Raw genomic sequence first — 72089 nt, 5'->3', positions numbered from 1 at the left:
AATAGCTTAAAAACTATTGTGGTATTGAATATGTACTTATGCACTTTATTTCTTATTAAGTTGCTTGTTGTGCGATAACCATGTTTCTGGGGACGCCATCAACTACTCTTTGTTGAATATCATGTGAGTTGCTATGCATGTCCGTCTTGTCTGAAGTAAGAGAGATCTACCACCTTATGGTTAAGCATGCATATTGTTAGAGAAGAACATTGGGCCGCTAACTAAAGCCATGATTCATGGTGGAAGTTTCAGTTTTGGACATATATCCTCAATCTCATATGAGAATAATAATTGTTGCCACATGCTTATGCATTAAAGAGGAGTCCATTATCTGTTGTCCATGTTGCCCCGGTATGGATGTCTAAGTTGAGAATAATCAATAGCGAGAAATCCAAAATGTGAGCTTTCTCCTTAGACCTTTGTACAGGCGGCATGGAGGTACCCCATTGTGACACTTGGTTAAAACATGTGTATTGCGATGATCCGGTAGTCCAAGCTAATTAGGACAAGGTGCGGGCACTATTAGTATACTATGCATGAGGCTTGCAACTTGTGAGATATAATTTACATGATACATATGCTTTATTACTACCGTTGACAAAATTGTTTCATGTTTTCAAAATAAAAGCTCTAGCACAAATATAGCAATCGATGCTTTCCTCTATGGAGGACCATTCTTTTACTTTTATGTTGAGTCAGTTCACCTATTTCTCTCCACCTCAAGAAGCAAACACTTGTGTGAACTGTGCATTGATTCCTACATACTTGCATATTGCACTTATTATATTACTCTATGTTGACAATTATCCATGAGATATACATGTTACAAGTTGAAAGCAACCGCTGAAACTTAATCTTCCTTTGTGTTGCTTCAATACCTTTACTTTGAATTATTGCTTTATGAGTTAACTCTTATGCAAGACTTATTGATGCTTGTCTTGAAGTGCTATTCATGAAAAGTCTTTGCTTTGTGATTCACTTGTTTACTCATGTCATATACATTGTTTTGATCGCTGCATTCACTACATATGCTTTACAAATAGTATGATCAAGGTTATGATGGCATGTCACTCCAGAAATTATCTTTGTTATCGTTTTACCTGCTCGGGACGAGCAGAACTAAGCTTGGGGATGCTGATACGTCTCCGACGTATCGATAATTTCTTGTGTTCCATGCCACATTATTGATGATATCTACATGTTTTATGCACACTTTATGTCATATTCGTGCATTTTCTGGAACTAACCTATTAACAAGATGCCGAAGAGCCAGTTGCTGTTTTCTGCTGTTTTTGGTTTCAGAAATCCTAGTAACGAAATATTCTCGGAATTGGACGAAATCAACACCCAGGGTCCTATTTTGCCACGAAGCTTCCAGAAGACCGAAGAGGAGACGAAGTGGGGCCACGAGATAGCCAGACTACAGGGCAGCGCGGCCCAAGCCCTGGCCACGCCGGCCTGTAGTGTGGGCCCCTCGTGCCGCCTCTTGACCTGCTCTTCCGCCTACTTAAAGCCTCCGTCGCGAAACCCCCAGTACCGAGAGCCACGATACGGAAAACCTTCCAGAGACGCCGCCGCTGCCAATCCCATCTCGGGGGATTCAGGAGATCGCCTCCGGCACCCTGCCGGAGAGGGGAATCATCTCCCGGAGGACTCTACGCCGCGATGGTCACCTCCGGAGTGATGTGTGAGTAGTCTACCCCTGGACTATGGGTCCATAGCAGTAGCTAGATGGTTGTCTTCTCCCCATTGTGCTTAATTGTCGGGTCTTGTGAGCTGCCTAACATGATCAAGATCATCTATCTGTAATTCTATATGTTGCGTTTGTTGGGATCCGATGAATAGAGAATACTATGTTATGTTGATTATCAATTCATGTCTATGTGTTGTTTATGATCTTGCATGCTCTCCGTTATTACTAGATGCTTTGGCCAAGTTGATGCTAGTAACTCCAAGAGGGAGTATTTATGCTCGATAGTGGGTTCATGTCTCCGTGAATCTGGAGGAGTGACAAGAACCTCTAAGGTTATGGATGTGCTGTTGCCACTAGGGATAAAACATTGGTGCTATGTTCGAGGATGTAGTCACTGATTACATTACGCGCAATACTTAATGCAATTGTCTGTTGTTAGCAACTTAATACTGGAGGGGGTTCGGATGATAACCTGAAGGTGGACTTTTTAGGCATAGATGCATGCTGGATAGCGGTCTATGTACTTTGTCGTAATGCCCAATTAAATCTCACAATACTCATCATAATATGTATGTGCATGGTCATGCCCTCTTTATTTGTCAATTGCCCAACTGTAATTTGTTCACCCAACATGCTGTTTATCTTATGGGAGAGACACCTCTAGTGAACTGTGGACCCCGGTCCAATTCTCTATACTGAAATACAATCTACTGCAATATTGTTCTACTGTTTTCTACAAACAATCATCATCCACACTATACATCTAATCCTTTGTTACAGCAAGCCGGTGAGATTGACAACCTCACTGTTTCGTTGGGGCAAAGTACTTTGGTTGTGTTGTGCAGGTTCCACGTTGGCGCCGGAATCTCTGGTGTTGCGCCGCACTACATCCCGCCGCCATCAACCTTCAACGTGCTTCTTGACTCCTACTGGTTCGATTAAACCTTGGTTTCTTACTGAGGGAAACTTGCCGCTGTGCGCATCACACCTTCCTCTTGGGGTTCCCAACGGACGTGTCAACTGCACGCATCAACATATTCAATCATGTATCTACCCCTAACCCTAAACTATGTCTTATGAAGTCAAGCATGAAGAGAAGTGTTTTTTGGTTTCAAACATGGAAATTTCAAAACCTCCCAAAAGCTTCATTTTAGAGTGACTAAGAAGGATCCATGCTTACCTTTTCATTTTCATGTTTTAAACTTGTTTAAATCTTGGTCAAACCTAGGATTTGACCAATATTCAAATGGGCATAAAATAAAAAAACAAAGCACATAGTCTTCTTATGTCATATAGTAAGAATTGAAGTTCATAAACAAGGTCTAGACATATTCAAACCAGGCAAATCATGTACCCCCTAACCCTAAACACTCTGTCTTAATTATATATGAAGTCAGGCATGAAGCAGAGAAGTGTGGTTTTGGGTTTCAAACATGGAAATTTCAAAAACCTCCCAAAAGCTTCATTTTAATTAGACTGACTGGTTAATTAAGAAGGATCCAGGATTAATTACCTTTTCATTGTCATGTTTTAAACTTGTTTAAATCTTGCTCAAACCTAGGATTTGACCAAAATTCAAATGGGCATAAAAATTCAGAAAAAATCGAAAGAATGAAAAACCAAAGCACATAGCCTTCTTATGTCATATAGTAAGCATTCAAATTGATAAACATGGTCTAGACATATTCAAACCAGAAAAATCATGTATCTACCCCTAACCCTAAACTCTGTCTTATGAAGTCAAGCATGAACATAAGTGGTTTTGGGTTTCAAACATGGTAAATTCAAGAACCTCCCAAAAGCTTCATTTTAGAGTGACTAAGAGAAGGATCCAGACTTAATTACCTTTTTCATTTTCACATGTTAAACTTGTTTAAATCTTGCTCAAACCTAGGATTTTACCAAGATTCAAATGGGCATAAAAATCAAAAAAAATGAAATACCAATGCACATAGTCCTCTTATATATGTCATATAGTAAGCATTCAACAAGTTGATAAACAAGGTCTAGACACATATTCAAACCAGACAAATCATGTATCTACCCCCTATCGACCCTAAACTTCGTCTTATATGAAGTCAAGCATGAAGAGAAGTGTGGTTTTTGGTTTCAAACATGGAAATTTCAAAAACCTCCGAAAAGCGCATAGTCTTCCTATGTCATATAGTAAGCTTTCAAGATAGTCTTCCTATGTCACGTAGTAAGCATTCAAGATAGTCTTCCTATGTCATGTATCTACACCCCCTAACCCTAAACTTTGTCTTATGTAGTCAAGCATGAAGAGAAGTGGTTTTGGGTTTCAAATATGGAAATTTCAAAAACCTATCAAAAGCTTCATTTTAGAGTGACTGGCTAAGAAGGATCCATGCTTACCTTTTGATTTTCATATTTTAAACTTGTTTAAATCATTGTCAAGCCTAGGATTTGACCAAGATTTAAATGGGCATAAAATAAAAAAAATCGGAAAAATGAAAAACAAAAGCACATATTCTTCTTATGTCACATATATATATATATAGTAAGCATTCAAAAGTTGATAAACAAGGTCTAGACATATTCAATCATGTATCTACCCCTAACCCTAAACTATGTCTTATGAAGTCAAGCATGAAGAGAAGTGTTTTTTGGTTTCAAACATGGAAATTTCAAAAACCTCCCAAAAGCTTCATTTTAGAGTGACTAAGAAGGATCCCTGCTTACCTTTTCATTTTCATGTTTTAAACTTGTTTAAATCATTGTCAAGCCTAGTATTTGACCAATATTCAAATGGGCATAAAATAAATAAAATAAAAAACCAAAGCACATAGTCTTCTTATGACATATAGTAAACATTCAAGTTCATAAACAAGCTCTAGACAAATTCAAACCAGTCAAATCATGTACACCCTAACCCTAAACTTTGTCTTAGTTATATATGAAGTCAAGCATGAAGCAGAGAAGTGTGGTTTTGGGTTTCAAACATGGAAATTTCAAAAACCTCCCAAAAGCTTCATTTTAATTAGATTGACTGGTTAATTAAGAAGGATCTAGGATTAATTACCTTTTCATTGTCATGTTTAAACTTGTTTAAATCTTGGTCGAACCTAGGATTTGACCAAGATTCAAATGGGCATAAAAAATTAGAAAAAATCAAAAGAATGAAAAACCAAAGCACATAGCCTTCTTATGTCATATAGTAAGTATTCAAATTGATAAACATGGTCTAGGCATATTCAAACCAGAAAAATCATGTATCTACCCCTAACCCTAAACTCTGTCTTATGAAGTCAAGCATGAACAGAAGTGGTTTTTGGTTTCAAACATGGTAAATTCAAGAACCTCCCAAAAGCTTCATTTTAGGGTTTCTAACAGAAGGATCCAGACTTACCTTTTCATTTTCACATGTTAAACTTGTTTAAATCTTGCTCAAACCTAGGATTTACCAAGATTCAAATGGGCATAGAAATCAAAAAATGAAATACCAATGCACATAGTCCTCTTTTGTCATATAGTAAGCATTCAAGTTGATAAACAAGGTCTAGACATATTCAAACCAAACAAATCATGTATCTACCCCTTATCGACCCTAAAATTCGTCTTATGAAGTCAAGCATGAAGAGAAGTGGTTTTGGGTTTCAAACATGGAAATTTCAAAAACCTCCCAAAAGCTTCATTTTAGAGCGACTAAACGATCGTTGCTTATCTTTTCATTTTCATGTTTTAAACTTATTTAAATCTTGGTCAAACCTAGGATTTGACCAAGATTCAAATGGGCATAAAAATTCAGACAAAAAATCTAAAGAATGAAAAACCAAAGCACATAGCCTTCTTAATTATGTCATATAGTAAACATTCAAGTTGATAAACAAGGTCTAGACATATTCAAACCAGAAAAATCATGTATCTACCCCTAACCCTAAACTCTGTCTTAGGAAGTCCAGCATGAAGAAAAGTGGTTTTGGGTTTCAAACATGCATGGAAATTTTCAAGAACCTCCCAAAAGCTTCATTTTAGAGTGACTACGAAGGATCCATGCTTACACCTTTTCATTTTCATGTTTTAAACTTGTTTAAATCCTGGTCAAACTTGGGATTTGACCAAGATTCAAATGGGCATAAAATTCAAAAAAAAATAGATAAATGAAAAACCAAAGCACATAGTCTTCTTATGTCATATAGTAAGCATTCAAGTTGATAAACAAGGTCTAGACATATTGAAACCAGACAAATCATGTATGTACCCCTATCCCTAAACTATGTCTTATGAAGTCTAGCATGAAAGAAGTGGTTTTGGGTTTCAAACATGGAAATTTCAAAAACCTCCCAAAAGCTTCATTTTGGATTGACTAAGGAGGATCCATGCTTAGTTATTCATTTTCATGTTTTAAACTTGTTTAAATCTAGTTCAAACCTAAGATTTGACCAAGATTCAAATAGACATAAAAAATCAACTGTTTACAATAGCACACAAAATAAACATGAAATTACATCTAAATCCCTAACTTTTACATGGAGGACCCCTGGCCGAAAGCAAGAAATGCGATCGGGTCTTGAATCTTGATGCATCTTCTCTTGACAAAGAAGATCACTGGGAGTTTGCGTATGTACAACACGTCACTTGTGCTCACTGAAGTGTGGGACCTGACACATGGGCAACACACGTAAGTGACATGGATTCAAGGGTAGGGAAGCGAAGAGAAAAAAACGAGAATTTGGACAAAAATAACCCAATCTTGCTAGTATGTCGAAAGTTTGTTTTTCCCAATCTTTTTGACTTTGGGTTATTTCTGTCTATTTTGCCGAAAAAACGAGGACAGAGACTGGAGACGAGTTGAGGATTTCTGGTGTCGATCGAAACAAGGATGCATCTAGCTTCAGAGTACGTCAGATTAAGACTTCCTGAGCAACACTAGTCTGACGTAAGTACAGTGTATACAGACAAGACAGGGACCCGACATTGCTACCCACGTCCCTCTGCGCCCCTTCAAAGAAATCATACTCCGTACTAGAATCTCGAATCATAGGAATTAGTCTGACATGATTTCTGATTGTTTAATTCATAGGATTGCAATTTTCAGAATTCATTGACAATACATTTTTATATAAAAACAAAAAATCCTTCATTGTGTAACCGTATGTTATTATTTCTTTTGGTTTTCACACGTAATCAAACGTTATTGGATCCAAATACCGTTGTTTCTCAATCCTATATATTTGGAGATGATCATCACTCTCTAATTATACAATTTTCATATTCCCGCACTTTGAAAATCTTGCGAATAATCAAAGCAGCCAAAATTTATGGTGTGTATTGTATATGTTTATGGCATGCTTAGTTTCATCGAATATTGTTTGGTTGCATCGCGGGGAAACCACGTGAATTTAGATTAATTGTTGCATGTTTGTTTGTGGTGTGACCAAGTGCTTTTGCAACGAAACACCCCCCCCCCCCACCATGCACGCATTGTTTGGGTCGCATGCATGATGTGTACAAAATGTTAAAATAGAAATAATGCAGGAATTGAATATGATTGCATGTTGAATTAATCCTATATGAAAGAAATCACACAAATTTGAATTCCATGTTCTTTGGTTGTAGTGCTACACAAAAAACACGTGAATTAGTATGAATTATCATGTATTCAAGAATCAAAGGAGCCACTAAGATTTGAATCCCACAAAATTTCTATGAATTTCTTCGAACCAAACAAGCCCAACAAGATTCCTATGGAATATAATACAATGAATCAAACGGCTTCCGTTGTTGGAATATTTCCTTAGGACATCAATCCTATAGACACTATATGATCCAGTTTCAGCGACAATCTGGTCGGTGTAGGCTCGAGGAGGCCAATTGTATATATATGTTTGGACCCGGTTGGTTGAGTGATCATGCTCGTGACATCTAGCCTGAAAGGTAAAATTCCGGCAAGGCCAACGTGACGCCACAATACTTTTGAAATATTCAAAAGCGTGTAATATTTGTGAAATTTTAATAATAGCTACTACTTATGTGATTTTTTTCGCTCATACGCTTATTGGGGGGTAGGCTAACCCTAATGGCCTCTTCAAGATCCCTACCTCTACCAAGGTTTCCCGAGTTCATCCACCTCGACGGGTTTCTTGCCACTATCGACCATGTTGTGGGCCTCATTTCGGGTTCCCGTACCACGACCAGTCCTTATCAGGAGTCCTGAACCCGATGCCATAATATTTGTTTGAAAAAATTCAAGACCGCACAATATTTGTTGAAATAAATGAATACATATTTTTAAATAGCTAAATAAAAGAAGTATGAATTTTGAAAAATCTATTTTTTCCAAAACATTAATTGGAGCATTGACATGTTGAACCCACTTGTCGATTTTGCTATCAACATGACTAACTAGCTTATTAGATAACCAAGTGGTGCAATTTGCAGCATTTTAGACCACCACATGGTGGAAACTGCAAAAAAAATGTCCAAGTGGTGGTTTGTGCAACATATAGAGCAGTACAGTATATGGTAGTACAAGATGAATGTGCACTGCCGTGGGCCCGTGGTAATATATCATGATGATGGCAAAGGATCTTTTCTCTGCTGAAACTGTCCAGAGCTGATTTGATGAGACAAAATACAGCTCCACGGCGTGCAAGGACAGCTATACAATACATTAGCTTCTTCTCGGGTCACACGCCTTCACGACGTGTGCGATAAGTGCAGCAAGAGAGACCAGAGAGAGAAGGCACGCCCGTAGTACTCGTATATTGATTTCAATTCAAATTGTTTTTTTGCCTGCCTCTCCGTCTTCTTCATCTCCATCTTCTCTGGTGACCCCGCCTACACCAGCAGCCCCTGCACCACCGCCGCCATGCCTTTTTCGGATCATCTCGAGCCACCTGTTTAATGGTACTAGTAGGAGTTGTGGACTTTTATCCATATCGCTCTACCAGCTGCCGCTCGCACTGTCCTCCAATACCTCATACCCAAACGCCAGCGTCCCACTCCCACACCCCCACACCCACTTGACCGCATCCTTCCAATGGCGAGATTGATCAATGAGAGTGGCAGCTCTTGGGTGTTTGCTGATGGCCCCTTTGAAGAAATCGCATCCCTATGCGATGTCATCACCGCCGCGAGCCTCGTCGGTTCATGCAAGTTTTATCATGATTCAGCAACACAAAGTGTAGCTCGCTCGCATCTCAGCCGTTTGGCTTGCCCTGTGTTCTTCATACTCACCAAACTCAGGTACCCTCCGCGCACAATCCCTTCTCCCGCGTCGTCAAGTTCAAGCAGCAGGGTGCGCAGAAGGGCGAGCAGCAGGATTCGAAAGAGCGCAAGGGTACATTGTGCCAACTGACGCCGCTGGACAGGATCTCTTCCGATGCCGTGATTCCACATGGTGGTACGGGCATGTGGGCGGCGCGAATGGAGATTGATCGCTCTTCTTGGCTTTCCCTGGAATTGGGAGCTTGTCAATGTGTACACTGTTCGCCGGATTCCTCTACCAAAGCAATACGTGAGTTTAAATCCACCGCGGTTAAACTTGTGTTCGATTCTAATGATCAATATCTTCTACTGATGAATATATCTATTTGCCGAGTTCCAACTGCTGCTTCAAATTATACTAGTTTCTCTCGTTCTTGCCATCTTCAACGCGGCAATTGCAGTCCTTCACCGTGCTTCTAGCCGATGGACGCTTCTTGACAACCAGTTCTTAGCGTTCGGCTACTCCGATGCAATCATCCACAAGGGTATTGTATTTGTCAGTAACTCGACAGTGAAGTTTATGCATGGAATCAACTTTCTTGGGGTAATTTTTCTCATCTCATATGATGTGTTTTCGCTATTACCTGCTAGTTTCAGATATAGCTTTAGCCTTTTTCTTTTTGTTGTGCAGTTTTCGTGTCATGCCTGTACCTTTCCCCCTCTATATTCAATCAAAATCAGCAGCGATATGCCTTTGAGTCAAAATAAAGTACTCCCTCATATCCAAATCAAATTGACTCAGCTTTGTCTAGCGAGTGCATCTAGCTAGACAAACGGGAGTCAAATAATTTGTGCAGATCTAGCTAGATACATCCAGTTGAGTCAATTAATTTGGATCGGAGGCAGTATTTTAGCTAGTATCATTATTCATGTATGTAATGAACTAATCAAGTTTTGCTGAACTGACTTCAAGCTGTGCTTTCCTTTGCAAGGTCCTTTGTTGATCAGCACGGCACCTATTCCTCCAGAACTTGATGAACAAGGTCGGTACAATCTTGGCTCCTGGTGGTTAGCACGATCTCCTGATGGTTCTAGACTTTTTCTGGTCCATACCTGGGGTGTTACTGACGGGCGGGATTATACTGGACTGGTTCATATTTTACCTGCCGCTGCTACCTCTGAGGGTCGTCATGGTCGCACTATTAGTGGGTATGGTAAGGGTTTACTTGGCTGCGAGGTGTACAGCATGGACACCAGTCAGTTGATGCCACCGAGGCCATGGAGGAGGATTATTTCCCTTGGATCATATTCTCTCTTCCTTGGAGTGAACTATCCGATTATCATTCCAGTAGAAGACGGGGCAGAACATGACCGTCCAAATATGGCGAGAGGCAACTCTGTTTACACATCGCACCATGCAGTAGGCCTTGCATATCCTCCTTCTCCAGAAATTTGCCGCTTCAGTTTGAATTCTGAAGACTGTACTGTTGGTTTCCAAACCAACATTAGATGGACATGGCAGCAGGTTCCGTTGTGGTTCATCCCAAGCTTCGCCAACACCCGGCAATGGAACCTGCCTTCGCGTCACAGGTCCAGAAAGAAGGGCTGATGTACTTCATGTAATACTCGTGTTGCAATGCAAGATTTGTATCTGTTGAACTATTTCATTTGCATGTTTATCTCTACCTAGGCTACTCCCTTTCCGTAAATAGTTGTGTTGTACTATCTGTTGAACTATTTCCTTTGCCTGTTATCTCTACCTAGGCTACTCCTCCGTAGTTGTTAAATTGATGTAATGCTCCTACAACGCAGGCTACACTGGGCGTGTGGCCTGTAATGTTATCAAACACCTTTTGTACTCGTTCTAGTAAGCATTTCACACGATAGCTCACATAATTAAAGTACTCCTACAACGTATTAGTTGAAAGATATCTCTCATAATTAAGTACCCCTCTTTGAGCTTATGCGAAACATAAATGACTATTTTAGAAATATATACTCTCGTCACAAGATTATATTAAAAACAATGGTAAGTAGTTCTATTAGAAAAAAAAGGTGTGAATAGTAGAATGATGTAGAAGTGTTTTTTGAGGTCTGTGCATAGCTAGTGTTCATTGTGCAAAAGCACTTAGACTAGTCACAATGGGAAGTATCATAGACTAGTATCATACATACTCCCTCCGTCCTCAAATAAGTGGACATCTAGCCTCAAACTTTGTCCATGAAAGAGTGTACTTCTATGTTCCCAATGTACTTTAAATTAGCAAAAGTTATTTCTCTCTCATCGCATGGAAATCAAACCCAATAATATTAAACACATGTTATCTTAATTTTGTACATGCACTTAGCCTATTGGAGATGAAATAATTAAAGGGGAGAGAGATGTTGGTTGCATCTTCCCAATGCAATTTTTCTCTCTTTTTACTAATTTACCTTGAAAATCCCGCACGTCCACTTATTTATGGACGGAGGGAGTATGATACTAGTTTATGATACAACACCTACAATGCATAGTATCATGAATTAGTATCATAGTTCCATTCTATTTAATGTTTTGTAGAATCTCAATGCAAATATGTGTACATGATGTGTTTGCCTCTAAAATTTCTAGTTTTACGTGCTATGATACTGTATCTACCTATGATACTAATTTCACCTCTCTCATCATTAATTGATGTGCCACATAAGATTTATACCTACATGACATGCATGATACTACTACTACCTATGATACTCCCATTGTGGCTAGTCTTAGTTGAAGCAAAACCGAGCCGTGGCCCGCCCAACCTAGAAAAATTAAGCCTATGTTATTTGTAAAATTCAGCGTAATATTAGCTCATTTTACTTTCTCTCAGCTTGTTGTCCCTCCAACCTTTCTTGTCAAGCTTCACCGCTATGCAAAAGGCTAAGAGCATCCACTATGTTGTCCACAAGACCTATCTACAAGGAAAAAGTAGTTGATAAGGTTGTAGTGGAGGTTATCCACAAGTAATATTTCCTTGGGCTGCATGATTCGTAGGAATAGGAAAAAACATATGATTAGTATGGCATGCCTAGTCGAATCCTGTAGGAAGATGAGTTCTCTTTGATTCAGCCAAAGAAATTATCAATGAGATATGACCTCATGTTTATTTTCTATAGGATTATTTCCTATAGGATATGTTCCCATGAATCAAACAACTAGCTGGTGTAGGAAAAAATCCCATAGAATCAAACAACTAGCAATCAAAAATAATTTATCTCTCACTCCTCTGTCGTGCATGTGGGTGATACGCGTACAGCACGCGTCCGTTGGGAACCCCAAGAGGAAGGTGTGATGCGTACATCGGCAAGTTTTCCCTCAGTATGAAACCAAGGTTTATCGAACCAGTAGGAGCCAAGAAGCACGTTGAAGGTTGATGGCGGCGAGATGTAGTGCGGCGCAACACCAGGGATTCTGGCGCCAACGTGGAACCTGCACAACACAAACCAAGTACTTTGCCCCAACGAAACAGCGAGGTTGTCAATCTCACCGGCTTGCTGTAACAAAGGATTAGATGTATAGTGTGGATGATGATTGTTTGCAGAAAACAGTAGAACAGTATTGCAGTAGATTGTATTTCAGTATAGAGAATTGGACCGGGGTCCACAGTTCACTAGAGGTGTCTCTCCCATAAGATAAACAGCATGTTGGGTGAACAAATTACAGTTGGTCAATTGACAAATAAAGAGGGCATGACCATGCACATACATATTATGATGAGTATTGTGAGATTTAATTGGGCATTACGACAAAGTACATAGACCACTATCCAGCATGCATCTATGCCTAAAAAGTCCACCTTCAGGTTATCATCCGAACCCCCTCCAGTATTAAGTTGCTAACAACAGACAATTGCATTAAGTATTGCGCGTAATGTAATCAGTAACTACATCCTCGAACATAGCACCAATGTTTTATCCCTAGTGGCAAAAGCACATCCATAATCTTAGAGATTTCTGTCACTTCCCCAGATTCACGGAGACATGAACCCACTATCGAGCATAAATACTCCCTCTTGGAGTTACAAGCATCTACTTGGCCAGAGCATCTACTAGTAACGGAGAGCATGCAAGATCATAAACAACACATAGATATAAATTGATAATCAACATAACAAGTATTCTCTATTCATCGGATCCCAACAAACACAACATATAGAATTACAGATAGATGATCTTGATCATGTTCGGCAGCTCACAAGACCCGACAATTAAGCACAATGAGGAGAAGACAACCATCTAGCTACTGCTATGGACCCATAGTCCAGGGGTAGACTACTCACACATCACTCCGGAGGCGACCATGGCGGCGTAGAGTCCTCCGGGAGATGATTCCCCTCTCCAGCAGGGTGCCGGAGGCGATCTCCTGAATCCCCCGAAATGGGATTGGCGGTGGCGGCGTCTCTGGAAGGTTTTCCGTATCGTGGCTCTCGGTACTGGGGGTTTCGCGACGAAGGCTATTTGTAGGCGGAAGGGCAGGTCGAGGGGCGTCACGAGGGGCCCACACTATAGGTCGGCGCGGCCAGGGCTTGGGCCGCGCCGCCCTATGGTTTGGCCACCTCGTGGCCCCACTTCGTCTCCACTTCGGTCTTCTGGAAGCTTCGTGGCAAAATAGGACCCTTGGCGTTGATTTCGTCCAATTCCGAGAATATTTCCTTACTAGGATTTCTGAAACCAAAAACAGCAGAAAACAACAACTGGCACTTCGGCATCTTGTTAATAGGTTAGTTCCATAAAATGCACGAATATGACATAAAGTGTGCATAAAACATGTAGATATAATCAATAATGTGGCATGGAACATAAGAAATTATCGATACGTCGGAGACGTATCAGCATCCCCAAGCTTAGTTTCTGCTCGTCCCGAGCAGGTAAACGATAAACAAAGATAATTTCTGGAGTGACATGCCATCATAACCTTGATCATACTATTTGTAAAGCATATGTAGTGAATGCAGCGATCAAAACAATGTAAATGACATGAGTAAACAACTGAATCATATAGCAAAGACTTTTCATGAATAGTACTTCAAGACAAGCATCAATAAGTCTTGCATAAGAGTTAACTCATAAAGCAATAATTCATAGTAAAAGCATTGAAGCAACACAAAGGAAGATTTAAGTTTCAGCGGTTGCTTTCAACTTATAACATGTATATCTCATAGATATTGTCAATGTAAAGTAATATAACAAGTGCAATATGCAAATATGTAGGAATCAATGCACAGTTCACACAAGTGTTTGCTTCTTGAGATGGAGAGAAACAGGTGAACTGACTCAACAATAAAAGTAAAAGAATGGTCCTTCAAAGAGGAAAGCATCGATTGCTATATTTGTGCTAGAGCTTTGATTTTGAAAACAAGAAACAATTTTGTCAACGGTAGTAATAAAGCATATGTGTTATGTAGATTATATCTTACAACAACTAATAGTGCCCGCACCTTGTCCTAATTAGCTTGGACTACCGGGATTATCGCAATGCACATGTTTTAACCAAGTGTCACAAAGGGGTACCTCTATGCCGCCTGTACAAAGGTCTAAGGAGAAAGCTCGCATCGGATTTCTCGCTATTGATTATTCTCAACTTAGACATCCATACCGGGACAACATAGACAACAGATAATGGACTCCTCTTTTATGCATAAGCATGTAGCAACAATTAATTTTCTCATTTGAGATTGAGGATAAATGTCCAAAACTGAAACTTCCACCATGGATCATGGCTTTAGTTAGCGGCCCAATGTTCTTCTCTAACAATATGCACGCTCTAACCATAAGGTGGTAGATCTCTTTTACTTCAGACAAGACGAACATGCATAGCAACTCACCTGATATTCAACAAAGAATAGTTGATGGTGTCCCCAGGAACATGGTTATCGCACAACGAGCAACTTAATAAGAGATAAAGTGCATAAGTACATATTCAATACCACAATAGTTTTTAGGCTATTTGTCCCATGAGCTATATATTGTAAAGGTAGAGGATAGAAATTTAAAGGTAGCACTCAAGCAATTTACTTTGGAATGGCGGAGAAATACCATGTAGTAGGTAGGTATGGTGGACACAAATGGCATAGTAGTTGGCTCAAGTATTTTGGATGCATGAGAAGTATTCCCTCTCGATACAAGGTTTAGGCTAGCAAGGCTATTTGAAACAAACACAAGGATGAACCGGTGCAGCAAAACTCACATAAAAGACATATTGAAAATATTATAAGACTCTACACCGTCTTCCTTGTTGTTCAAACTCAATACTAGAAATTATCTAGACTTTAGAGAGACCAAATATGCAAACCAAATTTTAGCATGCTCTATGTATTTCTTCATTAATGGGTGCAAAGTATATGATGCAAGAGCTTAAACATGAGCACAACAATTGCCAAGTATCACATTATCCAAGACATTTTAGCAAATTACTATATTTATCATTTTCCAATTCCAACCATATAACAATTTAACGAAGAAGAAACTTCGCCATGAATACTATGAGTAAAGCCTAAGGACATACTTGTCCATATGCTACAGCGGAGCGTGTCTCTCTCCCACACAAAGAATGCTAGGATCCATTTTATTCAAACAAAACAAAAACAAAAACAAACCGACGCTCCAAGCAAAGCACATAAGCTGTGATGGAATAAAAATATAGTTTCAGGGGAGGAACCTGATAATGTTGTCGATGAATAAGGGGATGCCTTGGGCATCCCCAAGCTTAAACGCTTGAGTCTTCTTGATATATGCAGGGGTGAACCACCGGGGCATCCCCAAGCTTAGAGCTTTCACTCTCCTTGATCATGTTGTATCATCTCCCTCTCTTGATCCTTGAAAACTTCCTCCACACCAAACTTAGAACAACTCATTAGAGGGTTAGTGCATAATCAAAATATACATGTTCAGAGGTGACATAATCATTCTTAACACTTCTGGACATTGCACAAAGCTACTGAAATTCAATGGAATCGAAATATCCATCGAACATAACAAAACAGGCAATGCGAAATAAAAGGCAGAATCTGTCAAAACAGAACAGTTCGTATTGACGAATTTTATTTAGGCACCAGACTTACTCAAATGAAAATGCTCAAATTTAATGAAAGTTGCGTACATATCTGAGGATCACTCACGTAAATTGGCATAATTTTCTGAGTTACCTACAGAGAATTTTGCCCAGATTCGTGACAGCAAAGAAATCTGTTTCTGCGCAGTAATCCAAATCTAGTATGAACTTTACTATCAACGACTTTACTTGGCACAACAAAACACTAAACTAAGATAAGGAGAGGTTGCTACAGTAGTAAACAACTTCCAAGACACAAAATAAAAATAGAGTACTGTAGTAAAAAAAACATGGGTTGTCTCCCATAATCGCTTTTCTTTAACGCCTTTCAGCTAGGCGCAGAAAGTGTATATCAAGTATTATCGAAGGATGGTGCATCTACAGCGGGATGCGGAGTTTTCTCAACCATGCATAGTATATTGGATACATAAGTTTTAGCGTCTCCCTTTTCATTAGTCTTGGGCTTGCTACTCTCATCAAATAAATTTTCAGGAACAAGCCAAGCATAGTTATTTTCTAGTGCTTCATGCATTGCTAGGAGCTTACATGGTATTGGTGCTTTAATCTCCCCACCATCATTAATATTATTAGTGTACTTTATTCTATCCATATCCATCTTTTCAAGGATACTAACAAAATTGGTATAAGAACCAAGCATATTATATTTAGCAAAGACCTTTCTAGCCTCTCTTGCTATACCACCAAATTCTCTAAGAAGGGTTTCTAAAACAAAATCTTTCTTTTCCCCTTCTTCCGTATCACCGAGTGTAAGAAACATGTGTTGGATTATAGGATTGAGATTAACAAATTTAGTTTCCATCATACGAACTAAAGCAGCAGCGGCAATTTCATAAGTAGGAGCAAGGTCTACCAAGTGTCTATCTTCAAAATCATCAACGGTACTAACATGGTTGAAAAATTCTTCTATATTATTTCTCCCAATTATAGACCCGCGCCCTACCGGCATGTCTTTTACGGTAAAATTAAAAGGAAACATGTTGAAACAAGTAAACCAAATATAAGTAACTAATTTTTTTGTGTTTTTGATATAGCAAACAAGATAGCAAATAAAGTAAAACTAGCAACTAATTTTTTTGTATTTTGATTTAGTGCAGCAAACAAAATAGTAAATAAAACTAAGCAAGACAAAAACAAAGTAAAGAGATTGGGATGTGGAGACTCCCCTTGCAGCGTGTCTTGATCTCCCCGGCAACGGCGCCAGAAAAAGTTGCTTGATACGCATACAACACGCGTCCGTTGGGAACCCCAAGAGGAAGGTGTGATGCGTACAGCGGCAAGTTTTCCCTCAGTATGAAACCAAGGTTTATCAAACCAGTAGGAGCCAAGAAGCACGTTGAAGGTTGATGGCGGCGAGATGTAGTGCGGCGCAACACCAGGCATTCCGGCGCCAACGTGGAACCTGCACAACACAAACCAAGTACTTTGCCCCAACGAAACAGCGAGGTTGTCAATCTCACCGGCTTGCTGTAACAAAGGATTAGATGTATAGTGTGGATGATGATTGTTTGCGAAAACAAGAGAACAGTATTAGGTAGATTGTATTTCAGTATAGAGAATTGGACCGGGGTCCACAGTTCACTAGAGGTGTCTCTCCCATAAGATAAACAGCATGTTGGGTGAACAAATTACAGTTGGGCAATTGACAAATAAAGAGGGCATGACCATGCACATACATATTATGATGAGTATTGTGAGATTTAATTGGGCATTACGACAAAGTACATAGACCGCTATCCAGCATGCATCTATGACTAAAAAGTCCAGCTTCAGGTTATCATCCGAACCCCCTCCAGTATTAAGTTGCTAACAACAGACAATTGCATTAAGTATTGCGCGTAATGTAATCAGTAACTACATCCTCGAACATAGCACCAATGTTTTATCCCTAGTGGCTACAGCACATCCATAATCTTAGAGATTTCTGTCACTTCCCCAGATTCACGGAGACATGAACCCACTATCGAGCATAAATACTCCCTCTTGAAGTTACAAGCATCTACTTGGCCAGAGCATCTACTAGTAACGGAGAGCATGCAAGATCATAAACAACACATAGATATAAATTGATAATCAACATAATAAGTATTCTCTATTCATCGGATCCCAACAAACACAACATATAGAATTACAGATAGATGATCTTGATCATGTTCGGCAGCTCACAAGACCCGACAATTAAGCACAATGAGGAGAAGACAACCATCTAGCTACTGCTATGGACCCATAGTCCAGGGGTAGACTACTCACACATCACTCCGGAGGCGACCATGGTGGCGTAGAGTCCTCCGGGAGATGATTCCCCTCTCCGGCAGGGTGCCGGAGGCGATCTCCTGAATCCCCCGAGATGGGATTGGCGGCGGCGGCGTCTCCGGGAAGGTTTTCCGTATCGTGGCTCTCGGATCGGGGGTTTCGCGACGAAGGCTATTTGTAGGCGGAAGGGCAGGTCGAGGGGCGTCACGAGGGGCCCACACTATAGGTCGGCGCGGCCAGGGCTTGGGCCGCGCCGCCCTATGGTTTGGCCACCTCGTGGCCCCACTTCGTCTCCTCTTCGGTCTTCTGGAAGCTTCGTGGCAAAATAGGACCCTGGGCGTTGATTTCGTCCAATTCCGAGAATATTTTCTTACTAGGATTTCTGAAACCAAAAACAGCAGAAAATAGCAACTGGCACTTCGGCATCTTGTCAATAGGTTAGTTCCAGAAAATGCACGAATATGACATAAAGTGTGCATAAAACATGTAGATATCATCAATAATGTGGCATGGAACATAAGAAATTATCGATACGTCGGAGACGTATCAGTGGGTACACCAATAGCATATACATGTTGGTCCCATCTTAATGCTAAGGTTCAGTTCATCATACATAGTGGGAAACTTCACAAGATAAATGGGACCCAAGTTATGGCGAAAGTTAATATTATTACTATATATATACACACATAGTTTCATTCGATTTGAATTATAGGTTTGTGAGGAAATATATATTTAGTTTGAACTAGTGCTCGAGTACGTAAGAAGCTATTTAATCACAAGCTTCATAGATTTTAAAACAAGGCATCTACATATTACTAGATTTTTTCAAAATTTTCAGAATAGTTTTTTTAGCTTCGAAATAAGAGATAGTTTGGAACGTTGGATCTCAAATGGATGGTAGATGGTGGCACATAGTCACAATGTATCTTGGAAGCATCAAATCACTGAAGCTCTGTCCGGTTTCCAAACCAAGCTAAGAAAGGCATTGAAAATAAAGTTCTGCTCTAAAACATCTCTCATTCCATTTTGGTGCTCGCGCAGTTGCATGCTGCCCACGTGTTAAGGTGCGTGTCTCTGGCATGTAGAGAACTACGATTATTGGCGAAAAATATATCGAAATGGAAACTGTAAAAAAAAAACCTCTCTGGTCAACCTGATGTGACGAGACATCACTGCACCAAACGTCGTCGCAAATTTATAGATGGCTGGCGTGCTAGTATACCAACAGTCAAATCGGCGCCTAGTCGCAGCAGCAGCCTAGAGTACTACCTAGTTTTTGCCCCTTGCATGTCTATCATCTTCTTCTTCACCCTCCCAGAATCACGCGCACGCGCAGTATCTCGATCCCCACCACGCCGCATCGTTCCTTCCATAGCGCTCGCCCTCTCCTCCGAAATCCCCAAGCACGGTTGCATCCGCCATCCACCTAAATCCATCTTCACGTGATGAATTATTCTAGGCTTTGCCGGGGCGGCGGGGAAGGCCACTGGGAGGCTCTCACCGGCGACAACACCGACCTCATCGCTGCGCATCTGGACGTTACCTACACCATCCGACTTGCCGCATGTTCCAGGGAGCTCTACGACCGGATCAGCAAGGATGAAGGTAAGATGCACCATTGGGGTGAACCCTGCCTGCTGATGCCTCCGCCTGCTTATTGGTTCGATGAACACTGGGATTGGGCGACAGCATCTCGTCTGCATGATACCGTGTATGACCTGGTGCCCCTCGACCATCCTCGCCGTTCTGTCGCCCTGCCGTTCATGCACGATAGAAAATGGCTTGGCGCGAACGGCGACTGGATCGCCGCCGCCGATCATCATGGGTACCAGTGGTGCCTCGTGAACGTCTACACCGAGCGACATATCCCCCTTCCATCCCTACCTGCTTCGAAGATCGATCATAGTAGTTTTTCATATCAACCTGCATACTCTTTTAACTGGGGTCCAACAATTGATTTGTTGAAGATTGTAATCTGCCAAGTGCCCACAAAAGGTGGGAGGTACGCAGATTACAAGCTCATCGCCTTGTTCGACAAAACGATTTTCTACCTTGAAGGGGGTGGCGACTGGAGAATGCTGGAGGCCCTTACACCTGCACCTGATTATCCAAATTACTGTGATGCCATTGAACTCGGTGGCCACGTTTTTGCGGTGGACGAAACTGACGGCTCCACGTACTTCTGGAACACCGCAAATGGTATTTTTTCAGTCCTTTTGCATTGCATGATACACTGCCTTAACCAATGAAGTTATTAATGAACTACCTTGTTTATATTTTACCTTTATTAAATGACTTAATGATCACACCCCCTTTTGCTGAATATGAATGAACCGTTGCTTGCAATGAATTAGTAGTACTAATTAGCCACCAACAAACATAGTATGCTCAGTATGTGATTGCATTCCTGAATTAGTAACTCTACGCCAATGCGAGAATATGGATGTAATTAACCAAGTATCTCAAAAGATAACGTAGCACTATGAAGGCACCCTTTTTGATAACCTTTTACACCCATTGTTTCATATATAACTAATTGATTTTGCCTCCAAAAGGAGGACGAGAGACCCCGCCATCCGCTTCGAGAGAGATGCATAAGGACTTTCATAAGTATATGACTTAACGATCACATCCTTTATCTGAATATGAATGAACCGTTGCTTGCAATGAATTAGTACTAGTCAGTCATCAGCAAACATAGTATACTCCGTATGTGAATGCATTCCTGAATTAGTAACTCTATGCAACTGCAGAATATGGATGTAATTAACAAGTATCTCAAATGTTAACGTAGAAACAGAAAAATAGAAGAAAATCGTTTGTAATTACATGCGTAGCTTATATTTTCTAGAGATCGGGGAAAAAGCGTTGATTGGATGTACCTACATGCAGATCAAACAGTTCTTTGTTTATATCGGTGAACAATCTGCAAAATGGTATAATTAATTTTGTTTTTGATACATTATTTCTCCCATTTTCTTGAATAGATTTCAGTTTCCCACAATTATCTTTGATTAGTGATTGTGACGTCCCCTCATTCAAAATAACTCAGGTTATCTTTTTCCTAATTCAGTGTTATTTAAGTTTGAGTAAGTTTACGACTAATATCTACAACCTCATATATATATAAGATTTAGCACCTGCAGGCCTAGCAAAGTTAGCTGCATGTAGTCCCCTGTATAGTTCTTTCTTTTTGCTTTCTCAGTTTTTCGTAGCCTTGCTACAACCACCCGTATGCTCTAATATATAATGATGCACGACTAGGCATGTGTTCGAGAAAAGAAAATCTAAATATCTTTTGTAATATATGAACCTATATTGATGTTTTAGATGTTGGTAGTATAACTTTCGATAAACTTGAACAGACTTAAATCAGTTTAACTTAGCACAACCATATGGCGTACCTTTTTTAGAACGCGAAAATGAGGTAAACAAATACCATGTATAGCCTTTACTATCAATAGTAGAGAAGAGATTATGAACCTTCAACTCTAAAATGCAAATTCTTCTACTGAATGGATAGCTGCATCTGATACCTATTTTGCAAATGTTACCAGACTTGGGGTTAGCTATAAAAAGGCATTTCTTTCTTGTGAAGCTTAATGCACTACCAACACAACCAAAAGTCCGAACTGATCGCAAGGGCGGCAATTTTAGGATAAATTGCGAAAGCCAGGACTCGAACTCGAGACCCTGGCTCTGACACCATGTCAAGCTTCATCGACTAGCCAACGCAACCAAAAGTCCGAACTGATGGAAAGGTCTAGGCAATCCACTTATACAGTTAAACATTTCTTACCCTTCAGGTGGTCACAGGGAAGCTCTCTAATAGATCACTTAAGACAAAGGGAATTAACTACAGCACATGACTTAAACTTAAGATGATATATATTTGTCAAAATTTGAATGTATCTATATGCTTTCATTGTCTAGATACATCTGAATTTGGACAAATCTCAGACACTTTCGGTGGGACAGAGGTAGTATATAACTGTGTATACACTAACTAGTGTCTAGTTTTGGCGAAGTTAAGACTAGTTTCGTGGGATGGATGCAGTATAACTGATATATTGGAACACATGAATGACCAATATCCTTAGCTTACATAGTCGTATTTATACTGTGAGCATGAATGATGAACAATGCTGCTGTTTGAATATGGTTGCCAGTAACACCCTATTCGTCTCCATTTCTAATATTGCAGAAAACCTGATGCAACCGTTTGTAGTCCCGCCACCGGTGGTGGATGATCAGCAGTACGCGTGGTTCCTCGCTCCATCTGCTGATGGCAAGCGATTGATGATCGTCCTTACAGTAAACAACATTGGGATTGCCAATGCTGAAGTACCTCCTGACATTCCCTATGCTGCTAATGGGCTTCAGCTACGGCAGTATCCTCCTGTTGCCACCTACGTCTTTGAGCAGGATCCCTTATCTACTGCACGTGCAGGAGACTCTCTTTGGAGGCAGGTTAACAGCCTCGGCGACCACTCTCTGTTCCTCGGACTCAATTACCCGATCATTGCCAATCTGAAGAAGCGTGAATCCAAAGCTCCTGATGGCACATTGGTTCCATTCATGAGGAAAAACTGCGTCTACACAGCATACCGGAAGTTTCTTCATAATCAATACCCTAAAATTTTGCGCTGCAACCTCCAGCCAGATGAAGGTGAGACTGTGGGAGTTATCAGCCTTCCCAGAGATGGTTGGGGTAGTGTCCGACAAGCGGCTATGTGGTTTAAGCCTGCTTTAAACATTGCCCGTTCGGTGTTACCTTTAAAAAAACACTGACGCACTTTTTTATTATGCTTGAAGTGTTGAGAAGTAGTACACTGTTTTTAGTACGTACTAGTTTGAATCAGTTTATTTGAACACTGCCCTGCTTTTGTATTTCGTGTTGCCTTCATATTATAATCCATGCATGGCTGTTTTAGGATTGACTTTATTTCAGCACTATAATTACAATGTGTGTACGTCCTTTATAATATAGCCACCTCTTGTTGTGCCAAAAAGAAGGCACATACCAACACATGACTTTGGTTGTGCATGTGCGGTCCGCACAATGTAGCTACCCAGTTGAAAACGTCAAATTAAGCTGGTCCGCACAATGTAGCTACCCAGTTGAAAACGTCAAAAAAAAAAATAGCCACCTCTTGTTGATCATACTCATGAGAGGACCATTCCTATTTTTTCGCCGCTAAAGGGTAAAGTACATCCCTGGGGGCAGTGATTTTTGCTGCAGGCCACTAAACATGCATCAACTACGAGCAAGGAAGTAGATGAGCGACCTAGGTGACTGTGCGGACCCCACTTGTGGACCAAAGAAAAAACATGTCAATACGGAACAGATATACATACGACAACTCCTATATGATATGTGTATGTACGATTGAGCATCTGGAGGTGTGCTGCCACCTGCTACCTCACACGAAGGGTTTGGATCTTGTGTTTCGTACACGGATCAGACTGAAATTGTCGTGTGCATAGCAAGGTTCATGTCAATAAGGCTGAGTTTGGCATCTAAGTCTAGGCAACAAATACTTTTGGGTTCCAACGGCCATCTACATGGTATTTGCTATTGGCCTACTTGCTCCGGCTGTCGAAGCCCAATAACTAGAAATGGGCCTTTCTGCTCATGCAATGTCGGCCCTTTTCTAAACAACCACAGATCCTATGATTGGCAAAAAACAAAAACACGGAGATTCTACATAAAAGTTGTTTGTATTTATTTTGAATTATTGGGTTGCAATTTTTGAAACTGCTCATTGCCAATATGAAAATCCTTGATCGCTCCATACCCACATGGATCACGGTATTTTTAAAAATTCATAAAGTGGATTTGAAATTTAAAACATATCCTAATAATTCCATGATATATATTATATTAACTTGCAAGATCTTGGAGCGAAAGAGCTTGTATTAGTCTGCAAAAATAATACAGATAAACCTGTCATTAACAAGAAATGAAGGTTTATCATCCAAAGAGGATGCCATGTGGGACCCATGAGCCAGCAGCGTCCTCAACATTTCAAATGCGGTAGGATATCCAAAAAAAAAGAAGCAAGTATCCCGAAAATAGGGGTCAAAAATAAATCATAGAAAGGAAACATTTATAGTTCGTAGAGTCGACATGTGGGACAGATCTGCCAGCGAGATCCTCATCATTTCAAAGTCGGCAGAGGATCAAAAGAAAAAAGGCAAATAGCCGTAAATTAGGGGTCAAAAGTAAGTCCAACAAAGGAAACTTTTTATTCTTCATAGAAGATGACATGTGAGACCGACACTGCCCGGCCAAAGATCGTCCTCATCGTTTCAAAGGCCGCAGGGATCAAAAGAAAAAGGCAAATATCCGTAAATTAGGGGTAAAAAATAAATCCAACAAAGGAAAGGTTTATTGTTCATAGAGGCTGACATGTGGGACCCATGAGCCAGCAGCCTCCTCAATTTCAAAGGCGGCATAGGATCGAAAGAAAAAGGCAAGTGACCAAAAATTAGGGGGTAAAAAAATCCAGGAAAAGAAACTTTATTGTACATAGATGATGAAATGCGGGTCCCATGAGGCAGCTACTTACTCAACGTTTCAGAGGCAGCATGAGATCGAAAGAAAAAGGAAAGTGACCAAATATCAGGAGCAAAAAATAATCCAAGAAAAGAAACTTTTATTGTACATAGAGGATGACATATGGGTCCCATTTTGCAGCAGCGGTCTCAACGTTTCAAAGGCGGCATGAGATCGAAAGAAAAATGCAAGTGCCAAAACATCAGTAGCAAAAAATAAACGAAGAAAAGAAACTTTATTGCACATAGAGTATGACATGCGGGTCCCATTTTTCAGCAGTGGTCTTAACGTTTCCAAGGGGCACAGGATCGAAAGAAAAAGGAAGTGACCAAATATCAGGAGCCAAAAATAATCCAAGAAAAGAAACTTTATTGTACATAGAGGATGACATGTGGGTCCCATTTTGCAGCAGCGGTCTCAACGTTTCCAAGGCGGCACGGGATCAAAAGAAAAAGGAAGTAACCAGAAATCAGGGGTAAAAATAATTCCAAGAAAGGAAACTTTTATTCTACATAGAGGATGACTTGCGGGACCCACGAGCCAGCAGTTTCCTCAATGTTTCAGAAGCGGCATGATACCGAAAGAAAAAGGCAAGTGACAAATATCAGGTCCCAAAAATAATCCAAGAAAAAACATTTATTGTACATAGAGGATGACATGCGGGTCCCATTTTGCAGCAGCGTTCTCAACGTTTCAAAGTTGGCATGAGATCGAAAGAAAAAGGCAAGTGACAAATATCAGGAGCCAAAAATAATCCACGAAAGAAACTTTTATTGTGCATAGAGGATGACATGCGGGTCCCATCATGCAGCAGCGGTCTCGACGTTGCCAAGGCGGCATAGGACCAAAAGAAAAAGGAAGTAGGTAGAAATTAGGGGGTCAAAAATAAACTCCAAAAAAAGAAAGTTGATTGTACATAGAGGATGACATGCGGGTCCCATGAGTCAGCAGCTTACTCAACGTTTCCAAGGCAGCAGGGGATCAAAAGAAAATCAGAGGGTGAAAAAAATCCAAGAAAAGAAAGTTTTATAGTACATAGAGGATGACATGCGGGTCCCATGAGCCAGCAGGTTCCTCAATGTTTCAAAGGTGGCATGAGATCGAAAGAAAAAGGCAAGTGACCAAATATCAGGAGCCAAAAATAATAATCCAAGAAAAGTAATTTTTATTCTACATAGAGGATGACATGTGGGTCCCATTTTGCCGCAGCGGTCTCAGCGTTTCGAAGTCGGCATAAGATGGAAAGAAAAAGGCAAGTGACAAATATCAGGAGCCAAAAATAATCCAAGAAAAGAAATTATTGTACATAGAGGATGACATGTGGGTCCCATTTAGCAGCAGAGTTCTCAACGTTTCCAATGCGGCACAGGACCAAAAAAAAAGGAAGTAGCCAGAAATCAGGGGGTCAAAAAATCCAAGAAAAGAAAGGTTTCAATTGGGCTGCACCTGGCCGTCTGGGCCTTCGAACTATCCTGCTGACGCCTTTGGACTCGTACAATTTCAGCCCACTCCAAAACAGGAAAGTCCTATGCTTCGCAAAAACAAAAAACAAGGAGATTCAACATATAAGTTTGTTTATTTAAAAATAAAGATTTATTTTTTCCGTTTGCAATAGCTCAGAGCGAAATACACTGTTTATTGTCTGCAAAATAAACAAGATATCACATGTTTTTGTACGGGGAGGCTGACATCGGGGACCCATGAGCCAGCAGCATCGTCAACGTTTTAAAGACGGCAGAGGATCGAAAGAAAAAATAAACCACAAATCAGTTGGTAAAAAAAATAAAAATAAACATTTATCGTTCTGAGAGGATGACATGCGGGACCCATGAGGCAGCAGCATCTTCAACGATTCCAAGGCGGCAGGGGATCAAAAGAAAAAAAGGAAATATCCAGAAATTAATTAGGGGTTCAAAATAAATCCATCAAAGGAAAGTTTTATTGTTCATAGAGGATGACATGTGGGACCAACCTACCAACAGCGTTCTCATCGTTTCAAAGGGGGCAGGAGATCAAAAGAAAAAAGGCAAGTAGCCAGAAATTAGGGGTAAAAAATAACTCCAAGAAAGGAAACTTTTATTGTTCGTAGAGGATGACATGCGGGACCCATGAGCCAGCAGCTTACTTAAAGTTTCAAAGGCGGCATGAGATTGAAAGAAAAAGGCAAGTGACAAAATATCAGGAGCCAAAGATAATCCAAGAAAAGAAACGTTATTTACATAGAGGATGACATGCGGGTCCCATTTTGCAGCAGCGGTCCCAACGTTTCAAATGCGGCTTGAGATCAAAAGAAAATGAAAGTAGCCAGAAATTAGGGGGTCAAAAAAATCCAAGAAAATAAAGTTGATGGACATAGAGGATGACATGCGGGTCCCATGAGCTAGCAGGTTCCTCAACGTTTCAAACGTGGCATGAGATCGAAAGAAAAAGGCAAGTGACCAAATATGAGGAGTCAAAAATAATTCAAGAAAAGAAAGTTTTATAGTACATAGAGGATGACATGCGGGTCCCATGATCCTGCAGGTTCCTCAACATTTCAAACGTGGCATGAGATCGAAAGAAAAAGGCAAGTGACCAAATATCAGGAGCCAAAAATAATTCAAGAAAAGAAACTTGATTGTACATAGAGGATGACATGCGGGTCCCATTTAGCAGCAGCGGTCTCACCATTTGAGAGGCTGCGCGGGATCGAAAGAAAAAGGCAAGTGACCAAATATCAGGAGCCAAAAATAATCCAAGAAAAGAAATTTTATTGTACATAGAGGATGACATGCGGGTCCCATTTTGCAGCAGCAGTCTCAATATTTCCAAGGCGGCATAGGACCAAAAGAAAAATGAAGTAGCCAGAAATCAGGGGGTGAAAAAAATCCAAGAAAAGAAAGATTTCAATTGGGCTGCATCTGGACATCTGGGCCTTCGAACTATCCTGCTGGGCCTTTTGACTCGTACAATTTCAGCCCACTCCAAAACAGGAAAGTTCGGATTTTTCTAAAAAAACAGGAAAGTCCTATGCTTCGCAAAAACACAAAACAAGGAGATTCAACATATATGTTTGTTTATGGAAAAATAAAGATTTAATTTATCCGTTTGCAATAGCTCAGAGCGAAATACAATGTTTATTGTCTGCAAAATAATCAAGATATCACATGTTTCTTGTAGGGGGAGGCTGACATCGGGGACCCATGAGCCAGCAGCGTCGTCAACGTTTTAAAGGCGGCAGGGGATGGAAAGAAAAAATAAACCAAAAATCTGTTGGTAAAAAATCCAAGAAAAGAAACATTTTCGTTCTGAGAGGATGACATGCGGGACCCATGAGGCAGCAACATCCTCAGCGTTTATTGTTCATAGAGGTTGACATGTGGGACCCGTGAGCCAGCAGCGCCCTGAACGTTTTAAAGGCTGAAGGAGATCGAAAGAAAAAATAAGCCAAAAATTGTTTGGTCAACAAAATCCAAGAAAATAAATATTTACCGTTCTAAGAGGATGACATGCGGGACCCATGAGGCAGTAGCATCCTCAACGATTCCAAGGCGGCAGGGGATCAAAGGAAAAAAGGAAATATCCCGAAATTAATTAGGGGTTCAAAATAATTCCATCAAAGGAAACTTTTATTGTTCACAGAGGATGACATGTGGGACCGACCTGCCAACAGCGTCCTCATCGTTTCAAAGGGGGAGGGAGATCAAAAGAAAAAGGCAAATAGCCAGAAATTAGGGGTCAAAAATAACTCCAAGAAAGGAAACTTTTATTGTTCGTAGAGGATGACATGCGGGACCCATGAGCCAGCAGCTTACTCAACATTTCAAAGGCGGCATGAGATCGAAAGAAAAAGGCAAGTGACAAAATATCAGGAGCCAAAGATAATCCAAGAAAAAAAACTTTATTGTACATAGAGGATGACATGCGGGTCCCAATTAGCAGCAGCGGTCTCAACGTTTCAAATGCGGCTTGAGATCAAAAGAAAAAGAAAGTTGATTGTACATAGAGGATGACATGCGGGTCCCATGAGTCAACAGCTTACTCAACGTTTCCAAGGCGGCAGGGGATCAAAAGAAAAAGGAAATTGCCAACAATCAGAGGGTGAAAAAAAACCCAAGAAAATAAACTTTTATAGCACATAGAGGATGACATGCGGGTCCCATGAGCCAGCAGGGTCCTCAACGTGGCATGAGATCGAAAGAAAAAGGCAAGTGACCAAATACCAGGAGCCAAAAATAATTCAAGAAAAGAAACTTGATTGTACATAGAGGATGACATGCTGGTCCCAATTAGCAGCAGCGGTATCACCGTTTGAGAAGCGGCAGGGGATCAAAAGAAAAAGGCAAGTGACCAAATATGAGGTGCCAAAAAGAATCCAAGAAAAGAAAGTTTTATAGTACATAGAGGATGACATGCGGGTCCCATGAGCCTGCAGGGTCCTCAACGTGGCATGAGATCGAAAGAAAAATGCAAGTGACCAAATATCAGGAGCCAAATATAATTCAAAAAAAGAAACTTGATTGTACATAGAGGGTGACATGCGGGTCCCATTTAGCAGCAGCGGTATCACCGTTTGAGAGGCTGCACGGGATCGAAAGAAAAAGGCAAGTGACCAAATATGAGGTTCCAAAAAAAAATCCTAGAAAAGAAAGTTTTATAGTACATAGAGGATGACATGCGGGTCCCATTTAGCAGCAGCGGTCTCACCGTTTGAGAGGCGGCAGGGGATCGAAAGAAAAAGGTAAGTGACCAAATATGAGGTGCCAAAAAAAATCCAAGAAAAGAAAGTTTTATAGTACATAGAGGATGACATGCGGGTCCCATTTAGCAGCAGCGGTATCACCGTTTGAGAGGCGGCAGGGGATCGAAAGAAAAAGGCAAGTGACCAAATTTGAGGTGCCAAAAAAAACTCCAAGAAAAGAAAGTTGATTGCTCATACAGGATGACATGCGGGTCCCAATTAGCAGTAGCGGTGTCAACGTTTCCAAGGCGGCAAGGGATCAAAAGAAAAAGGAAGTAGCCAGAAATCAGGGGGTCAAAAAAAATCCAAGAATAGAAAGAATTTTGGTTCATAGAGGATGACATGCGGGACCCATGATCCTGCATCGTAAACGGCTCGATCGGAGAGCGTTGAACGAGATGGCGCGATCGAGAAAAAAAACAATGCCAGAGAGGCTGCCATCTGGGCCCTACATCCCTCGGCGGTGCGGATTTGCATTGACTCGGCCGGCGAACCCGAGAATTAGAGATGCACCACGTCCCGGGCCACCATACGCAACATTTTGGCCGTTTTCGTCGGGCTAGGTGGCCTCAAAAACGAGAAAAAAAACGTTTTGACATGCACAACGGACAGACCCAAAATCGTCGGCCATGGTACACCAGCAACCACGGCGCGATTTCAACTTCGTCGGCCATGGCAACTTTTCTTGTAGTGATTGCACTTGTTATATTACTTTACATTGACAATATCTATGAGATATACATGTTATAAGTTGAAAGCAACCGCTGAAACTTCATCTTACTTTGTGTTGCTTCAATACCTTTACTTTGAATTATTGCTTTATGAGTTAACTCTTATGCAAGACTTATTGATGCTTGTCTTGAAAGTACTATTCATGAAAAGTCATTGCTATATGATTCATTTGTTTACTCATGTCATTTACCATTGTTTTGATCGCTGCATTCATTACATATGCTTACAATAGTATGATCGAGGTTATGATGGCATGTCACTCCAGAAATTATCTTTGTTATCGTTTACCTGCTCGGGACGAGCAGGAACTAAGCTTGGGGATGCTGATACGTCTCCGACGTATCGATAATTTCTTATGTTCCATGCCACATTATTGATGATACCTACATGTTTTATGCATACTTTATGTCATATTTATGCATTTTCCGGCACTAACCTATTAACGAGATGCCGAAGAGCTAGTTGTTGTTTTCTGCTGTTTTTGGTTTCAGAAATCCTAGTAAGGAAATATTCTCGGAATTGGACGAAATCAACGCCCAGGGGCCTATTTTGCCACGAAGCTTCCAGAAGACCGAAGATGAGACGAAGTGGGGCCACGAGGTGGCCAGACGCTAGGGCGGCGCGGCCCAAGCCCTGGCCGCGCCGGCCTAGTGTGTGGGCCCCTCGTGCGGCCCCCTGACCTGCCCTTCCGCCTACATATAGTCTTCATCGCGAAACCCCCAGTACCGAGAGCCACGATACGGAAAACCTTCCAGAGACGCCGCCGCCGCCAATCCCATCTCGGGGGATTCAGGAGATCGCCTCCGGCACCCTGCCGGAGAGGGGAATCATCTCCCGGAGGACTCTTCACCGCCATGGTCGCCTCCGGAGTGATGAGTGAGTAGTTCACCCCTGGACTATGGGTCCATAGCAGTAGCTAGATGGTCGTCTTCTCCTAATTATGCTTCATTTTCGGGTCTCGTGAGCTGCCTAACATGATCAAGATCATCTATCTGTAATGCTACATGTTGTGTTTGTTGGGATCCGATGGATAGAGAATACTATGTTATGTTGATTATCAATTTATATCTATGTGTTGTTTATGATCTTGCATGCTCTCCGTTATTAGTAGAGGCTCTGGCCAAGTTTTTACTCTTAACTCCAAGAGGGAGTATTTATGCTCGATAGTGGGTTCATGCCTCCATTAAATGCAGGACGATGTGATGTAAAGTTTTAAGGTTGTGGATGTGCTGTTGCCACTAGGGATAAAACATTGATGCTATGTCCGAGGATGTAGTTATTGATTACATTACGCACCATACTTAATGCAATTGTCTGTTGTTTGCAACTTAATACTGGAAGGGGTTCGGATGATAACCTGAAGGTGGACTTTTTAGGCATAGATGCATGCTGGATAGCGGTCTATGTACTTTGTCGTAATGCCCAATTAAATCTCACTATACTCATCATATCATGTATGTGCATGGTCATGCCCTCTCTATTTGTCAATTTCCCAACTGTAATTTGTTCACCCAACATGCTATTTATCTTATGGGAGAGACACCTCTAGTGAACTGTGGACCCCGGTCCATTCTTTTACATCGAATACAATCTACTGCAATACTTGTTCTACTGTTTTCTGCAAACATCATCATCCACACTATACATCTAATCCTTTGTTACAGCAAGCCGGTGAGATTGACAACCTCACTGTTTCGTTGGGGCAAAGTACTTTGGTTGTGTTGTGCAGGTTCCAAGTTGGCGCCGGAATCCCTGGTGTTGCGCCGCACTACACTCCGCCGCCATCAACCTTCGACGTGCTTCTTGGCTCCTACTGGTTCGATAAACCTTGGTTTTTTACTGAGGGAAACTTACTGATGTACGCATCACACCTTCCTCTTGGGGTTCCCAACGGACGCGTGTTGAACAGAAAGACATACGTCAACTACGCGCATCACATGCCAGTCACCCTCACCCTGCACAACTCGTGTAAGATAACGTCGCAAGCAATTTCCTCGCCCTCAGCCCTCTTGAAGTATTTCTGCAACCATGCACATAGGTAAAACAAGAGGAATTAGAGCAACTATTGGTAGTGAAGAAGTGTTTGAATGCTATGAAGCCAAAAGTCACGTACCCAGAAGTGGCGGACAACCCGCTCTTGCATGTTGGTGCACTTGCCGCTAGGATCTTCCGCGTAGCTGTAGTGCTTCCAAGTCCAAGCCACATCGCGGCCACCACTAGGGAGATTGACAATCCCAGGGAAATGCTTCCTAATTAGGCCTCCAAGGATGTTCGAGTACTCACGTGTCGGCTTCCTCCTCGGGTCACCATACTTGAACATGCTGCACAACGAAATGCCAAAATCAGTATGCATGTGATAAAAATTTGTATAATGATAAAAATTTCAATAATGGAATGCCAAAATCAGCATGTACCTCTTTCCAGCGGGCACGAGAACAACATCGCGGAATGCCCAAGTTTTTAGCTTGGGGAGTTTCGTAATCCCGCGCTTATACGGCTTCTTGTCCCGTGGTTCCAGCCTCTCCTCGGCTGCAACGTACACCTCCTCCGCCGGCGGATACCAAGCTAGGTTTGGGTCTAGCTCTAGCGGCAAACCCCCCAGCCCCTCCTCCTCCTCGAGGTCCTCCCCACCGTCCTCCCCACCATCCTCCCCACCGTCCTCCTCGTCCTGCCCACCGTCCTCCTCGTCCTGCCCACCGTGCTCCTCACCGTCCTCCTCGTCCTCCCCACCCCAGTGCTCCTCGTCATCATCCTCGACTGGGGGAGGACTAGGAGAAGGGGTACGAAGTCGCCGTGGCTGGGCATTCTTCCTCCATGGTGGAGGGCTAGGAGGAGCGCTAGGAGGACGTGTCTGCGACGAACCACTCGAAAGTCCCACAAGCTCAGCCACGGCCTTGATCTTCTTTTTGAAACCTCCCTTTCTTTTTCTTGGCGGCATGTTTCAATCACCTGCAAACACAATGAAAAGAGTGGTTTATTAGTATGCAATGTAAACAGATGAATATTAGTGAAATCAACAATAATGCAAATATATAAGTAGATGAATATTAGTAGATAGATCATAGTTTATTACAAATAGCACATACTTCAGTACATAGATCATAGTTTATTACAAATAGCACATAGTTCAGTACATAGATCATAGTTTATTACAAATAGCACATAGTTCAGTACATAGATCATAGTTTATTACAAATAACACATAGTTCAGTACATATATAGGATAGCCTCACAATTACAACTACATAGATCAGTAGCCTATGTCGACATCCGTAATCGGACCACATGTTTCATCATCATCAGGCTCAGCGAACCAATAATCATCGATGAAACCTGGAGGTGGTCCATTTGGATCTAGGTCAATGCCTGCTTTGAATGCCTCGAGCAAACTTAGGTCTTCTACGGCACACACATCCTCAGCTTCATATTCTTCATTGTCTTCCTCCATAACCGCATCTTCTTCTTGCTCATCGTCTACGACCATGTTATCAACAACGGCCGACAAGTCGATAGTGAAATGACCGGGGAGCCCTTCTTCTTGATAAAAATCAACAGTCCTTATTGAGGGGTCTACGCGGCGGTAATCGTCCTTGTTTGGCGGGGGTGGCCTAATGCGTGAAGCAACCGTCATCACAACATCCCATCCATGTAGACGTTTGGTCGGGTTTCGGCACGCGTACGGGAGATAGAATACTTGGAAGGCTTGGGTGGCCAAAATGTACAGTCCTTTCCCTTATAAACAGAGCTTCTTTCAACTTCGACCAATCCAATTTCAGGATCCTGTCTCACGCGACGTGGGTCGAACCAATGGCATTTGAATACGACGGGATTTAGCCCTTTGTCAAACCCGTAATTCAGCTCGTATATACCCTTGACTCTTCCATAGTAATGGAGTCCATCATCACCTTGACATACCACCCCGCTATTTATTGTCTTCTTGTTTGGACGGCTTGTTGTGTATTGATGGGTCTGGAAGCGATACCTGTTCACGTCAAAAGAATTGAACGAGTCGACGGAATGGTTGAAGCCCCTAGCAATTTTTCGTAGCAAGGGATTCATGTCTTTGTCAGTTCTTGCCTACAAGATTAGGACGACAAGTTTAGAACAAGAAATGACCGAGAAATGTCGATAGTGTACAAGCAAATTTGGATAGGATAGTACCAAACCACAGAACCAGCTACTGAAACCATGACCGCCGCCCTTATCGAAAATATCCTTGGATTCTTCCGAGGTAGGATCCCTGTGGGTATACCTCCAATATTTAGTCGTGAATTGTCTATAACAGTGAACGGAGGAAGAGTTAGCCACGAACATACGATGAATGTTTGTGAATAACTAAATGGTTAGCACTTACTTGATGTACGGCTTCACTTCCACCATGGTGTTCAAGACATATGAGTGGATCAACTCCCGCTCATGTAAATTCGTTGTGTACGGCTTTGAGCCACTTGACTTGCCGCCAAGCCCTATGAAGATGCTAAGCATGGGTACATCTTCATTGTTGGCGGCATTGTAACGGAGGACCGGGTTGTGCTTTGTGGGAATGTTGGGATCATAGTGCTTAGTGGTGAAGTTTGCCACCTCCACGTTCAGGACTGCCTCGGCTATGGATGCTTCAATCTTGCATTTATTGCCAGTCAGCTGATGAAGCTTTTGTGTTTCTCTCTCGGGACCAAACTGCCAATGGCCCCAATTCGGCCCCCCTTTAAGAATTCCTTCGCGAGGTGGAGGATCATATGTTGCATCGGATTAAAGAACGCTGGAGGAAAGATCTTCTCTAGATCGCAAAGCAACATGGGTGCCTGTTCATCCAGCTTCTCAATCACTTTAGTGTCTAACTCCCTAGCACAAATTTGGCGGAAGAAAAAACTCAACCTCGCTAGCACTCGCCAAGTCTTCTCAGGGACATAGCCTCGAATCATCACCGGCATTATCCGTTCAAGCCACACGTGGTAGTCATGACTCTTCGGTCCTTGTACTCGCAACGTTTCAATGTTCAGACCCCTCATCCAATTGGCTGCGAACCCATCAGGGAAAAACAAGGAGTCCTTCATCCATTGGAAGACCTCCCTTATTTGGGCCTTTGTGAGGCAGAACGGAGCGTGTGGCTTAGTCCAAGTTTTTTTGGCACCTTGAGGTGGCTTCATGTTCAACTCTGGCCTATCGCACAACTTTTCTTGGTCAATTCGAGCCTTTATGTTATCCTTCGTCTTCTCAGTGTCCACTATGGTGCTCCAAATGGCTTCACTGATATTCTTCTCGGTGTGCATTACATCAATGTTATGCGGGAGCTCCAGAAACTCAAAGTAAGGAAGCTTCCAGAAGCACGGCTTGTGGGTCCATTGGTGTGTCTCCCCATATCCCAAGAAACCATTCCCATCAGGGTTAGGCTGGAGAGCATCTAACTCGGCCTTGGTTTCCTGTCCGGTCTTCGGAATTGGCTTCGGTGTATGGACAACACGACCTTTTTTGAAACTCTTTACATCACTCCTGTATTCATGACTCTGCTCAAGGAACTGTCGAGCTTCATCAAAGCAGGAATACTTGCCACCCTTGTTTAGCCAGAAGAAAGTCACGGCTTGCCTGCACTCCGGACAAGGCCACTTCCCATGTGTACACCACCCGCAGAACAAAGCACGTGCTGGCAAGTCATGCAGAGACGTGTGGTACTAGACATACATATCGAAGTGTTCCTTCTTTGCCGCGTCATAAGTTCAGATCCCGCGATCTTCCCAGCCAAGAAGCAAGTCATCAATCAGTGGTTCCAGATACACGTTCATGTTCTTACCCGGGTATTTCGGTCCTGGGATTATCATCGACACAAACATGTACTCTGATCTCGTGCAGACGCCAAGGGGTAGGTTCAGGGGAATAACAAACACTGGCCAACAACTGTATACCGCAGCCGACATACCATATGGATTGAACCCATCAGTTGATATCGCAATTGCTACGCTCCTCGGGTCACCGGCTTTCAGGGGATATTTCTTGACAAAGTTCTTCCATGCAGTACCATCCGACGGATGTATCATCTTGCCACTGTCTGGTCTGATCCCTTCTACAGCCCACCTCATCTACTGGGCAGTATCCTCGGTCATGAAGAGCCGCTGGATCCTCGGTAGGACTGAAGATAGCGGAGGATATTCTTGGCAACCATGGTCTGCCTCTTCTGACCATCACCATTGGTGTCAACCTCAAAGTACCTAGAGATTTTGCAATGGATGCAATAGTTTGTGTTAGCATGCTCCTCTCTGAATAGCATGCATCCCTTTGGACAAGCGTGTATCTGCTGAGATGACATCTTGAGGTCACTGAGCAATTTTTTCGAATAGTAGAAGTTTTGCGGCAAGAGGTGCCCTTTCGGCAGAATGTTGCCAACGAGGACCAGAAGTTCATCGAACCCATCTCTGCACAGATTCCTCTGGCACTTAAAGGACAAAAGGCGAGCGATGGCATCTAGTTGGGTAACATCTGTATTTACGTGTAGGGGTTTCTGCGAAGCAAACAAAGCCTCGTAATACTTCTTTGTGTTTTCCTCCGGCTCCTCACTTGTCTCCGCATCCCTAGATGTCTCCGCCTCTACATGAGGGCTTTCAGGCACATTACCATTAGCCAAGTTCTCTAGGCACCTATCAAACCCAGTACCATATTCTCTCGTAGGCTGAATCTGTTGCACCTCCTTCCTAGCACGTTTCTTCGCCTTTTCTCCATGAAAAGTCCAAATCTTGTAGGACGGTTTGAACCCACACTTGATTAGGTGAAGACTCATAGTTTCCTTGTCCTGTGTTTTTTTGGTTGTTGCACTTACTAGAAGGGCAAAAAACTGTCCTGGGTCTGCTAGGGATGTCAAACGCCCTGTCCACGAACTGCTTGGTCTTTTCTCCCCATTCCTCAGTATATTTCCACGGACCAATTCTGCCATCGTACATCCATTCATGATTATCCATCCTCTAACCAGCACCAAAACAGACAAACTTAGAATTTATATCAAACATGATCCGCATTTTATTTTTTTCTTTTTTACGCATGCATCAACCTGAATCTCTACTAGGTGGGCTCCTAGCAGCCGCCGGATCTATAGATTGAGTATGTTCTCCCTGCTCTACCCTGATCCAAGAAAGAATTTCGGCAGCACCTTCCCGCTGCTCTCCCGATACACGTCTCGCCAAAAAGCCGAGAGGGGTGTGCATCCGGAGAACAATGGGGAGGCGCTGCCAAAATCCTGACTCGGATCAGGGTAGAGCAGGGAGAACATACCCAACTACGCATCCGCCGACTGTCCCGATAAATGCCGTAAGAGTTACGCTTCATAATATGCGAGACCACTAATGCATATTTATCCGCGTAACCCTTACGGTCGAGAAAAGACGCCTAGGTAACGCGACATACTTGGTGATCTAGACCCCAAAAAACCTAGGTACATAGGGGCGAGATTTTTACCCTTGACGCGTGAGCGAATCGGCGAAGAAGATCCGGGACGCCCCCTCAAAGACCCCCGCGATGCCGCCCCCCGTGTCCACCTCGAAGAAGATCCAGGACGCCCCCTCGGAGACCCTCGCGACGCTGCCCCCCGTGTCCACCTCGAAGCATCGCCTGCATAGTGAGAAAATGAATTACTAATGGAAGCGAACACAATTTGTTTGACAACTATTACTTATAATTTGCTTGCAGGACATTATCTTTTTTCCTACATTGGCCTATTTTTAACCTATTCTTAAAAATCCTACACTAAATACTATTTTAAAAAATCCTACACTAAATCCAATTTTAAAACTCCTACACTAAATCATAAACTAAACTACACTAAATCCAATAAATCCTAAATACACTAAATCCTAAACTAAGCTGCAGGCCGGGTCCTAAACTAAGTCCTACACTAATATATGCAGGGACGAAATCGGGGCCGGGGCGCACGTACTCGATCTGCCGGCGAGCCGGAGGAGGGGATCTGGTGCGGGGCGGCGAGGTGGGAGGAGGACGCTGCCGGTGCGTCGACGAGCCGGGAGGAGGGGCCGGCGAGCGGGGCGGCGAGGCGGTGGCGGCGCGACGGGAGGAGGTGGCCGGGAGGCGCGTCGGGGGCGCGGGTTTGCAGGAGGGGAGGCGGCGAGGCGCGGAGGGGCGGTGGCCGGGAGGCACGGCGGCGAGGCGGCGGGGGCGGCGGCGCGATGGCGGGCAGGGCGAGGCGCGGCGGCGCGCGTGGGGGGCAGTAGGCCGGGGGCGAGAGGGAGACGGGCGCGTGTGCGCGTGTGTGTGTGGCTCAGATTGGCCTGTGGCCGGTCGAGCTGGCAGATAATGATTGGCTCTTTGCCGTGTGCTCCACCTTTGTCGTGCGCCTGTGCACGGCAAAGAGCTCTTTGCGGTGTGCTCCACCTTTGCCGTGCGCCTGTACACGGCAAAGAGCTCTTTGCCGTGCAAAATCACCTTTGCCGTGCGCTGTGGTACAATAAATTTTTTTCTTCACCACTTAAAGATTCAAATCTATTTCAAAATTATATGAAACCTGTATTTTAACATGTGTATTATTTAATGATATTTTGAAACTACACGGATTCATTTTGTCGCCGGTGCAGCATTCCTTGCTGGTGCGCCGGCAGTGTTCCATCATCGTCGGGGCGGCGGCTGCGGGGAGGAGAGGGCCCGGCGCGCCAAAGTGTGCCAAACCTAGCTTTCCATGTGTATATGGCCTAATCAAAACTAAACCTACCAAAAAGTATGTTGGTGGAACCTCGCGCGGTGAAATCTAGGGGGTAGACCCCCCGAGGCACGCAGACCGCCGTTTTCGGGAGAGAACGACCGCCGGAGCACCGGAATGCCACCAAAACTTGCATGTGGACCTAGGATATGTGTGAAAGTGTGGTGGAAGGTGTGATTCACCAAATGGTGCAAGGCATAGCTCCCATGTGTGAAATTCCTCTCTTTCGGGCGATAACACTTGGAAGATTCATCGACTTGTAGGCTGAAGTGTACCACTGCGGGTATACCGGTGGCTACAATGTGCCAAACTGATCCAAACCTAGCTTTCCATGTGTATATGGCCTAATCAAAACTAAACATACCAAAAAGTATGTTGGTGGAACCTCGCGCGGTGAAATCTAGGGGGGTAGACCCCCCGAGGCACGCAGACCGCCGTTTTGGGAGGGGGGGAACGACCGCCGGAGCACCGGAATGCCACCAAAACTTGCATGTCGACCTAGGATATGTGTGAAAGTGTGGTGGAAGGTGTGATTCACCAAATGGTGCAAGGCATAGCTCCCATGTGTGACATTCCTCTCTTTCGGGCGATAACACTTGGAAGATTCATCGACTTGTAGGCTGAAGTGTCCCGCTGTGGGTATACCGGTGGCTACAATGTGTCAAAGTGTGCCAAACCTAGCTTTCCATGTGTATATGGCCTAATCAAAACTAAAACTACCAAAAAGTATGTTGGTGGAACCTCGCGCGGAGAAATCTAGGGGGGTAGACCCCCCGAGGCACGCAGACCGCCGTTTTCGGGGGGAGTGACCCCCGGAGCACCGGAATGCCACCAAAACTTGCATGTGGACCTAGGATATGTGTGAAAGTGTGGTGGAAGGTGTGATTCACCAAATGGTGCAACAAATTGCTCCCATGTGTGACATTCCTCTCTTTCAGGCGATAACACTTGGAAGATTCCTCGACTTGTAGGCTGAAGTGTCCCGCTGCGGGTATACCGGTGGCTACAATGTGGCAAAGTGAGCCAAACCTAGCTTTCCATGTGTATATGGCCTAATCAAAACCAAACCTACCGAAAAGTATGTTGGTGGAACCTCGCGCGGTGAAATCTAGGGGGTAGACCCCCCGAGGCACGCAGACCAGCGTTTTGGGGGGGAACGACCGCCGGAGCACCGGAATGCCACCAAAACTTGCATGTCGACCTAGGATATGTGTGAAAGTGTGGTGGAAGGTGTGATTCACCAAATGGTGCAAGGCATAGCTCCCATGTGTGACATTCCTCTCTTTCGGGCGATAACACTTGGAAGATTCATCGACTTGTAGGCTGAAGTGTCCCGCTGCGGGTATACCGGTGGCTACAATGTGCCAAAGTGTGCCAAACCTAGCTTTCCATGTGTATATGGCCTAATCAAAACTAAACCTACCAAAAAGTATGTTGGTGGATGATACTCGTACAGCACGCGTCCGTTGGGAACCCCAAGAGGAAGGTGTGATGCGTACAGCGGCAAGTTTTCCCTCAGTAAGAAACCAAGGTTTATCGAACCAGTAGGAGCCAAGAAGCACGTTGAAGGTTGATGGCGGCGGAGTGTAGTGCGGCGCAACACCAGGGATTCCGGCGCCAACGTGGAACCTGCACAACACAACCAAATTACTTTGCCCCAACGTGACAGTGAGGTTGTCAATCTCACCGGCTTGCTGTAACAAAGGATTAGATGTATAGTGTGGATGATGATTGTTTGCATAAAACAGTAGAACAAGTATTGCAGTAGATTGTATTCGATTAAAAGAATGGACCGGGGTCCACAGTTCACTAGAGGCATCTCTCCGATAAGAATAAGCATGTTGGGTGAACAAATTACAGTTGGGCAATTGACAAATAAAGAGGGCATGACCATGCACATACATGATATGATGAGTATTGTGAGATTTAATTGGGCATTACGACAAAGTACATAGACCGCTATCCAGCATGCATCTATGCCTAAAAAGTCCACCTTCAGGTTATCATCCGAACCCCTTCCAGTATTAAGTTGCAAACAACAGACAATTGCATTAAGTATGGTGCGTAATGTAATCAACAACTACATCCTTAGACATAGCATCGATGTTTTATCCCTAGTGGCAACAGCACATCCACAACCTTAGAACTTTCTGTCATTGTCCCAGATTTAATGGAGGCATGAATCCACTATCGAGCATAAATACTCCCTCTTGGAGTTAAAAGTAAAAACTTGGCCAGAGCCTCTACTAGTAACGGAGAGCATGCAAGATCATAAACAACACATAGATAATAGATTAATAATCAACATAGCATAGTATTCTCTATTCATCGGATCCCAACAAACACAACATGTAGCATTACAGATAGATGATCTTGATCATGTTAGGCAGCTCACAAGATCCAACAATGAAGCACAATTAGGAGAAGACGACCATCTAGCTACTGCTATGGACCCATAGTCCAGGGGTGAACTACTCACACATCACTCCGGAGGCGACCATGGCGGTGAAGAGTCCTGCGGGAGATGATTCCCCTCTCCGGCAGGGTGCCGGAGATGATTTCCTGAATCCCCCGAGATGGGATTGGCGGCGGCGGCGTCTCTGGAAGGTTTTCCGTATTGTGGCTCTCGGTACTGGAGTTATTATCGACGAAGGCTTCTTATAGTCGGAGAGGTAGGTTTAGGGGCGACGTGAGGGGCCCACACACTAGGCCGGCGCGGCCAGGGCTTGGGCCGCACCGCCCTAGCGTCTGGCCGCCTCATCGCCCCACTTCGTTTCTCTCCCGGTGTTCCAGAAGCTTCGTGGAAAAATAAGATCCTGGGCGTTGATTTCGTCCAATTCCGAGAATATTTCCTTACTAGGATTTCTGAAACCAAAAACAGCAGAAAACAGCAACTGGCTCTTCGGCATCTCGTTAATAGGTTAGTGCCGGAAAATGCATAAATATGACATAAAGTATGCATAAAACATGTAGGTATCATCAATAAAGTGGCATGGAACATAAGAAATTATCGATACATTGGAGACGTATCAGCATCCCCAAGCTTAGTTCCTGCTCGTCCCGAGTAGGTAAACGATAACAAAGATAATTTCTGAAGTGACATGCCATCATAATCTTGATCATATTATTGTAAGCACATGTAATGAATGCAGCGATCAAAGCAATGGTAAATGCAATGAGTAAACAAATGAATCATATAGCAAAGACTTTTCATGAATAGTACTTTCAAGACAAGCATCAATAAGTCTTGCATAAGAGTTAACTCATAAAGCAATAAATTCAAAGTAAAGGCATTGAAGCAACTGATACGTCTCCAACGTATCGATAATTTCTTATGTTCCATGCCACATTATTGATGTTATCTACATGTTTTATGCACACTTTATGTCATATTCGTGCATTTTCTGGAACTAACCTATTAACAAGATGCCGAAGTGCCAGTTGCTGTTTTCTGCTGTTTTTGGTTTCAGAAATCCCAGTAAGGAAATATTCTCGGAATTGGACGAAATCAAAGCCCAGGGGCCTATTTTTCCACGAAGCTTCCAGAAGTCCGAAGACGAAACGAAGAGGGGCCACGGGGTGGCCAAACCCTAGGGCGGCGCGGCCCCACCCCTGGCCGCGCCGGCCTATGGTGTGGGTCCCCTGTGCCCCCTCCTGACTTGCCCTTCCGCCTACTTAAAGCCTCCGTGACGAAACCCCCAGTACCGAGAGCCACGATACGGAAAACCTTCCAGAGACGCCGCCAACGCCGATCCCATCTCGGGGGATCCAGGAGATCGCCTCCGACACCCTGCCGGAGAGGGGAATCATCTCCCGGAGGACTCTACGCCGCCATGGTCGCCTCCGGTGTGATGTGTGAGTAGTCTACCCCTGGACTATGGGTCCATAGCAGTAGCTAGATGGTTGTCTTCTCCCCATTGTGCTATCATTATCGGATCTTGTGAGCTGCCTAACATGATCAAGATCATCTATCTGTAATTCTATATGTTGCGTTTGTTGGGATCCGATGAATAGAGAATACTTGTTATGTTGATTATCAAAGTTATATCTATGTGTTGTTTATGATCTTGCATGCTTTCCGTTACTAGTAGATGCTCTGGCCAAGTAGATGCTTGTAACTCCAAGAGGGAGTACTTATGCTCGATAGTGGGTTCATGCCTGTATTGACACCTGGGACAGTGACAGAAAGTTCTAAGGTTGTGTTGTGCTGTTGCCACTAGGGATAAAACATTGATGCTATGTCTAAGGATGTAGTTGTTGATTACATTACGCACCATACTTAATGCAATTGACTGTTGCTGTGCAACTTAATACCGGAGGGGTTCGGATGATAACTTTGAAGGTGGACTTTTAGGCATAGATGCAGTTGGATGGCGGTCTATGTACTTTGTCGTAATGCCCAATTAAATCTCACTATACTCATCATGATATGTATGTGCATGGTCATGCTCTCTTTATTTGTCAATTGCCCAACTGTAATTTGTTCACCCAACATGCTGCTTGTCTTATGGGAGAGATACCTCTAGTCAACTGTGGACCCCGGTCCAATTCTCTTTACTGAAATACAATCTACTGCAATACTTGTTTTACTGTTTTCTGCAAACAATCATCTTCCACACAATACGGTTAATCCTTTGTTACAGCAAGCCGGTGAGATTGACAACCTCACTGTTTCGTTGGGGCAAAGTACTTTGGTTGTGTTGTGCAGGTTCCACGTTGGCGCCGGAATCCCTGGTGTTGCGCCGCACTACATCCCGCCGCCATCAACCTTCAACGTGCTTCTTGACTCCTACTGGTCCGATTAAACCTTGGTTTCTTACTGAGGGAAACTTGCCGCTGTGCGCATCACACCTTCCTCTTGGGGTTCCCAACGGACGTGCCAACCACACGCATCAAGCAAATTTCTGGCGCCGTTGCCGAGGAGATCAAGACACGCTGCAAGGGGAGTCTCCACTTCTCAATCTCTTTACTTTGTTTTTGTCTTGCTTAGTTTTATGTACTACTTTGTTTGCTGCACTAAATCAAAATACAAAAAAATTAGTTGCTAGTTTTACTTTATTTGCTATCTTGTTTGCTATATCAAAAACACAAAAAAATTAGTTTACTTGCATTTACTTTATCTAGTTTGCTTTATTTACTGTTGCTAAAATGGCCAACGCTGAAAATACTAAGTTGTGTGACTTCACAACCACAAATAATAATGATTTCTTATGCACACCTATTGCTCCACCTGCTACTACAGCAGAATTCTTTGAAATTAAACCTGCTTTACTGAACCTTGTTATGCGAGAGCAATTTTCTGGTGTTAGTTCTGATGATGCTGCTGCCCATCTTAATAATTTTGTTGAACTATGTGAAATGCAAAAATATAAAGATGTAGATGGTGACATTATTAAACTAAAATTGTTCCCTTTCTCATTAAGAGGAAGAGCTAAAGATTGGTTGCTATCTCTGCCTAAGAATAGTATTGATTCATGGACTAAATGCAAGGATGCTTTTATTGGTAGATATTATCCCCCTGCTAAAATTATATCTTTGAGGTGTAGCATAATGAATTTTAAACAATTATATACTGAACATGTTGCTCAAGCTTGGGAAAGAATGAAATCTCTGGTTAAAAATTGCCCAACCAATGGACTGACTATTTGGATGATCATCCAAACCTTCTATGCAGGACTAAATTTTTCTTCGCGGAATTTATTGGATTCAGCTGCTGGAGGTACCTTTATGTCCATCACTCTTGGTGAAGCAACAAAGCTTCTTGATAATATGATGATCAACTACTCTGAATGGCACACAGAAAGAGCTCCACAAGGTAAGAAGGTAAATTCTGTCGAAGAAACCTCTTCCTTGAGTGATAAGATTGATGCTATTATGTCTATGCTTGTGAATGATAGGACTAATATTGATCCTAATAATGTTCCGTTAGCTTCATTGGTTGCACAAGAAGAACATGTTGATGTAAACTTCATTAAAAATAATAATTTCAACAACAATGCTTACCGGAACAATTCTAGTAAAAACTATAGGCCATATCCTTATAATAGTGGCAACGGCTATGCTAATTCTTATGGGAATTATTACAACAATAATAGGAGTTCACCCCCTGGACTTGAAGTCATGCTTAAAGAATTTATTAGTACACAAACTGCTTTTAACAAATCTGTTGAAGAAAAGCTTGGGAAAATTGATATACTTGCTTCTAAAGTCGATAGTCTTGCTGCTGATGTTGATCTTTTGAAATCAAAAGTTTTGCCTAATGAGAATCATCATAATAAAATTGTTACTACAGCAAATGCCATTCAAGTTAGAATTAATGAGAATATAATATTAATGGCTGAACTGCGTGCTAGGTGGGATAGAGAAGAAAATGAAAAACTAGCTAAAGAGAAGAATGTAGCTAAAGTTTGGACTATTACCACCACTAGTAATGCTAATGCTATACATGTTGCTGCACCTCCTACTAATACTAATAAAAGAATTGGTGTTAGCAATGTTTCCACTTCTAATGCAAAGCGCGAAAAATTGCACGAAAGCGCTAAAGCTACTGAAACTGCCCGTGATAAAGCTGCTGAAATTTTTTCCAACATTGGGGATGATGATCCCATTGCTTTAGATTATAATGGTTTGAATTTTGATGATTGCCACATCTCTGAAGTTATAAAGTTCTTGCAAAAACTTGCTAAAAGTCCTAATGCTAGTGCTATAAATTTGGCTTTCACGCATCATATTACGAATGCTCTCATAAAAGCTAGAGAAGAGAAACTAGAGCGCGAAGCCTCTATTCCTAAAAAGCTAGAGGATGGTTGGGAGCCCATCATTAAGATGAAGGTTAAAGATTTTGATTGTAATGCTTTATGTGATCTTGGTGCAAGTATTTCTGTTATGCCTAAGAAAATTTACAATATGCTTGACTTGCCACCGCTGAAAAATTGTTATTTGGATGTTAATCTTGCTGATCATTCTACAAAGAAACCTTTGGGTAAAGTTGATAATGTTCGCATTACCGTTAACAATAATCTTGTTCCCGTTGATTTTGTTGTCTTGGATATTGAATGCAATGCATCTTGTCCCATTATATTGGGAAGACCTTTTCTTCGAACTGTTGGTGCTATCATTGATATGAAGGAAGGTAATATAAAATATCAATTCCCTCTCAAGAAAGGTATGGAACACTTCCCTAGAAAGAGAATTAAGTACCCTTTTGATTCTATTATGAGAACAAATTATGATGTTGACACTTCGTCTCTTGATAATACTTGATACACACTTTCTGCGCCTAGCTGAAAGGCGTTAAAGAAAAGCGCTTATGGGAGACAACCCATGTTTTTACCTACAGTACTTTGTTTTTATTTTATGTCTTGGAAGTTGTTTACTACTGTAGCAACCTCTCCTTATCTTAGTTTTGTGTTTTGTTGTGCCAAGTTAAGCCGTTGATAGAAAAGTAAGTACTAGATTTGGATTACTGCGCAGTTCCAGATTTCTTTGCTGTCACGAATCTGGGTCCACATCCCTGTAGGTAGCTCAGAAAATTAAGCCAATTTACGTGCATGATCCTCAGATATGTACGCAACTTTCATTCAATTTGAGCATTTTCATCTGAGCAAGTCTGGTGCCATTTTAAAATTCGTCAATACGAACTGTTCTGTTTTGACAGATTCTGCCTTTTATTTCGCATTGCCTCTTTTGCTATGTTGGATGAATTTCTTTGATCCACTAATGTCCAGTAGCATTATGCAATGTCCAGAAGTGTTAAGAATGATTGTGTCACCTCTGAATATGTTAATTTATATTGTGCACTAACCCTCTAATGAGTTGTTTCGAGTTTGGTGTGGAGGAAGTTTTCAAGGATCAAGAGAGGAGTATGATGCAACATGATCAAGGAGAGTGAAAGCTCTAAGCTTGGGGATGCCCCGGTGGTTCACCCCTGCATATATTAAGAAGACTCAAGCATCTAAGCTTGGGGATGCCCAAGGCATCCCCTTCTTCATCGACAACATTATCAGGTTCCTCCCCTGAAACTATATTTTTATTCCATCACATCTTATGTGCTTTTTCTTGGAGCGTCGGTTTGTTTTTGTTTTTTGTTTTGTTTGAATAAAATGGATCCTAGCATTCACTTTATGGGAGAGAGACACGCTCCGCTGTAGCATATGGACAAGTATGTCCTTGGTTTCTACTCATAGTATTCATGGCGAAGTTTCTTCTTCGTTAAATTGTTATATGGTTGGAATTGGAAAATGATACATGTAGTAATTGCTATTAATGTCTTGGGTAATGTGATACTTGGCAATTGTTGTGCTCATGATTAAGCTCTTGCATCATATGCTTTGCACCCATTAATGAAGAAATACATAGAGCATGCTAAATTTGGTTTGCATATTTGGTTTCTCTAAGGTCTAGATAATTTCTAGTATTGAGTTTGAACAACAAGGAAGACGGTGTAGAGTCTTATAATGTTTTCAATATGTCTTTTATGTGAGTTTTGCTGCACCGGTTCATCCTTGTGTTTGTTTCAAATAAGCCTTGCTAGCCTAAACCTTGTATCGAGAGGGAATACTTCTCATGCATCCAAAATACTTGAGCCAACCACTATACCATTTGTGTCCACCATACCTACCTACTACATGGTATTTCTCCGCCATTCCAAAGTAAATTTCTTGAGTGCTACCTTTAAAATTCCATCATTCACCTTTACAATATATAGCTCATGGGACAAATAGCTTAAAAACTATTGTGGTATTGAATATGTACTTATGCACTTTATCTCTTATTAAGTTGCTTGTTGTGCGATAACCATGTTTCTGGGGACGCCATCAACTATTCTTTGTTGAATATCATGTGAGTTGCTATGCATGTTCGTCTTGTCTGAAGCAAGAGCGATCTACCACCTTATGGTTAAGCATGCATATTGTTAGAGAAGAACATTGGGCCGCTAACTAAAGCCATGATCCATGGTGGAAGTTTCAGTTTTGGACAAAATCCTCAATCTCATATGAGAAAATTATTAATTGTTGTTACATGCGTATGCATAAAAGAGGAGTCCATTATCTGTTGTCTATGTTGTCCCGGTATGGATGTCTAAGTTGAGAATAATCAATAGCGAGAAATCCAATGCGAGCTTTCTCCTTAGACCTTTGTACAAAGTGCATAGAGGTACCCCTTTGTGATACTTGGTTAAAGCATATGTATTGCGGTGATAATCCAGGTAGTCCAAGCTAATTAGGACAAGGTGCGGGCACTATTAGTACACTATGCATGAGGCTTGCAACTTATAAGATATAATTTACATGATGCATATGCTTTATTACTACCGTTGACAAAATTGTTTCATGTTTTCAAAATCAAAGCTCTAGCACAAATATAGCAATCGATGCTTTTCCTCTATGGAGGACCATTCTTTTACTTTCAATGTTGAGTCAGTTCACCTATTTCTCTCCACCTCAAGAAGCAAACACTTGTGTGAACTGTGCATTGATTCCTACATACTTGCTTATTGCACTTATTATATTACTCTATGTTGACAATATCCATGAGATATACATGTTACAAGTTGAAAGCAACCGCTGAAACTTAATCTTCTTTTGTGTTGCTTCAATACCTTTACTTTGAATTATTGCTTTATGAGTTAACTCTTATGCAAGACTTATTGATGCTTGTCTTGAAGTGCTATTCATGAAAAGTCTTTGCTTTATGATTCACTTGTTTACTCATGTCATATACATTGTTTTGATCGCTGCATTCATTACATATGCTTTACAAATAGTATGATCAAGATTATGATGGCATGTCACTTCAGAAATTATCTGTGTTATCGTTTTACCTGCTCGGGACGAGCAGAACTAAGCTTGGGGATGCTGATACGTCTCCAACGTATCGATAATTTCTTATGTTCCATGCCACATTATTGATGTTATCTACATGTTTTATGCACACTTTATGTCATATTCGTGCATTTTCTGGAACTAACCTATTAACAAGATGCCGAAGTGCCGATTCTTTGTTTTCTGCTGTTTTTGGTTTCAGAAATCCTAGTAAGGAAATATTCTCGGAATTGGACGAAATCAAAGCCCAGGGGCCTATTTTTCCACGAAGCTTCCAGAAGTCCGAAGACGAAACGAAGAGGGGCCACGGGGTGGCCAAACCCTAGGGCGGCGCGGCCCCACCCCTGGCCGCGCCGGCCTATGGTGTGGGTCCCCTGTGCCCCCTCCTGACTTGCCCTTCCGCCTACTTAAAGCCTCAGTGATGAAACCCCCAGTACCGAGAGCCATGATACGGAAAACCTTCCAGAGACGCCGCCAACGCCGATCCCATCTCGGGGGATCCAGGAGATCGCCTTCGGCACCCTGCCGGAGAGGGGAATCATCTCCCGGAGGACTCTACGCCGCCATGGTCGCCTCCGGTGTGATGTGTGAGTAGTCTACCCCTGGACTATGGGTCCATAGCAGTAGCTAGATGGTTGTCTTCTCCCCATTGTGCTATCATTGTCGGATCTTGTGAGCTGCCTAACATGATCAAGATCATCTATCTGTAATTCTATATGTTGCGTTTGTTGGGATCCGATGAATAGAGAATACTTGTTATGTTGATTATCAAAGTTATATCTATGTGTTGTTTATGATCTTGCATGCTTTCTGTTACTAGTAGATGCTCTGGCCAAGTAGATGCTTGTAACTCCAAGAGGGAGTACTTATGCTCGATAGTGGGTTCATGCCTGCATTGACACCTGGGACAGTGACAGAAAGTTCTAAGGTTGTGTTGTGCTGTTGCCACTAGGGATAAAACATTGATGCTATGTCTAAGGATGTAGTTGTTGATTACATTACGCACCATACTTAATGCAATTGTCTGTTGCTTTGCAACTTAATACTGGAGGGGGTTCGGATGATAACCTGAAGGTGGACTTTTTAGGCATAGATGCAGTTGGATGGCGGTCTATGTACTTTGTCGTAATGCCCAATTAAATCTCACTATACTCATCATGATATGTATGTGCATGGTCATGCTCTCTTTATTTGTCAATTGCCCAACTGTAATTTGTTCACCCAACATGCTGCTTGTCTTATGGGAGAGACACCTCTAGTGAACTGTGGACCCCGGTCCAATTCTCTTTACTGAAATACAATCTACTGCAATACTTGTTTTACTGTTTTCTGCAAACAATCATCTTCCACACAATACGGTTAATCCTTTGTTACAGCAAGCCGGTGAGATTGACAACCTCACTGTTTCGTTGGGGCAAAGTACTTTGGTTGTGTTGTGCAGGTTCCACGTTGGCGCCGGAATCCCTGGTGTTGCGCCGCACTACATCCCGCCGCCATCAACCTTCAACGTGCTTCTTGACTCCTACTGGTCCGATTAAACCTTGGTTTCTTACTGAGGGAAACTTGCCGCTGTGCGCATCACACCTTCCTCTTGGGGTTCCCAACGGACGTGCCAACCACACGCATCAGCAACACAAAGGAATATTAAGTTTCAGCGGTTGCTTTCAACTTGTAACATGTATATCTCATGGATATTGTCAACATAAAGTAATATAATAAGTGCAATATGCAAGTATGCAGGAATCAATGCACAGTTCACACAAGTGTTTGCTTCTTGAGATGGAGAGAAATAGGTGAACTGACTCAACATAAAAGTAAAAGAAAGGCCCTTCGCAGAGGGAAGCATTGATTGCTATATTTATGCTAGAGCTTTGGTTTTGAAAACATAAAGAGAGCATAAAAGTAAATTTTGAGAGGTGTTTGTTGTTGTCAACGAATGGTAGCGGGTACTCTAACCCCCTTGCCAGACAAACCTTCAAAGAGCGGCTCCCATGAAACATTTTTATTTTTGGGTGGCACTCCTTCCAACCTTTACTTTCACAAACCATGGCTAACCGAATCCTCGGGTGCCTGCCAACAATCTCATACCATGAAGGAGTGCCTTTTTATTTTAGTTTTATTTAGATGACACTCCTCCCCACCTTTGCTTTCTCAAGCCATGGCTAACTGAATCCTCGGGTGCCGTCCAACAATCACATACCATGGAGGAGTGTCTATTTTTGTAAGATTGTGAAGGTTAATTAATTTGGGACTGGGAATCCCATTGCCAGCTCTTTTTGCAAAGTTATTGGATAAGCGGATGAAGCCACTAGTCCATTGGTGATAATTGCCCAACAAGATTGAAAGATAAACACCACATACTTCCTCATGAGCTATAAAACATTGACACAAATCAGAGGTGATAAATTTTGAATTGTTTAAAGGTAGCACTCAGGCAATTTACTTTGGAATGGCGGAGAAATACCATGTAGTAGGTAGGTATGGTGGACACAAATGGCATAGTGGTTGGCTCAAGGATTTTGGATGCATGAGAAGTATTCCCTCTCGATACAAGGCTTAGGCTAGCAAGGTTATACGAAACAAACACAAGTATGAAGCGGTACAGCAAAACTCACATAAAAGACATATTGTAAACATTATAAGACTCTACACCGTCTTCCTTGTTGTTCGACCCTTACTAGAAATTATCTAGACCTTAGAGAGACCGATTATGCAAACCAAATTTCAGCAAGCTCTATGTATTTCTTCATTAATAGGTGCAAAGTATATGATGCAAGAGCTTAAACATGAGCACAACAATTGCCAAGTATCACATTATCCAAGACATTATACCAATTACCACATGTAGCATTTCCCGTTTCCAACCATATAACAATTTAACGAAGAAGATTCAACCTTCGCCATGAATATTATGAGTAAAGCCTAAGGACATATTTGTCCATATGCAACAGCGGAGCGTGTCTCTCTCCCACACAATGAATGCTAGGATCCATTTTATTCAAACAAAACAAAAACAAAAACAAACAGACGCTCCAAGCAAAGTACATAAGATGTGATGGAATAAAAATATAGTTTCACTAGAGGAACCTGATAATGTTGTCGATGAAGAAGGGGGTGCCTTGGGCATCCCCAAGCTTAGACGCTTGAGTCTTCTTGAAATATGCAGGGGTGAACCACCGGGGCATCCCCAAGCTTAGAGCTTTCACTCTTCTTGATCATATTGTATCATCTCCCTCTCTTGATCCTTGAAAACTTCCTCCACACCAAACTTAAAACAACTCATTAGAGGGTTAGTGCACAATCAAAATTCACATGTTCAGAGGTGACATAATCATTCTTAACACTTATGGACATTGCACAAAGCTACTGAAAGTTAATGGAATAGAAAAATCCATCAAGCATAACAAAACAGGCAATGCGAAATAAAAGGCAGAATCTGTCAAAACAGAACAGTTCGTAAAGACGAATTTCTAAGAGGCACCAGACTTGCTCAAATGAAAATGCTCAAATTGAATGAAAGTTGCGTACATATCTGAGGATCACTCACGTAAATTGGCATAATTTTCTGAGTTTCCTACAGAGAATTAGGCCCAGATTCGTGACAGCAAGAAATCTGTTTCTGCGCAGTAATCCAAATCTAGTATGAACCTTACTATCAAAGACTTTACTTGGCACAACAATGCAACAAAAATAAGATAAGGAGAGGTTGCTACAGTAGTAACAACTTCCAAGACTCAAATATAAAATAAAAGTGCAGAAGTAAAATCATGGGTTGTCTCCCATAAGCGCTTTTCTTTAACACCTTTCAGCTAGGCGCAGAAAGTGTGTATCAAATGTTATCAAGAGACGATGCATCAACATTACCTCGGGCTTTACGCCTACCCTTCTTATTCTTTTTCTTACTCTTTGATTTAGGGAATACATGTCTACCCCCGGTGTAGAGGTGAATTTTAGGGTGCCTTCTCCCACATTTATGACTGCTCCCAATAGTTTCAGCAGGGATCTTCCGAGTGTGATTTGTCCTATTCCTACACATTCAATAACAAGATAATCAGTGGATATTGTTCTCCCAAGAATGGTTGTATGCACACCCCACTACAAGAAATGGGATATTTGTTGACGAAAACCCTGGTGACAAAAATGCATACCGTCATGGATGTGTCCTTATAGGTGACGAATTCATCTTCCGTCATGCATTTAAGGTAATGCTTGACGGTATGATTTTTCGTCAACAAAAAATCGTCACCCATTACCCAACCGGGAAGGGCTTCCATCGTGTCTGTTAATAGGTGATGAAATCAAAAAGATCGTGGTGTATGTAAACCGTGATTTGCATATACAACGGACCCACATAGCAGGTAAATAATACTAAGTTACTTTATTAAATGTTATTAGTTTTATATATCATGCGTGACCCACTTGTCAGTAACATATTTAATTAAGTAAAAATTGTGTTTTGGAAGAATCGAACCAGGGCTTTGACGTGACCGACGCGGAGTGTTACCGCTAAGGTAGATATGGAGTTTTGATCTGGATCCGTAACTAGTCTATTCTACATATTTATTTCAATGGTGTGATGTAGATGTTACGACATAATAATTTCCTTATTAATATTTATATCGGCCGCGGGTGCCTCGTTTAAGTCGCACCGCTAGCAGACACAGCCTATCTAGGTGATCTTGCTAACAGTCGAATCGACTAGGGTTCTCGTCGAGGTGAGAAGAAATCCGTGAAGGCTCCATTGTGGAGGCGGCGAGACGCATCATCGGTGAGTTCTCCTGATTGTTCGCTAGGTCTAGATTTTTTAATCAGTTGTCAAGATCTGTTCTGAAGAACGTTGGCATATTCTTAACTGAATTGTAGGCAATGGATCGAAGTTGGATAACTGATGGCACCCAGAAGTTCACAACAAAGTACATGGCAGGTGTTAGGGATTTCATCAAGTTTGCGCGAGAACACTTGGACAATACAGATGAACCAATCCTGTGCCCTTGCAAGGACTGCCTAAATTGGATACGTCAGGATATAAAAACAGTCGAGGATCACTGCAATTGTTCAGGTATGTCCATGACGTATACAAGATGGACTAGACATGGGGAAGGTTTTAGTGATGACGAAGGGCGGGATAGAAACGATGATGGTGCGTATGATAGTGATAATGATGAAGACGAAGACAGTGGTGATTGTTATGTTGATGATTCGTCTAGTATGATCGATGAACTGCAGAAGTCTGGAAATAAAGGTCCTAACCTGCCAAATATTTATGCTAATCTAATTGAGTCAGCCAAAAAAGAACTTCATGAGGGATGCACCACTTTCACTAGGTTGTCGTTCATTATTAAGCTCCTTCATGTCAAATCATACAGCCGGATAACAAACAGAGGATTTGATCTCTTACTTCACCTTTTACGTACAGCTTTGCCACGTGTGGACTTTCCCAAATCATATGCTGATGCTAAGAGTGTTCTTTCTGATGTTGGGCTTGGTTATGAGACAATTCATGTATGCAAGTTTTATTGTTCTTTATTTTGGGGAGATCACAAGGACGATACGCACTACCATGTTTGTGGATTATCAAGATATAGAGACCCTACTGCAAAAAAGAAAATACCTCACAAGGTGTTAAGGTACTTTCCTATAATTAAAAGGTTGCAGAGACTATTTGTTAAAAAGGAAATGTCGACACATACTAGATGGCACAAAGAGAAGAGGGTTGATGAGCCCAATGTACTGAGGCACCCTACTGATGGTGAGGCATGGAAGCACTTTGATGCCAAGTTTCATCGGTTTGCTAAAGATCCTCGTAACATAAGACTAGGTTTTGCCACAGACGGCTTTACCCCTTTGGAAGTATGAGTAATCCTTACAAGATGTGGCCTGATTTTGTCATTCCTTACAACTTCCCACCATGGATGTGCATGGATCAATCGAATTACATGATGGCATTGCTAATCCCCGGAAAGTATTCCCCAGGGAAAGATTTTCATGTATTTATGCAGCCACTGATAAAAGATATGATGCAGCTATGGAGTGGTGTGCAGACATTTGATGCATGCACAGAGGAATATTTCCCATTGCATGATGCGTTTCTTTGGTCTATTCATGATTATCCTGGATATGCCACTATGTCAGGCCGAAGCACAAGAGGATTTCATGCGTGTGTGCATTGCGATGAGAATCCTTGCTATGAATCTTTGAAAAACAAAATTGGATATATTGGGCATCGGCGATTTCTTGATAAAAGTCACCCATACAGGAGAAGCAGACTTTTCAATGGTAAAACTGAGACTAGAGATCCACCAAGGAAGTACACACCCAAAGAGGTAGCTGAGAAGGTAGAAAGGGTTAAGGATTTTGAACATGGGAAAAATCCAATAAGTAGAAAGCGGAAGCGTGCAACTGTACCCGGTGAACCAACATGGCACCTGAAAGTCAGCTTACATCATCTACCGTACTGGCCAGAACTTAAGTTAGCTCACAACTTAGATGTGATGCATATTGAGAAGAACATATGTGACAATATTGTTGGTACACTACTTGAACTTGAGGGCAGGAATAAGGACACTGTTAGTGCTAGAATTGATTTGAAGAAATTCAAAATCTGGGAGAAGTATTGGTTGAAGAAAATTGTGAAGGATGATGATGATGCAGCAGTAACTTATGCGAAGCCCCCTGCACCGTGGACGCTTTCGAAGGAACAGAAGAGACATTTGTGTAGGTATTTGGCAAACACTAGGTTCCCAGATGGTTATTGCGCAAACTGGGGAAGATGTGTGAATATTGATGGTTGTAAGGTTACCGGTATGAAGACGCATGATTGCCACATACTTCTGCAGCGAGTGTTGCCGGCTGGGCTCAAGGGAATTGCATCTAAGGAAATGTATGTGGCTATTGCAGAGCTAGGAAGATTTTTTAGGGAGCTGTGTGCCAAAACCCTGAAAGTTGATGTGCTGAATCGATTGAAGGTTGAAATTGTTGTGATCCTATGCAAACTTGAGAAGCTGTCCCCCCCAGCTTTTTTGATGTAATGGTGCACTTAGCTATTCATCTTCCTGACGAGGCTCTTTTGAGGGGTCCTGTTCATTATGGTTGGATGTATCCAGTTGAGAGAAGATTAGGTTATCTAAAGTCTACGGTCTGTAACAAAGCAAGGCCAGAAGGTTCTGTCGCGGAGGGCTACATTGTTGATGAGTGTTTGATTTTTTGCTCTAGATTTTTCAAGGATGGCACAGAAACAAGATTTAACAAAGATGATAGGAACCAAGACATATGGAGAAAACCTGATCGTGACGAGATGGAAGTATTTTCAGTTGGAGCTAAAGGTCTTGGGAAATCCATTTTGAAACATTTTGACAAGGAATTTGACAAAATGGTTTGGTATGTGCTGAACAACTGTGACGATGTAGAACGTTATATCAAGTAAGTAGTTAGCTTCACTTTAATAACTACTTCTCAATGTTGCAGACATAATTGTCCTGTATTTCATATGTGTTTTTTCTATGTTTCAGTGAATTCCGATAAGAATTGGGAGGTAGGGGTGTGCGTGACATCAAGGAGACGGTTCAGAGAGAGTTTGCAGGTTGGTTTGCAAACCATGTGAGACAGTTGGACAATGCATCAGAAGATTTGAAGTCTCTGGCTGCTGGGCCAGACCGGCGTGTAGTAGTATACGCTGGTTGCAACGTAAAGGGTGCGAGATTTCGCACGCTTACTCGGGATAAAGACCTGAAGACTCAAAATTCGGGCGTAGCGACTAAGGGATCTTTTGGTGATGCAGATGAGACCGAGTTCTATGGTGTTCTGCAAGAAGTTCTTGAACTGCAGTACGGGACTAACAAGCACGGTGACAGGTCCGTGTACTTGTTTCGTTGCGACTGGTTCGACCTTGCGGGCAGGGGTTCCAAGATAAAAGATGATGGTTATTTTAAAAGCGTTAACACTTCTGTCCTATGGTTCAAGAATTCACCATTCATATTGGCCAGTCAAGCTGAAACATGCTTCTATTTGGAGGATACAAAGTTTGGTGATCCGTGGAAAGTGGTGCAGAAGTTCAGCCATAGACACGTGTACGACGTTCCAGAATTAGAAGATGGTAACGATGATGCATTTGTACGGAATGAAGACGCATACCAGGAGGATGAAGGTTCAGTCGACCATACATTTCATGATGTTGTCGACCTAGACGAGGAACCAGAGGTGGAGGCAGAGGAGGATGATCATCATGCTGATGAAGTTGTACATATTCATGATGCTCATACAATTCGTGAACTAGAGAATGAGGAAGATAGTCCCAATGTTGACATGGATATGAGCGAAGATGAACTAGAGAATGAGGAAGATAGTCTCATATTGGAAGAGAACATACATGATGACGAGGGAAAAACTTCAGAAGAAGATAGTGATGTAGATTGATAGAAACATGTTATGCATACAACTATATGTTTTGTTCCAAACATTTGAAATGTTCTTATTTAGATGTTTACGATCTCGAACTTGTCATTCAATTATCCAGAAGGGTTTAAGAGCAAATTAATATAAGCTAAAATATGGACAGATATAAGAAAAGCCAACATGTCGGTAACATAACTTTGACAATGGTTTTAATTAATCGACACTTGACACGATTACAACCAGCAGCACGATATGACTAAATATTGTTTTAACAGAAGCAAAATCGCCAATCGCATAAAGATTCTTACAACTTAATTTAAACCTAAAGGGGCTACATAGTTGGACACACGGGCACCACGAATCACTGACTAGCTACTCCAGATCGATTTCAGGCACATGGGTAGCAAACAAGTAAACCCCTGCATTTCCCAGGTAAAGCAAGAACAGCATCTTGTCACCCATCTGAAGGTGCTTTTCCTTGTCCATGAACTCCTTCCACCCACTGACGCAGAGACGACCATCGTCAGAAGTAATTGCGTCAGACGCACGCACCAAAGTACTGGGATGGCACACAATACTGATTGCACCATATTGTTCCATATCTTTAGGAACCAATCGGCTAGGGATTTTCTGTTCCAACAGTAGAGACATAGTTTAGTTAACACTTGTACATAATGTAGCTCGCAAAGTTAATGAAATGATATGATCTACTGCTTACCACGTGTTTGTTGTAATTTTTGCTGTTTGTCCAATTCAGAGTATGCAGCATTGGGACAACTAGTGCTCCTTGATCATAATCTCCAGCATTGTGGTACTCAACAAGGTAGTCCAAGTTGTCCACCTGAAGAATAACGGTATGCATCATCCTCCAATTTATCATTGTTCCATCAGTACTACTGAGCGAGTCAACAATGTCACGCTTCGTACGGGACAACTGGTAGTAAGCTGCATAATTAAAATAACTGACATAAGATGGAATAATTAATATGATCAATCATTCTGTCCAAAGGTGGAAAATTACCTGGATGGATTAGTGGTTCAGTTCCAGTTATTACAAGAGTATCCTGACCAGATGAGTTAACTCTGAAAATTAACTCCATGCCAACCTTAAAATTGTACACTCTAGCAAATTCGTTCCAAAATCTTCCGTTGATATAGGTTCTGCCAGCTCTGTTGGTAACATTAACAAAAAATGCATGGCCATCTTTGGTTTTAAGTGCAGCTTCAAAAGTTGTCCTGTGGGAGGTCTGGACACCATACTTCTTAAGTAAATACGGTCTATAGTAGCAAGGGATGACCTAAATTCAGTAGAGTTAATACAAAAGTAAGTTAACTATTCTGAAAATTCAATAAGATAGAAACATGTGAATGTTACACATCGTGTCATATTAGGACCTTGAAGAATGACGAATTGCATGTAGCTACTGTAAAATCTAATGATCAGGTAGAATTATGCGTCTACTCGGATAATCACCGAGTCTCAGATCTAGGACTTCTATCAGCACATATCTGAACTTCTATCAGCACATATCTGAACTTCTATCGGTATAGGACTGAACTACCGATACCTCTATCTCTAACAGCTACAACTATCGTAAAACTCATATGAACGTAAAAGTTATCACAACTATCCTAAAACTCAACCATAAATAAGCGGTTAATACATATGGTGACCAACAATTATTACACACATCTGAATAATAGTACTAAACTAGCAATAACTACTAGGATCACGTGTTAAACTTTGATGTGGCGGTGAATTAATAAAACATCTGAATGAATTTTAAACTTATAAGTGCATGTACCTTCTTCTCCTCAAAACCCTCTTGTAGTGTTTGCACGAAAAAACCTAACGCGACTCCCCCTCCGCCTCACATCCCCTTCTTGTCAAAGCAAACTGGACACTGCAAAAAATATGAAGAAAGATTACAAATCGGAAACAACGATCGATCGCGAGACGTACATGTTATTTACGTACTCCACTAGTAGGCGCCATCCTTGGTCTCGACGCGGAGCGAGAGTCTTACAAGTCTCGCCGGCGAGAGACGTGGCGAGCTGTGGCGGCGAGAGACGTGGCGAGATCTAGCGGCGGCTGAAGGAGGTCGTGATATGATGGCCAGTTATATCGTGGAGTAAATTCCGGTAGGTCAAGAGGAGTGCAAATGGGCGGTGCTGGGTTTTGACGTGACAACACGATCGAATGCGCGTCAGTTGGACTGCACGTCAGTTGGACTAGACCCGCGTCAAAAAAATTTGTTCCCTCCACTCCTCCCGCGCACCCCACCTATCAAATATTTCGCCCTCCCTTATATACGTCGTGCCTCTCCCGCATGATTTACGAGCATCTTAACTCCCCACCCCCCCCGACCTCATCCTCTCGTGCTCACCCCGATCCGATGTCTTCGCCGGACGTTCTTCCATCTCGCATCTATCTCCCCGGCCGGTGGTCGCCATGGCCGGTGATACGTCTCCAACGTATCCATAATTTCTGATGTTCCATGCTTGTTTTATGACAATACTTACATGTTTTGCTTGCACTTTATAATGTTTTTATGCGTTTTCCGGAACTAACCTATTAACAAGATGCCACAGTGCCAGTTCCTGTTTTCTGCTGTTTTTGGTTCCAGAAAGGCTGTTCGGGCAATATTCTCGGAATTCGATGAAACAAAGACCCAAGATCTTATTTTTCCCGGAAGGTTCCAGAACACCGAAGGGGAGTCGGAGGAGGGCCAGAGGGCCACCAGAAAATAAGGCGGCGCGGCCCCAGGCCTGGCCACACCAGCCTATTGTGAGGAGCCCCCAGGCGCCCCCTTGCGCCGCCTCTTCGCCTATTTAACCCCTTTCGACCTAAAAATGCGAGACCAATTGACGAAACTCCAGAAAGACTCCAGGGGCGCCGCCGCCATCGCGAAACTCCAATTCGGGGGACAGAAGTCTCTGTTCCGGCACCCTGCCGGGACGGGGAAGTGCCCCCGGAAGCCATCTCCATCGACGCCACCGCCTCCATCATGCTCCGTGAGTAGTTCCCCCATGGACTACGGGTTCTAGCAGTAGCTAGTTGGTACTCTCTATCCCATGTACTTCAATACAATGATCTCATGAGCTGCCTTACATGATTGAGATTCATCTGATGTAATCGGTGTTGTGTTTGTTGGGATCCGATGGATGGTACATTATGATTAGTCTATCTATAAAGTTTGTGAAGTTATTGTTGCTGCAATCTTGTTATGCTTAATGCTTGTCACTAGGGCCCGAGTGGCATGATCTTAGATTTAAGCTCTATAATTATTTCTTAGATTGTATCTACAAGTTGTATGCACATGTCTATGTCCGGAACCAAAGGCCCCAAAGTGACAGAAATTGGGACAACTGGAGGGGAAGGCTTAGATATGAGGATCACATGTTTTCACGGAGTGTTAATGCTTTGCTCCGGTGCTCTATTAAAAGGAGTACCTTAATATCCAGTAGATTCCCTTGAGGCCCGGCTGCCACCGGCTGGTAGGACAAAAGATGTTGTACAAGTTTCTCATTGCGAGCACGTATGACTATATATGGAAAACATGCCTACATGATTAATGAATTGATGTTCTTTCTTAATGCCTTATCAATCCTATCAATTGCCCAACTGTAATTTGTTCACCCAACACTTGTCACTTGTTATTGGAGAGTTACCACTAGTGTAGATCGCTGGGAACCCCGGTCCATCTCTCATCATCATATACTCGTTCTACATGTCATTGGAAGTAGTACCAACTATTTTCTGGTGCCATTGCTCTCATATTGCTATTACTATTGTGTTATTCTGTTACTACTGCTCTCATATTACTGCTACTTTCACATCACCCCTGTTACTAGTGCTTTTCCAGGTGCAGCTGAATTGACAACTCAGTTGTTAAGGCTTATAAGTATTCTTTACCTCCCCTTGTGTCGAATCAATAAATTTGGGTTTTACTTCCCTCGAAGACTGCTGAGATCCCCTATACTTGTGGGTTATCAAGACCGTTTTCTGGCGCCGTTGCCGGGGAGGCATAGCTCTACTCATAAGTTCACCTGGGGAGTACACTCTACCTCTCTCTCTGTTTTTATTTTGTTTTATTTTGTTTTGCTTAGTTTACTTTTGTCTAGTTTATTTGTGCTTAGTTTATTTCTGTCTAGTATTATTTTGCTTAGTTTACTTTTGCTTAGTTTGTTTTTGTCTGGTTTTACTTTTCTCATATACCCAAAAATCCATAAAAATTTGAAAAACCTAAAAATTAAAAACTGCTGTTATGGGAGAACCCACAACCTACTTGGAGCTCATAGAATATTATAATAATTATAGAGAATCAAGAACTGGTAAAGTAATGAGTGCTATGATAGAAAAATTGAATACAATTGCTAAAATTTTGCTTAAACGCCATGATATAAATTGTTGCTCTAAAGAGGATACTAAACATCTGAAATTTCAATGTGGCTTTAGTGAAGAAGTTTTAATTAAGAACTATAATTGGAATAACTATATTCATCTTGGGTTCGAAGAGGTAGAACAATTTGTCATATTTATGGGAGCTTCTGAGATCGAATCCTTCATGGTTAAGAATTATGAAACTTGTGTTGTTTGTAAGGACCTTAAAGATTATGTCTCTTCTATCCTTAATTTTTGCATAGAATGCTACAGTGATAATCCTTATATCATTGATTATAAAGAGAGACTCATTAATGCACAAGAATGCACTCACAATTTGCAGGAACCTGTGGAAGAAGAAATTGATGAACCTGAAAGCTCATTGGATGAAAAAGAGGAGGAAATTGATGATCCTGAAAGCTCATTGGATGAAAAAGAAGAGGAGAGTGATGAACAAAAGGAGTAAGAATGGATTAGCTACCCATGCCAACCTTCTAATGAGAGTAACTCTTTATCTCTTACACTATTTGATTGTCCTCCATGCTTACCAAAGAAGGTTGAATGTTATGTTCCTGTGGATTCTCTTGAAATATTCCCTATGAGTAAAACTTGTGAGAATAATTATGCTATTGTTATCTATGATAATCCATGCTATTTTGATAAATCTTATGATAATGCTTTGTTTGTGCCTGATGTCGAAATGCATGGTACTAAAGAGTTTTGCGTAGCAAATGTTTATGATAAAGCTCTAGATGATGGTCCTATGTTACTTGATAATATTAATTGTACTACTAATGAAAATGGGATTGGAGAGTTCTCGACTTTATCTATGAGTCCCATATCTCTTGAGATTGATCAATCAACTTGTTATGTTATTGATAAAAGTGAGTTTGAAAGTTTTAATCCCACTATTTTTGAGGTTGATAAAAATTATGTGTTTATGGATCATGAAAAACATGCTTTATGTGATAGTTATATTGTTGAGTTTGTTCATGAAGCTACTGAAAATTATTATGAGAGAGGAAAATATGGTTCTAGAAATTTGCATGGTACTAAAACACCTCTCTATACGCTGAAAATTTTGAGGTTACTCTTGTTTTATCTTCTTATGCTTGTCACTTTGTTCTTCAAGAGTTTATTTTTGTACAAGATTCCTATGCATAGGAAGTGGGTTAGACTTAAATATGTTTTGAATTTGCTTTTTGATGCTCTCTTTTGCTTCAACTCTTATTTCTTGCGAGTGCATCATTAAAACTGCTGAGCCCATCTTAATGGCTATAAAGAAAGAACTTCTTGGGAGATAACCCATGTCTTTATTTTGCTACTATTTTGTTGTGTCTTGGAAGTTGTTACTACTGTAGCAACCTCTCCTTATCTTTATTTTATTGCAATGTTGTGCCAAGTGAAGTCTCTAATAGAAGGTTGATACAAGATTTGGATTACTGCGCAGAAACAGATTTCTTTGCTGTCACGAATTTTAGCCTAATTCTCTGTTGGTAACTCAGAAAATTCTGCCAATTTTTGTGAGTGATCCCCAGATATGTACGCAACTTTCATTAGTTTTGAGTTTTCTGATTTGAGCAACAGAAATACCTCTTTAAAATTTGTCTTTACTGGCTGTTCTGTTTTGGCAGATTCTGTCTCTGTTTTTTGCATTGTCTCTTGTGGACTTTAAGCAAGGCTTTCTAGACGTGGAGAGCTGTAGCTAATGTTTTATTGAGTTCTTGCAATGTGTCACTACAGGACTAAGGTGGATTCAAGTTTTTTGAGTACTAACCCCTCTAATGAAGTTTATGAGAAGTTTGGTGTGAAGGAAGTTTTCAAGGGTCAAGAGAGGAGGATGATATATAATCAAGAAGAGTGAAAAGTCTAAGCTTGGGGATGCCCCCGTGGTTCATCCCTGCATATTTCAAGAAGACTCAAGCATCTAAGCTTGGGGATGCCCAAGGCATCCCCTTCTTCATCAACTTATCAGGTTTCTTCTATTGAAACTATATTTTTATTCGGTCACATCTTATGTGCTTTACTTGGAGCGTCTGTGTGCTTTTATTTTTGTTTGTGTTTGAATAAATTCGGATCCTAGCAATCCTTGTGTGAGAGAGATACACGCTCCGCTTTTTCATATGAACACTTGTTCTTCGTTTTACTGTTAATGTTCAATGGTAAAAGTTGGAAGCTACAGCACTTATTGTTATTTGGTTGGAAACAGAAAATGCCTCATATTGTCTTGAATAATTTGACACTTGGCAATTGTTTTGAGCTCTCAAGTAGATCATGATTAAGTTTTTTCATGTAGTTTAAACCTATTAGTGGAGAACTACTGTAGAGCTTGTTGAAATTGGTTTGTATGATTGGTCTCTCTTAAGGTCTAGATATTTTCTGGTAAAAGTGTTTGAGCAACAAGGAAGACAGTGTAGAGTATTATAATGCTTGCAATATGTTTTTATGTAAGTTTTGTTGTACCGGTTCATACTTGTGTTTGCTTCAAACAACCTTGCTAGCCTAAGCCTTGTACTGAGAGGGAATGCTTCTCGTGCATCCAAAACCTTGAGCCAAAAACTATGCCATTTGTGTCCACCATACCTACCTACTACATGGTATTTCTCCGCCATTCCAAAGTAAATTGCTTGAGTGCTACCTTTAAACAATTCAAAATTTATTACCTCTGATTTGTGTCAATGTTTTATAGCTCATGAGGAAGTATGTGGTGTTTATCTTTCAATCTTGTTGGGCAACTTTCACCAATGGACTAGTGGCTTCATCCGCTTATCCAATAATTTTGCAAAAAAGAGCTGGCAATGGGATTCCCAGTCCCAAATTAATTAACCTAAATAGACACTCCTCCATGGTATGTGATTGTTGGACGGCACCCGAAGGATTCGGTTAGCCATGGCTTGAGAAAGCAAAGGTGGGGAGGAGTGTCATCATAATAAAACTAAAATAAAAAGGCACTCCTTCATGGTATGAGATTGTTGGCAGGCACCCGAGGATTCGGTTAGCCATGGTTTGTGAAAGAAAGGTTGGAAGGAGTGCCACCCAAAAATAAAAATAATTCATGGGAGCCGCTCTTTGAAGGTTTGTCTGGCAAGGGGGTTAGAGTGCCCACTACCATTCGTTGACAACAACAAACACCTCTCAAAACTTTACTTTTATGCTCTCTTTATGTTTTAAAAACCAAAGCTCTAGCACAATTATAGCAATCAATGCTTCCCTCTGCGAAGGGCCTTTCTTCTACTTTATGTTGAGTCAGTTTACCTACTTCCTTCCATCTTAGAAGCAAACACTTGTGTCAACTGTGCATTGATTCTTACATACTTGCTTATTTGCATTCATCATATTACTTTATGTTGACAATTATCCATGCGATATGCATGTTGAAAGTTGAAAGCAACTGCTGAAACTTATATCTTCCTTTGTGTTGTTTCGATGCCTTTACTTTGAATCTATTGCTTTATGAGTTAACTCTTATGCAAGGCTTTTGATGCTTGTCTTGAAAGTACTCTTCATGAAAAGTTTTGCTATATGTTATCTATTTGTTAGCAACTATAGATTATTGCCTTGAGTCACTTCATTCATTTCATATGCTTTGTAATAGTATGATCAAGGTTATGTAAGTAGCATGTCACTACAGAAATTATTCTTTTTATCGTTTACCTACTCGAGGACGAGTAGGAACTAAGCTTGGGGATGCTGATACGTCTCCAACGTATCCATAATTTCTGATGTTCCATGCTTGTTTTATGACAATACTTACATGTTTTGCTTGCACTTTATAATGTTTTTATGCGTTTTCCGGAACTAACCTATTAACAAGATGCCACAGTGTCAGTTCCTGTTTTCTGCTGTTTTTGGTTCCAGAAAGGCTGTTCGGGCAATATTCTCGGAATTCGACGAAACAAAGACCCAAGATCTTATTTTTCCCGGAAGGCTCCAGAACACCGAAGGGGAGTCGGAGGAGGGCCAGAGGGCCACCAGACAATAAGGCGGCGCGGCCCCAAGCCTGGCCGCGCCAGCCTATTGTGAGGAGCCCCCAGGCGCCCCCTTGCGCCGCCTCTTCGCCTATTTAACCCATTTCGACCTAAAAATGCGAGACCAATTGACGAAACTCCAGAAAGACTCCAGGGGCGCCGCCGCCATCGCGAAACTCCAATTCGGGGGACAGAAGTCTCTGTTCCGGCACCCTGCCGGGACGGGGAAGTGCCCCCGGAAGCCATCTCCATCGACGCCACCGCCTCCATCATGCTCCGTGAGTAGTTCCCCCATGGACTACGGGTTCTAGCAGTAGCTAGTTGGTACTCTCTATCCCATGTACTTCAATACAATGATCTCATGAGCTGCCTTACATGATTGAGATTCATCTGATGTAATCGGTGTTGTGTTTGTTGGGATCCGATGGATGATACATTATGATTAGTCTATCTATAAAGTTTGTGAAGTTATTGTTGCTGCAATCTTGTTATGCTTAATGCTTGTCACTAGGGCCCGAGTGGCATGATCTTAGATTTAAGCTCTATAATTATTGCTTAGATTGTATCTACAAGTTGTATGCACATGTCTATGTCCGGAACCAAAGGCCCCAAAGTGACAGAAATTGGGACAACTGGAGGGGAAGGCTTAGATATGAGGATCACATGTTTTCACGGAGTGTTAATGCTTTGCTCCGGTGCTCTATTAAAAGGAGTACCTTAATATCCAGTAGATTCCCTTGAGGCCCGGCTGCCACCGGCTGGTAGGACAAAAGATGTTGTACAAGTTTCTCATTGCGAGCACGTATGACTATATATGGAAAACATGCCTACATGATTAATGAATTGATGTTCTTTCTTAATGCTTTATCAATCCTATCAATTGCTCAACTGTAATTTGTTCACCCAACACTTGTCACTTGTTATTGGAGAGTTACCACTAGTGTAGATCGCTGGGAACCCCGGTCCATCTCTCATCATCATATACTCGTTCTACATGTCATTGGAAGTAGTACCAACTATTTTCTGGTGCCATTGCTCTCATATTGCTATTACTGCTGCTGTGTTACTGTTACTACTGCTCTCATATTACTACTACTTTCACATCACCCCTGTTACTAGTGCTTTTCCAGGTGCAGCTGAATTGACAACTCAGTTGTTAAGGCTTATAAGTATTCTTTACCTCCCCTTGGGTCGAATCAATAAATTTGGGTTTTACTTCCCTCGAAGACTGCTGCGATCCCCTATACTTGTGGGTTATCAAGACCGTTTTCTGGCGCCGTTGCCGGGGAGGCATAGCTCTACTCATAAGTTCACCTGGGGAGTACACTCTACCTCTCTCTCTGTTTTTATTTTGTTTTATTTTGTTTTGCTTAGTTTACTTTTGTCTAGTTTATTTGTGCTTAGTTTATTTATGTCTAGTATTATTTTGCTTAGTTTACTTTTGCTTAGTTTGTTTTTGTCTTGTTTTACTTTTCTCATATACCCAAAAATCCATAAAAATTTGAAAAACCTAAAAATTAAAAACTGCTGTTATGGGAGAACCAACAACCTACTTGGAGCTCATAGAATATTATAATAATTATAGAGAATCAAGAACTGGTAAAGTAATGAGTGCTATGATAGAAAAATTGAATACAATTGCTAAAATTTTGCTTAAACGCCATGTGCGTTAGTAACTGAGACAAGGGATTAATCAGGTAGAAATGGTGCATCCTAATTACAACTTCAAACAAAAGTAGAGGGACTTGGCTGCATCCTATTGAAAATTATTTGTTACGAGTAGATATCTAAAAGCACATGATGTCCCTTAGCCTGGCATATGCCCCCTCTTATGTTTTGTTTGCCGACATCATACGTAGACTCTTATGTTTTTAATCATTTGCTGCTGTACAATATTTTGCAAAGACAATTATTTGCTGTTTTCTATGGAATTGGCCCCCTCTTATGTTTTGTTCACGCTCCGCTCTTCCGATTATTTCAGCGCAGACTGAAAACCCCGTCAAGCCGGCATATGAGCTTGTCAAGGAGAAACAAATGAAAGAAAATATAGAACGCATGGAAAAAGTTTTGGCTGAAAGATTTGGACCTGGCCACAAAAATCAGCAGGAATTCTCTAGTTTTGCACGTTCATTAGTGTATGGTGGGATACAAATAGGAACTAGTAACAATCTAAAGGACACAGACTGCGAAGAGAAGGAGGTCGAAGAGGACCCTTCGTACGAACCGAATCCAGAAGAGATAGCTACTGCTGAAGATGATCTTCATTCAGATGAGGATCAGCGCACTGTCGGCAAAACTTCAGCTCAGGTCTGTGGAACTATGTCTGAACTATGATAGCAAATACGTACATGCTAAATGTTTCCTACTAATGTAGCCTCTACTTTGCTTGCAGATAGTTGCTTCTTCTGCAACAGTTGCACAGAAGAAGCGATCCGGACACTGAAGTTGCACCATCCAACATTGCAACAAGATCAATGGCAACAACCGAACCTGGTGGGTCATCCGATGAGCCGACGGCCACTGCTGGTCAGAACACTGAAGGAGCACCCTCACCTAACCAGATCATGACATCTGGAGGCAGCAACTCATCTCCTGAGGACAATCAAATTGTAAACTTTCAGCCGCAAGGTATGAAAGTTTGTAAAAACTAAACACTGTACCGCATATTTTCATATAAAAGAGAATCATTTCATATCTCTTATTTCAGAGACATTGACAACATCTGGCGGTAGTAACAGAAAGAGAGGTGGACGCAGACCTACCATGGGCCATGGACTACATGAGTACACAAGAAGACATGGTGGCAATAAGATGCCAATTTAATTCTGTGCTGGTGTCAGGAGACCCAAGGATTATATCCAGTCAGCAAAGCTGAGCAGTGAGGTTGGTATTCACATCCGTGAGAAAATGCCGCTTGGAACACACTGGACACAGTACAAGAAAGATGAAACTCTCAAGCATGTCATTCCTCATGCTATAAGTACAGTAGCGGTGAGTCATGTACAATCTTGGTTTAACCTAATTAGTATGCTACATGATCAACTATCTAAGAATCTACTGATTAATGCATCACTATTTTGCAGGGAAAGTTTAGTATGGACAAAAATGATGAGGTGGCTCAAGATGTGTGCACTGATATGCTGCAAGTTAGTATTCGGCAGTTCCGATATAGGCTTAAAAAGGAGTATTGGCCAAAAATTAAAAATCTCACACTGGAGCAAGCATATCTGAAGAAGCCAGATCATGTAGAAGAGAAAAGCTGGAAAGAACTGGTGAAGAGATGGTTTGATGAGAAGTACCAGGTACATAAACGTTATTCCTTTCAATAACAGCTACTGAATGCTTACATTTCTCTGATCTGGATAAATAAAATGCATGTACTGAACATAGGTAGTGTGTGTAAAAAATGGAAAGAACAGAGAAGCTGTGAAACAGTTCCATACCACTGGATCTTGAAGCTATGTTGCTCACTGGGAACTTATAGTAAGTGTTCTGAATTTCCCCATACAGTTCATACTTCTGTCATACACAGTGTACAATGGTAATGTGCATTCTACATTTTTTCAAGCAGAAGGCTAAGCAGCAGGAAGAAGAAACCTCTCCAATTGAATTTTTTAGAATCACACACACTAACAAGGATAACATTATGAGTGCTGAAGCAAAAAAGTGCATATGTAAGAAATATTTCATATTAGCACCATATAATATAATCCAGTTTTGTATGTTGTCCATGCAATGATTGTAATCTTTATGCAGGATAAAATGGTGGCAAAAAAAAAGGCGCCACGCAATGAAGATGAACCTGATTTGACTGATTTACAAATTGTTCAGCTAGTTCTGAGCGAGAAAAGCCCATCCACCACCTGCAACAGCACATTCCTACCAAGATTGGGCGTCGCAACAAGCTCCAGGAAGTCTTCTGTCTCAGCTACACGCATCCGAGAGCTACAACAAAGACTGGCAGATCAAGAGCAGAACTTCATACAGGCAGCTGAAAGGTACCACAGTGAGATGCAGGCAAGACTGCAAGAACAAGATCAAAAATTTGAAGAGATCAGGAAGAAGCAGGAGGAAGAACTTGAAGCTCTGAAGAAAGCCCAAGAAGAAAAGACTCTGGCTTTTGAAAAGAGGCAGAGAGAAACAGATGCCGTGCTTAATTTGCTCTTGAGGACATCCCAGCCACCATCCATGTCTGAATCCCAGGGCAACTGATCTATTGCACCACCGTCCTACAACATTATTAATCATAGGTCTTTTAATTTCTTTGTGTCCCAATTGTAATTTTTCTTATGAATCTTTCGGTCTGTGAGAGACATATATACTTCTTGTGCCACCATTTATGCATGATATTTATTGTCTATTTTTTCATATTTCGCCAGTTTTTTGTTTCCCAAATTTCGCAAATAATTCAAATGCTCTCAAATTTTGTCAAATTCAAAAGGTGACGGAAAATGTCACAACGTCACTATTAAATGAAACCACGTGGCACCAATTTCTGGTCCCACTTGTTAGAATTTGTGGGTCCCACCAGTCAGCATTATTGGGACCCATATGTCGGCAACAACCTGGTCCCACTTGTCTGAATTTTGTGGATCCCACCGGTCAGAATATTGAGGGTCCAGCTTGTCATAATATTTTGTGGGTCCCACCATGTCAGCGCCGTCGGACCATGTTGTCAGAAGCCAAATGGGACCCACATGTAAGGCCACGTATGCTTTTTTTGGACCAATCAGAAACTTCCCAAGATTTAGATATTGATGAAAGTTGCAATTTTTCGTGACAAACCTGTCTGTCAACAATAAACCTTCGATGTTGACGAATTTGCAGGTCGTCACCATCAAACATTTGACGTTGACGAAAAATGCATACCGTCACCCCCGATATTTTATGACGGAGCTTCCTTGACGAACCCCATGACGATCAAATTTCGTCACCGCGAAGTAATCCTTGACGAAAACTGGCCTTCAAATGACGAAAGTGATTTGTCAAAAAAAATGTTTTCCTTTGTAGTGCCCTCGGCTATTCCCTTAGGAATTATAACAGAGTTATCAATAAGAGTTATTCCTTCTCCCCCTTCAACGAGTCCCCAAAGTGTCAAAGATTCATAAATACTCTTAGGCATAAGGCAAAATTCAGACATAATATCACAATTGGCACGAAAAGTTTCACCACCGATAACAACTTTAATAGTAGGGTCCCATTTTGAAGGTTCAGAGTTCACTAAAACTTGATCAAGACGGTTACGAACATAGCTATAATTTTCTTTCAAGCAAGATGCACTTGTCTCAAGAGTGTTTAATCTATTATAAATGCTAATAAGAGCTGAATCAAAGTTATTAGTTGAAGTATGTGATGCAACTAATTTTTTTATGGCATTAAAAGCTTGATCCCCATTGCAATGAAGGAAATCTCCTCCCACTACGGCATCCAAAGCATATCTATAGCGAATCATAAGCCCAAAATAAAAGTTACTAAGGAGCAAACTTAGAGTCATTTGAGGTTCAGCTTTACGATAAGAATCAAAAATTCTGGACCAAGCATCTTTAAAACTCTCCTCATCCCGTTGTTTAAAAGTGAAGACTAATTCCTCAGGTGAAGAAGTAACAGGTGCAGAACTAGACATGGTAACAAAAGTAAAATGCAAGTAACTAATTTTTTTGTGTTTTTAATATAGCAAACAAGATAGCAAGTAAAGTAAAACTAGCAACTAATTTTTTTGTATTTTGTTTTAGTGCAGCAAACAAAGTAGTAAATAAAATAAAGCAAGACAAAAACAAAGTAAAGAGATTGGAGGTGGAGACTCCCCTTGCAGCGTGTCTTGATCTCCCCGGCAACGGTGCCAGAAAAAGAGCTTGATACGCGTACAGCACGCGTCCGTTGGGAACCCCAAGAGGAAGGTGTGATGCGTCCAGCGGAAAGTTTTCCCTCAGTAAGAAACCAAGGTTTATCGAACCAGTAGGAGCCAAGAAGCACGTTGAAGGTTGATGGCGGCGGAGTGTAGTGCGGCGCAACACCAGGGATTCCGGCGCCAACGTGGAACCTGCACAACACAACCAAATTACTTTGCCCCAACGTGACAGTGAGGTTGTCAATCTCACCGGCTTGCTGTAACAAAGGATTAGATTTATAGTGTGGATGATGATTGTTTCCAGAAAACAGTAGAACAAGTATTGCAGTAGATTGTATTCGATTAAAAGAATGGACCGGGGTCCACAGTTCACTAGAGGCATCTCTCCGATAAGAATAAGCATGTTGGGTGAACAAATTACAGTTGGGCAATTGACAAATAAAGAGGGCATGACCATGCACATACATGATATGATGAGTATTGTGAGATTTAATTGGGCATTACGACAAAGTACATAGACCGCTATCCAGCATGCATCTATGCCTAAAAAGTCCACCTTCAGGTTATCATCCGAACCCCTTCCAGTATTAAGTTGCAAACAACAGACAATTGCATTAAGTATGGTGCGTAATGTAATCAACAACTACATCCTTAGACATAGCATCGATGTTTTATCCCTAGTGGCAACAGCACATCCACAACCTTAGAACTTTCTCGTCACCGTCCTGCAGTTTAATGGAGGCATGAACCCACTATCGAGCA

Source organism: Lolium perenne, chromosome 3 (assembly GCF_019359855.2).
Source record: "Lolium perenne isolate Kyuss_39 chromosome 3, Kyuss_2.0, whole genome shotgun sequence".
Lineage (NCBI taxonomy): Eukaryota > Viridiplantae > Streptophyta > Magnoliopsida > Poales > Poaceae > Lolium > Lolium perenne.
Note: the sequence above shows the minus strand (reverse complement) of the source record.